Here is a 72,089-nt window from a genome sequence, read left to right as displayed (position 1 = left end):
GATTTTAATAGTTTCTTTTATTTCTAAATTTTAGAAAAGAGTAAATGCAATCCAATAAATTGAATGAGATATTGCCGATTTCAACTTCATCGTCCAGATTTTATTTACGCGGATAGTCGATTTTGACTTAATCATCCGATATTGGCTAATGAAATGAAATATCTAGAACTTTAATTTATTTGATGTCTTCGTTGCTTCTTAAATGATACGCACTACAAGAAATTATCAATTTTGTAACGAATTTTTTTTTGTTACTAAATTCACTTTTTCTGTTACTAATGATATTAGAGACATAATTAAAGATAAAATTACCTTAGCTACATGAATTTTAGAAACGGAATTCCGTTACAAATATACTAATTTTTTTGTAGTGACGTGGTGCTAATAATAAATGCCTATCAACAGCTCATCTCACCTCATTTATATTATATGATCGCTGATATATTACATAAATATTGCACAACGATTGATAAAGTGATAATGCCATACCATACAAATGTTTCAATTGTTCAGTTTCGATTTATTTGGTTTTTACTACTAAATCTCTGCATTATTCAATAAAATTGTAGTCATTTCGTTCCGCAAAAATAGATTCATTTAGTAAAAATAATATAAAAAGTAGTTAAAAATAATTTCAAAAAAAAAATAGTATAATTTTTTATTAAAAAGAAAACATACTTATCTTTTTATAACACAAATGAAAATGTGAGCACTTTTTTTTAAAAAAAAAAAAATTATAATAGAGTGTATTTTCTATTGTTTTACAAGCTATCATATCAAAATTTTATCTAAATTTGATCTCAAACTCAAATCTCAAAATAAAAAAATCCTATATTTAAACAAATAGGGTTTTTATTTATTTATTTATTTATTTTTAACAAATAACTTTCACCAACTGAGTTTTATAATAGGATTCATGATTCACCTTACAAACTAGACCCGACAAGACAAATCATATTAGACGAACCACAGCACATACACTACAAGAAATTATCAATTTTGTAACGAGGTTTCTTCGTTCCTAAATTCACTTTTTTCGTTACTAATGATATTAGAGACGAAATTAGAGATGAAATTACGGTAGCTACGTGAACTTTAGGAACGAAATTCCGTTACAAATATACTACTTTTTTTGTAGTGATATACAATACAAAAGCAACACAAATCTTTATTGAAAACAATACGTCCTGTTTGTAATAATGACATGTGCTATTTGTTTATAATTACGCGTGTGCTGTACAAGTGTATGTCATGTATTGAAATGAATGTGACATGTGTTGTATGAGACAATATTATATGTTGTTAGTTCATATGCTCCATTTGTATTATATAAATATAAATAATGTGCTGTCACTAACATTATCGTATATTGTTTGCTAGTTATCTGTATGTTGTTAGTTCATGTGCTTAGTTTGTATTTTATTAATATAAATGATGTGCTGTCACTAATATTACCGTATGCTATTTACTAATTATTTAATATATGTTGTCAGAATATGTCTTGTATATTGTATCATTACCTACCGTCAAATATGAGTTGTTGTCTTGTTATTAGAGCTGTTAACGAGCCGACCCGAGCCAAATTTTAAGTGTTCGTTAACGTTCGCGAACAAGGTTCGTGTTCGTTCGTTAAGCTTTCGAACTCATTCGTAGTGTTCGAGCTCGGCTCATTAAGAATTTTTGTTGTTCGAGCTCGTGTTCGTATTCGGCTCGTTTTGGCTCGATTAAGCTCGTTCGAGTTCGTTTAAGCTCGTTTGTCTTATTTTTGTAAATTTATATATAAATTATAAAGAACATTTAAAATTATTTTATTTATATATTTTAAATTAATATTTTATTTATTTATAAATTATAATTTTATATGTATATATAATATTTATAATAAATATATTATTTAAACGAATTTCGCGAATAAAGTTCAGGCTTGTTCGTTAATCAAACATGTCTGCTTATGTTGTTCGTCTCGACTCGTTAACGTTCGCCAACGAACTTTAATCGAGTCGAATCGAGCCGAGTTCACGAATGACTCGATTCGTTTAACAACTCTACTTGTTATACAGATATTGATACATATATTATTAATAAGTTTAAATCAAATTAAATAATCATCCGTGAAGCAGAATGGATAAGTTCGGAAAATATTGATACATTTATTTTATGTAGCTGCCAATATTGAGGAATCGCTCAAAAGTTGAAATCGACTACACATGCATCCATGCATTTGATTAAATAAATATCATACAAACATATTTTAAACTAGTTAGATTAATGCACGTGGTAAAATAAACCTCTGAAAACTTAAAATAATAATAATAATAATAAAATTGAAAATAATAAAGAATTTTTTATCCAATTAATACTTTTATTGCTGACATGGTTATGGATAAATATTAATTAAAAACATAAAATATATACATACATCCACATAATATATACACTTTATTATATTACAAAAGTAACAATTTCACCATATTATTTTATAGGAGTACTATTGATAATTTTTCATAGCTCATAGTATAATAAAAATACTTCAAACTAAATCACTAAACAAAGATTTTCATTAAAATGTATTGAGGCGCGACCTCATATATTATCTTTTTTTCACTCACAAAATATACATATTTTTTTTTTTGAGTTGTAAAATTACAAAATAATTTTTTTTAAAATAATTATGAACCTCACTTTTTTTTTCAAATACCTATATTTTACCACCACGTTATTATTTTTACATCTAAAAATAAAGATAAAATTGTCTTTACGCTATTTTTAACTATACTTATTATAATTAAGATACTAGTATTATTTTCTAAATTTTATGCCAAAAGTAAATAAATTTTATGCCAAAAGTAAATGTGTACTTTGTAGTTGTAAAAGGACTATATAAAAATAAAGATAAATTATATATAAATACTAAACACTGGCTTTTTATGATTGAATTATATATTAAGATAATTTACTTTTCTTATAAATTAAACTATTATTAAACACAAAATTTAAAAAAACAAAAAAAGAACATAAATCAAACATATCATATGTATTTACCTTCTTTTTAAAAAAAAAAAAAATTGTCAAATTTGTGCCAAAAATTCATAATAAATTAATCGGTATCAAAACTTTTTTTATACTCCCTCCGTCCCATAAGTAAGTATCCATTTGTTTTTTGCACGTAGTTTTAGAAATATTAGTATTATATTGAGATATAATAGGAATAAAGTAGAAATGACTAAAATAACCTTATTAGTATGTGTGATATAAAGGTAATGACATTTGTGTAATATATTGTAAGTTGTAAGGATATTTGTAATGTTAGGTAGATAGTACAGTTACTAAAATAAAAAAGTAAATAGATACTTTGTTATGAGACAAACTAAAATGGAAAAATGGATACTTTGTTATGGGACAGAGGGAGTACCACTTTTTTTTTTTGTTTGATGGTTGCTTTCTTACTATTTATTATTGTCCAAATTTATTTAATTAATTGTTTTTTGATACAGATCAATGACTTTTGGTTGCTATCATTTTTTTCAAAAAAAAATTGTTACTGTTATGTAGAAGAGTTTGAGTACGAGTTATTGTTTTATGATGTGTTCGTTTGAATGTTATGATTTTATGTCTATTATTTATAAAAAGATTCTCCAAAAATAATCAAATACTATTTCCGTCCGGAATTTTATTTACTCTTTACGTGTTGATATTTAAATATTAATTATTATATCAAAATTTAGTATAAATTAAAAAAAAAATTGCAAAATTACTTTCATCAGTGTCTTATAATACTAATAGAATAACATTTTATACAAAAAATTATACTATGAGAATATTTTTAATATTAAATACAATGACGCAAAAGATAAATATGATATTAAAAATTAATTTTACATTTATAATCTCGTATCAATTCACGTTTATATAATAGTATTAAATACTCCCTCCGTCCACAAACTAATGTCCTTTTCTATTTGGAACTTTCAACAACTATTGTCCTATTTCCTTTATTAAACACAAATTTTATATTTTTACCCTTAATTCATTTATTACTTTTAATCTCTACCATACACTTAAGGGCAAATTTGTCCATTCATAACAAAAAGAAAATCACTTAAAAAAATCGTACAAATATACTTTAGAATTGGGCGGAGGAAGTAACTAATTAAACTCAAATTTTACTATTAAAAAACATACAAATTTGTTTTGTTTATCTTTTATTGTATACAGATTAGAGACTTTTGGTTTATTACCTTTTTGTCCTTGTTGCGTGCCCTTCGAGATGCCGAGAAGAGTTTGACTATTTGCTTGTCGCTGACGGTTACTTGATGATGTTCAAATTTCAAATTTTATTTTATTTTATTTTATTTTTCAAATTTCAAATTTATTTGGCTTGGTGGTTGTTGTTTGATTATTTCATTCATTCCTGAAATTATTTTATTTTTATTTTTTATTTTTTATATATCATTCAAAAATATTTATTTATTATTTTAATAAAAATAATTGTATATTAATAATAAAATACTTTTAATTTTTACATAAATTTCAAGCATTTCATTATAAATACAACTAACATAAGAAAATATTCGAACTTTTAAGTATAAAGCAAAATGGTTTTTCACTTAACATCATATCCAATATGAAACAATATTCAATAATATATAAAATATAAAAGATAAAAATATCAAAATTATCTTATACCTTTTTAATATAAATAATAAAATAATAATATTTTTTTAAGACTCGCCTGAAAACATATTAAAGTTAAAGCACGTGAAACTTACAACCTTAAAAAGTCCGACACAAAACCGAAACTTTAATTTGCATGCAGTAATAATTTACTAAAACAGTCAGTCAGTGAGTCAGTCGAGCCTAAATAAAATTTAATTATTGCACCTATTCCATCACTTAATAATATAATAATTCTCTACCACGTTCGTTCCACATCTACCTCTGCAACTCCCATGGCGATCAACTCCGATCCATCCCCTATAAAATACCCCAAACCAAACCCCCTAATTCCTCCAATTCACCCCCAAATCCCACAATGCCACACTCCTCCACACCTCTCCTATCCTCCAATGGCGGACGACTCCCACAATCCCCTCCCAAAACCCTCTTCACAAAACTCCTCTTCACCATCCTCCTCCTCACCGCCGCCGTCGCCATTTCCGCCGCCGCCGCTGCCGTCATCTTCTCCACTGCTCCATCAATAAACTTACGACGGAAATCCGTCGCTAAAAAACTCAACAAACCCGTCGTCATCCTCATCTCCGCCGACGGATTCCGATTCGGGTATCAGTTCAAAACCCCCACTCCCAACATCCAACGCCTGATTCTAGAAGGTTCCGAAGCTGAATTAGGTCTAATTCCCGTCTTCCCGACCAAAACTTTCCCCAACCATTACTCCATCGCCACCGGCCTCTACCCCGCCCGCCACGGCATCGTCGGAGACGACGGCTTCACCGACCCCGCCACCGGCGACAAGTTCAAAAAAGACACCGTCGACCCCAAATGGTGGCTCGGCGAGCCGATCTGGGAAACGGCGGCGAAGAACGGATTAAAAGCCCTAACTTATTACTGGCCGGGATCCGAAGTCCCGAAGGGGAAATGGACATGCTCCGACGACGATTACTGCAAGAAATTCGCCAAAGCCGAAAAATTCGACAAAAGAGTCGAAGGGGTTTTGAAATCTTTCGATAATTCAAACAAGGCCGACGTCCCTTCCTTGGTAGCATTGTATTTCGAGGACCCGGACTCCCAGGGCCACAAGGTCGGCCCCGACGACCGGAACATCACGGCGGCGATATCCTTAATCGATCAAATGGTCGGAAAATTAATCGAAGGGTTGAAAGATCGCGAAATTCTCGACGAGGTGAACATAATTCTCGTCGGCGATCACGGCATGGTGTCAAATTGCGTCGAAAAGACAGTTTTTTTGGATGATTTCTCGGAATGGATAGAAATTAACTCCGATTGGGTGGAGACGTATTTTCCGGTGCTCGGCATCCGGCCGAAGTCGACGAAACTGACTCCGAAGAACATCGTGGAGCAGATGAACAAGGCGATTAATTCCGGCAAGGTTAAGAACGGCGAATACCTGAAAGTTTATCTGAAGGAGGATTTTCCGGCGAGGCTGAAGTACTCCGGCAGCGATCGGATTCCGCCGATCGTCGGACTGCTCGACGAGGGTTACAAATTGGAGAAGAACAACAAGACGATGAGACATTTGTGCGGAGGCGATCATGGATACGACAACGAGCTGTTTTCGATGAGGTCGATATTTATTGCGCGGGGGCCGGAAATTAAGGAGAAGGAGAAAGTGGAATCGTTTGTGAATGTGGAGATATACAATTTTATTACGAAGCTGTTGAAGATTCCGGCGGCTGAGAATGACGGGACGGCGTTCCTTGCGGATAGGGTTTTGAAACGGAGCCGTTAGTAACGGCGTTGGATGGTTGGTTGTAACGTTAGTGGTGATTAAGGAGAAAGCTGTTGATTAGGGTTTCGAATGCTCGTACGGCTTAGGTTGGTGTGTGCGTTTAATTTGTCTGGTTCGTACATGTTGCTCTGTCGGATTTGTGGGTTATGTATTAATTGGGAGCTGCATCGTGTCTGTTAGGTTGTATTTAAAATAAATAAATAAATTGTATGCTATTATTATTATTAATTTTTTTTTTTTTAGGAAGGTGACTTCAAGCTTTGAAGATTTGAACAAGAGGTCACAAGTCCAACTCTCACACCACTACATTATTTTTTACGAGACTAATTGTCTTTATTATTATTATTGGGCGATGGTAGTTACAGCGGTAGTCACTGTGCTGAATTTCAATATTGTGATGAATAGCACGTAATGCATTAAAAAATATCACACGATAATATTAGTGGCAGCATATCATTTATATTAATATAATAAAAATACAATATGAGAATTTACAATATATAATATAGTCTCAAATCAGCATCGTAACCTTCCTTCCCCGGTTAGCACATATTTGATAAAACATATTTGCTACACCATGTATATTAGGTTTCATCAAGGTATGTTTTTCGTCATTTATTATTCACCTTTTTTCTCTTCTCTCTAATTATCATTAAATTAAAGCAAAAACACTTGTATAATCCATATGTAGTTAAAAATAATACATCATTTTCTTTCATAATATCTGCATTAGACTTCTTTGTGTTTTAAAAATGTTACACAAAATCCTCTTTTTAGGAGATTATGAGTAATATTTTCAAAAGTACGAAGAATTTTTATGAAATTTTTAGAGAATTTTGTACAATATTTTTAAAATATGAGAAAATTTCATGCAATTTCTAAAATATAAGAGAATATGATACAAAATTTTCAAATTACAAATAAATTATAAATAATTTTGTCTTGAATTAAACATTTACTCTCTCCATTCTATCGATGATTATTTATTTTGTCATTTTTATCGTCCAAATAAAAGTAAATATGGACATCCTTGTATATTATACATACATTCAAATTTTTACATATATCAATACAATTACATTAAACTAAAACACAAATCAACATTTACATGTAAAGATATCTCTCATTACTACTAAAATGCAATATTCATCAAATTATGCATCAAAAGTAGCAAGTATTTATCGAATAGAAAAAGGGGGTAAATTTTTATTAATTTATTACAAAAAGAATAAATAAATCATATTTTCATTTAAAATTTTATATTAAACACCTATCTATATTAAATCAAATACTATTTCAACTTATTTTTTTATATTATTTTCAAACCATCGCCATACATTAAAGAAATGTTTCTGCATTAAAGAAATATTTCCTAGGTTGAAACTTGAGAATAATTTATTTATATGTGTTGAAATTTGGTCCAACCTATTACCTTGGGTGAGAATAAGATTTCAGATTTTATTTTATATGGATCGGGTCGTTTCACGAATCAGGTCGATTCAGATCTTGCGGTCGGACTAAAAGATACCAACAATTTTCACCTTATTTTGGTCGATTATCATGATTTCTTTGGAGGACAATCGGGAGTGGAAACATGTTGACATCATCTGCTTTATTTTTGTCATCTATAACACATACTTAATCCAATAAAGTACATATTAAACATATAGCAATAATACATATTGTCAAAGAGAACACACATAATTCTAATCACACGTATCAAAATTTAACGCATTTAAACATTACTGAAACTTAAACTAACAAGTATTTGGTTTCCGTATCAGCATGATTAATTGAGAATGTATCTTTTCAAGTTTAACTAACCCTTTAGCAATTATGTCACAAATAAAGTGAAACATAACATTTTTATGTTTGATTCTATCATGAAAAATATAATTCTTACATAATTGGATTCCAGACTGACTATCGTAATAGACTATCACATTGTCACACAATATCTCAATTTCATAAAGCAAATCTTTTAGCCACGCCGCTTCCTTTGGAGTCTCAGTTATAGCAACATATTTTGATTCAGTAGTGGATAGAGCAACAATATGTTACAATTGTGATTCCCAACTTATACATGAGTCATACAAAATAAACATATAAGACGTGGTAGATTTCCTACCGTCTCATCGTTCTCATAGATAGAATTCACAAAACATTTTCCATATTTTAGCCCTAAGTTACTACTGCTACATAGATATCTAAGTAACAACTTGATTGCAGTTTTATGTTCACTTTCAGGATTAGACATGAAACAACTTAAACAACTCACAAATATGCAATATCAGATCGCGAAAATCATCAAATTTATCGCAGAGCATATGACATTCGGATATGACACATCTTTCATGTATTTATATCAGATTCAGACTTTTAGGACATTGTTCTTTGCTTAGCACAAAGTGAGAAGCCAAAGACACATTAGATGACTTTACATTAGATATACAGAATCATTTTAGGACTTTCTCAATGTATGCAGATTGATTCAGCAAAGTGTAAAAACAACTCTATTTTTAATAATGTCCATACTAAGAATTTTCTTCGCATCACCCAAATATTTCATGTCAAATTTTTGCCAAACAATTATTAACATGTTTTATAGTATTTACGAAAGGATTAATCAATAACATGTCATCCAAATATATAAGTAAGAAAATAGGAACATCATTTGATCTCATCAAATACATGCAAGGATCAAAATTACTTTTTGTGAATTTTAAAGATCTCATGCACTCATTAAACTTAATGCTCGACTTTCTTGGTGATTGTTTCAAGTCATACAAAGATTTATGTAGTAGACACAAATGATCAGACTTACTTTCACCTACAAAACCATCAAGTTGTTTTATGTAAATTTTCTCACTTAGATCACCATGAAGAAAGTTGTTTTAACATTCATTTGTTTAAATTCTTAATTAAAGTGAGCAACTAAGGCATGTATAATTCTAACAGTAGTATATTAAACTACATGTGAGAAAATTCAATTTAATCAATCTCTTCTTTTTTATTAAAACCTTTTGCTACCAACCTAGTTTTAAATCTAACATTTATATTTTTATTTTTGACTTTTAAAATCCATTTGCAATCAATAATAGAACAATTAGTAGGCTTATGAAAAAAGATCTAAATATTGTTAGCATGCAAGGAATTCATTTCATCACGCATTGTTTTAACCCAATTTTTAACATGTTTGGATTTAAAAGCTTCATTATAGAACTTAGGTCATTTTCCATGCAATAGATAAATCACACTAAAGGCATACGAGGTCAAATCATATTCATCAAACTTAATAAGTGGCCTAATAGTTCTTTTAGTCATATCTCTAGTTGGTTGATAGTTTTCCAAGTTCTCACATTCTGATTCAGAATTCTCAACATTAGGTAAGGTATTTTCAGGTTAAAAAACAAACAACTTATCATGAGAATTAGATGTTATGCAAATTTAAAAAACAAAAATTCAATTTATCGGGCTCCATCTTATTTGGCTCCAGTTGATTAGGAGTCAAGTTAGTTTAAGTATTTGACACATTCAAGCAAAACATCTTACTTCATTAAAGGTAACGTCTCTATTAATCAGTAATTTAAAACATGGTTTATCTTTAAACCACAACCTATATTCTTTTACCCCTAAAGGATATTCTAAAAAAATGCATTGCATAGCTCTAGGTTTAAGTTTATCACATTTATATAAAACGTATGCAACACAACCAAACATTTTCAAATTGAAAAGATCTAGTTTCTTACCTGACCATACAAATTCAGGACATTTACCCCTAAGTGGAATAGAAGAAGACATTAATTAAGTATGCAACCGTTATCACGGCATTCCCCAAAAAAACTCTTTGAAAGACCTTATGAGTTTAATGTGTTCCTTACCCTTTCGATAAGAGTTTGATTAATTTGTTCCGTCACCCCCATTATGTTTGGGTGTATAAGGAACTTTCTTATGTCTATTTATACCAAATTTAGCACATAATGAATCAAGTCACTTATTGCAAAACTCAAGACTATTATTTGTTATCAATATTTTAATGTGTTTACATATTTAGTTTTATATTAACTTTTTTTCATGTTTGAAAATTTTCAAAAATCTCTGATTTTTGTTCTAATAGAAAAATCCAAACGTTGCGTGAAAATTCATCAATTATTGACATAAATTAATGACTCCCTTATTAAGTAGGAACAAGAGCTAGACCCCACACTTCAATATCTAGATATTCAAGAACATCCTTATATTTAGGCACTTTACGAACATGAGACATCAAATTTTATCCTACATTGCTTACCATAGGCACACAAGTCAAAAAGAGGTACATTATTAATCTTATCATTTCCAAGAAAACTATTTTTCTTCTAGATTTCAAGAGAAGATGAGGTGATGGTGAACGATCATTGTAGAGGGTGTGGAAAATGTGAGGAGAGAGTGAGGGTTAGTTGTAGGAATGACAGATGGTCGAGTTGTGGTGAGGAATCTTTTTTTTTTTTTTTTTTGTGGAGAAATTAAGAGTGATAAATATAACAATAGAATGATGGATGGTGAAAAATAAATAAGAAGGGTATTTTGGTAGTTTTAAGAGGTGTCAACGTAGATGAGACTTGTGGTGATATACTAAGTGCGTGATTGACCAAAATATTATGGCAAACTTTTGTTTTTTTAAAAATAAAAATAATTATCCGAGTTTGTTGTGTTGGGACTCTTCTGGTAGAATTATGACCATATTATGTTTGTTTGTGTTTTTTTTTTTTTCGGTACACTGCACTGAACACACTACATAAAAAAATAAAAATTAGAAAACAAAAAAAAAATAAAATTGTTGGGAGTGAGCTAAGTCAACACTAGTATGATATTGTCTGATTTGGGCCGAGCTTGTACGGATTTGTTTTTTGACTTCCTCCAAAAAGTCTTATATTAGTAGAGTTCATGTAGAACTTATAAGGTGTTAGATTTTTTTTCACATATTCCAATGTGGGACTTGGGTTTGCACCATAACATCCGGATCCGGTTCTATAACCCCAATCGACTTATACCCTTATATCCATCATCTTTTTTTTTTTCCTTCGGACAAAGGATTAGAAATTAATTTGTCGATTATTCTCTCTAGCTCTCTTCTTCATCGTGATTTTTTTGTGGGTTTTAGGGAGGTTTTCTTCTTCTTTATAGTTTCAACTATTCTCGTTCCAATTCTTCCGGTAAGTCATTCTTTTTGCTTATTCTTTTTGAATTTCTTGGGGAAATTGGTCGATTAGAGTTAGGATTCTACAGATCGAGTCCGTAGGTTTGGGGTTTGTTTTGAGGTGGTTGAGTTAGTCATTAGGTGAAACATTAGTTTGTAGATTGAGCTAACCAAATAGTTTTTCCAAATCTTTCTTGCCGAATGCTTGGAATCATCGGGAGTTCCCATCACCTAGGAACTGTTTGTCTGCCGAAGCTGCTGTCACTTTCGGAGAACGTCGTTGTTGATGTTGCTTGTTCTCCGTCGCCCTGCTGCCGAAGAAACCATCTTTATCACCGCCGGTGCTGGATTTTTCGAAGTTACTCGTATGTTTTCTTCCATTCAACCTCTTGAAATATAAAGTGTGTTGTTCCAAATTTGTTTCAATCTAATTGGATGACATTCTTTTAGTTCATTTGTTCATTTCTCAATATTGTTCTGTTCGTTTAGTTTGATCTCAAATTAAGCGTCATTTGTTATTAGTATTTAATTCATTTTGATTGGTTAATCACAATCTAATCTCTAAAAATTATGTTGTCTTTATTTGTTATATTTGGGCACATTATATTTGATATTTTTTATTGTTGATAAATTTAATAAAAACACTACAATATATTTTCAAAAGGTGGAGAATCAAATATGTTCTTTACATGGAAAAGGGATTCTCTTAAATTGTAACTTAATTAATTTGAGTCTCTAATAATGTGTGTTTTATTTTCAAATAAATAGTTGCAATATATATTTCAATTCGAATGAACGAAATTAATCAAATTGTCGTAGTACTACATTCTCTTACTTGAAAAATACAATAGTCTTACCTTATTCGTAGCATCCAATTTTTTAAATCCATAATAAATCATGGCCAAAGAAAATTTTCGTCAAATCAAATTCCTACATTCTTTTCCTACACTTCTAGTCAAAGTTATATTTTCGAAGGCAGACATTTTGATTATTGAAGAATTCAAATGAAAATTTATTTCTCTTAAATGATCTATGAGATGTTTTGGAAGAAAAACACCAAGTTTACAAAAATAATGAAGAATTGAGCAATGACAAACAAAGTACAAAACGAAAGTGGTGTGGGTTTCAAGTATGCCCAAATTCATTTAACAAGATCGATACTTACCTAAGGATTCATCGAGCTAAAAGGGCCAAAGAAGCTTGAGACATCTTGAAAAAAAGACAAATATCAATGTCACCTCAATTACAATCTATTGGAGGAGATTTCCATAATCTCTTACAAAGAAAGAAAGTGAAAGTATGCAAGTCAATCAAAATCAAGTTGTAGAGATTGTAAATCAAATTAAATCCATGGTTACACAATCAATAATAGAAAAGTGTACAAAAAAGATTTTGCATAATCTATTGTCCAAATATAACAATATTGTCCCATTGAAAAATAAAAAGAATTGTTAATATTCACATTTAATGAGTTTTCAAGTTTATCACATCGACCATTAGAGCAAACATTTGAATCAAATATAAATGTATTAGGTGTTAGTAATCGACTAATACTTTAATCGATTGTTGAGAATTTAATTTATAATAAATCAGTGAGTGAGAAATGAAACGGGTTATAAAAATAATGAATTAATTTGAGTATCAGTTAATTGAAGTATGATGTTAATTAACAAGTGAGTTAATTATAGCGGAATGAATTTAACTTGTATAAAGGGTATGAAGTTGTTTGGCAAAAGAATTACATTTGTGTGCATTGCCCGTAGTTCAGGTGGACTAAACTTGGATCTAGGCTGAAATAGATTTAACTTGATCTTGGGCATAGGATCAAACCGAATTGTGATTATGGTCGAGATTGTGATATTAGAAGTTGGAGCATAAACTAGGCCTCGTTATACCGGATTTCGATTAATTTGTTCTGTGGACTCATGATAATTAAATCCAATGACGGTATAAATATTAGTTCAACTATTTATTTCAGCCCAAATACATAAAGTTGAACATAGATTCAACATGTGTACCATGTTACACAATAATCATGTTTGAAATTTAAGTTATGACATTTAGAGTTATTGTAATTATCATTATGTTTTATATTATTTGTTGGCTATCATGACTATTATTTGGTGGCATTCATGGATAACAACCTCATGGTGGAACTCTCCTATTAAAATGAGTGTTCTCTTTTCTTTTAAAAGTTTGTTTCTTGTCAGATACAAAAGCAAAATAAAATAAAGCATTTTTTATTATCTCCTTCAAAGTGTGTCATCATTGATTGTCTTTACGTATAATATATCTTTCTTCTGTAATATTCTTGTCCTACACAACTTAGTTCCTAATTTTGATTTTGTTTGTTGGACCTCCGACTTATTATGGTGTCACTTCTGCCAGATATGATAATTATTTGATATTTGGAGACAAAACATCATCACTGAAGACATTTCCAAAACACAATTTGTCTTGTGAGCGAAAGATATTTTCAACTCAATTTTATATCCTCATTAAATGTAACATTTTTCTCATTCATTGGAAGTATATTCTACATCATGGGAAATCACTTATATTGCATTAATTTTTATATTGTAATATGACATTCAAGCAAAGTTGCAACAAATGCTACAAAAAATCTTGCTATGGTCTTCACCAATGCTAATGAAATGATTCAAACCCATGTCTATCTAACTTATATTTTCAATGGTTCAGGCCTACTGATGCATTATCAGTTCGTGATATTTACGAGATAATTTTGATAATATTTCTAATATATTATATAATGTGTATTATTCAATTAAAATTGTTAAAAAATTATGTTGTGTTATTGAGAAACAAATTTAAGTCTCAATATTTTTTTTTTTACCAGCTTATAGACAATGGAATCGTAGGCGGTTTGTTCAATCATTGAACATGTAGTTGATTTTCATCATATCATTAAACATAATGTGCTACTGAAAAAAAAAAAAAAAAAAAAGGCAAATTTACCGTTTATGTAAAGGAAAAATTACCACTTACGTACCGCAAAAGCTTGGTGATACCGTAAGTTATATGAAATTTACGTATACGAAAAATTTTATACCTTTTGTATTTTTTCAATACCATATATATTTACGACAATTTGGTATTTATTTTCACTCCTAAATACAAATAAACATCTTTAAAATCATGTTCCAAAATACTAAACAAAAACTTTTGAAATAAACATATTGTAAAATTCTAAAAATAAAAGTAATTCTAAAGTAAACATAGTAATTTAAATGAAAGTAAATATATGCAATAAACATGTTCCGATAATTAAAATTTAGTTAAATATAAATGGTTTTTTTTTTTTATCTTTTGCTTCCTAAAAATATTCCTCCATCGTCACCAAATTTTTATAAATATATATTATTTGTCTATAAAAAATATACTCTTTCCATTTATATTAAATAACTTTTTTATTCTTTTAGTTATACTCTTAAATATTACATTTATTTAAAAAAAAAAAAAAATTCACCTCAATAACCACTCATATACTTTCCCAAATAAATACTCTTACTTATCACAATTAATTAATATAATATTAAATTAATTAAAATTCGTGCCAACTTAAAGAGTATTATTTAACCACATCATTAGCAATAAAAATATAATAGTTTTTCTTATAAAATATTAAATCAAATTACTATATAAATTAAAATTCAAATTAAAACTAAACAAACTCTAATTGTATTTAAAATTGATAATTATTAGTATGAATACAAATGTGTCATCTTCATTAGAATATACTAAAATGAAAAATGAGTCATATATCTCAATGACAAAGTAGATTTTGTGTTTTTTTTTTGATTTTACCAAAGATTTTTACTATTCAAATTCTTTTTTTTTTAATTATTTAAAATTTATCGTACATAATTACATTACTTAAATAATTTAATAAAATAAATTAACTTAGCTAATTTTCATACTATCAATATGGGTACTAAGCACCCAATTCACTCCCAAATCAAATAGTTATTTTTTTTTATATTATATTACAAATTTATTTTATATTTAAATCTAACATTTATTTATATCGCATATAAATAATTATTTAAATTTAATTTTTTATAATTAAAATATAGAGAAAATAAGAGATTGTGTTTGTTTATGGAGTTGTGATTTTGAATTTAAATTTTAAATTAAAATAATTGTTTAATATGATAAATATATTAATTTAATATTTTAAATATAAAATTAAATTATAATATAATATAACAAATAAAATATTAAGCATTTAATCCAATCCCCTTTCCCCCAAACAAACACAGTCATTGAGAGGGGTGTAAAGGATGAAAGAACAAATCAAAAATTTCAAGAAGTTGTGGGTGTGTTTGAGACCATGGATTTTTACAATTTTGTGTGGATAAATTGTTTTACTATAAACAACTGTATAAAGATGCTAGTTTAGAAGACTGAAAAAAATAAATATTGAAAAAAAATAAAAAATATTGACATAATTACTCTGGAAAAAGTAAAATTTATTTCATTGTTTATAAATCAGAACAACAAATGTCCAGTTTTTGAGAAAGAAAAACTTTTCTATACAAAAGAGAGATGCACAGTTGCAAGAAAATACTCTTCTAATTTTAGCAGGGCAAAGATAAAACACAGTCCAAAGTAAAGTGTAGTGACAGTAACAAAAATACATTCAGACATGAGCTAATCTTTACCCTTACCATCTAAAAACATATTTCCACATGTAGCTAGCATTAGGATCATCCCTAAACTTTCGGCTTCGGCGCAATGACCAAGAGCGAGGACATCGCGCATAATCAAAGGGGTGACGAGCTATAACATAGAGTATGCAAGAAGAGTATAAGTTATCGCCTATGAGCTCACCGGTTTACCGTTTAGTTTAGGGAAAGGTTCTTGTTTGCTTAAAACCACAACTTTGCTCTTGTGGGCAAAATACCCTTTCACCAAGTTCTTGTGTATAAGAATCGCCATTATGCACTCGACCTGCACCAGAGATGAAATAAGTTTTGAAAAAAGAAGGTCCCGTCAACAATGCACTAGTTGGGAGAGATATTGGCGAAAAAAATTAAAACCTCATCAACGTCCGCATCCATCTCGAGCCATTTCAGTGCTTTAACAATAACATCCAACTTGATCTGGTGTGCTTTACTTGGATCCTTCTGTTTTTGCATTATATATCTGAAGGAGAGCCAAAAAGTTAGACAATTGATCGATGTTTTGGATCTTCAGGTGGGCCAAAAATAATGGGGCTTACATTTTCTTGACCAAGCGCTGGTAAACTTGGAGTTCCAGCTTCTCCAAAACAAGGTACACGCCTGATCGTAGGAACCTGATGGGATAGTATATGGGTTTAATTTTTTCGGATTATTGAGCGCAGAACAAACTATAGAAATGCAATTTTACCTGTCCTCATGTTCATCAAGGGCATGCCTGAGAAGTCGAAGATCACCTCTTCTAAGAGCAAGTACTACATTACTATACTGCGAATGAGAAAACATGAGCATCAACAACACTCGGTATTTACAAAGAAAGTATGTCTAGGAAGAAAATGCATCAACAACAGCTTTTCTTCAAATTACAAAGCGGATATGAGAGAGAAAGATTGTTCAGTAAACGTAACCACATTAGTTAACTAGATTTATTACATTTACACCAAGGAAATTCTGTTCCGCAAAAATCAGATATTTGTTCATAGATCAGTTTGACACCAAAAAGTAACCGCATGGATTAAATGCCCTCAATTTATGTGTGCGCACACACACAAATTCTAAATTGCAGCATCAAAGTTGTGAATACATACATCTGTTGGTCCATAGACTTAAATGAAAACCATGTCCATGCCATTTTCAATGCGGGTCCTATAATTCTCCTTATGACATAAATTCATTTTCATTCGGAGGAGCATGAAAAGAAGAGAAATAATATGAAAAAATGAACCAGACAAAATCTCTCCCGAAAGTGGTTTAGGGTTTAAGGTTTAAAACATTGTAGTCTATTCAATTACCGTCACACCTAAAAGTTTAGATTTGAAAATATATGCATCATCTATTTATTAATATAATTACAAGAGTCAACCAACATGCCATTGCCATCTCATGTGTAAGGTGGATATACGACACTTACGAATTTTGCAAGTGGACGACAACAAATAGGCAGCGACAGGAATCAAATACGGAACTTCAAAGGGATACAGGACTCAAACTTAAAACCAATTGGTTGGTGATAAGTGAAGTTGCCCCACACCCTTATAAACTAATGAAGTCACAACACTTTTTTCTAATTAGGTTTATTTTTCGACATTCCTCCAATATGGGCACCACGATTTTATTTTTCTTAGGTGTGTTTTATTTAACTTTATCCAGACACACTTTATGGGATTGAATCCCAAACCTCACCATATGCTAAGGAGTGCTCAACTGTCGGTAGCTAACATATATAGAACAGGTTAGCAGATAATATACCTCATTTAAGTCAAATCTCTCGAGAAGTGATGCTTGGGGTAAGATGCCTAATGAGAGCTTCACAGGTACCAAATATTTCAATATCATTCTATTAGATCAAAAACAGTACGTTAGCAACAGTGTGCAGGAAATCATTCTCAACCACTAAACAGAAATTACAATGATAAAAATCAACTATTTTTATTTCATATTTTTCGGATACCACAACCAATTCTAGCTAAAAAGTACCTAAAACACACCCAGATTCCAAAATGTTACTATTTTTTTTTTTAAAACGGAAGGAAATGAAGGACTTCTAGCACAAATTAATTACAAATTAAAAATGGTAAGAGAATGATATGCATAATGCTTTCAAGATATTAAATAGGATTACGTGTCGTATCAGATTAATATCTGCAAACAAGAATGACAGAAAAGAAATCATGACCTGACCAGACCTTATATTTGCTTCTTTCTCTGGATTGCAATGTGTTAGCGCATACGATAACTTTTGGTCGGCAGCAAGAAAATTTTCATTGTACACCTCCAAACGACCAGTGTAATACATGTAAGTGACCTTGTCACGGACTGGAAACTCCTCAAAATCAAAAATCCTTGCAGTTTCGATACTCCTTATCACACTGCGACATAGGTGGACTGTCCCAAGCTTGAAATATATCTTAAATAGTTGGCATGTCACATATAAAGCTCCCACACGTTTTGGTCCCTTTCCAGCAAGAACGCCAAATACTTTCATGAGAAAAGAACCGGCACCTTGTAGCTTTTCCGGGGTTTTCCCAATAGAGGCCAATTCTATATCAGCCTTCAATATAACATCAATTAGTTAGATTCAAGTTACTCTTTCTACAATACATATAAATTATTTCCCCCAAAAGGACAAGAAAATCAATAAACGCTAACATACCCTCTCCGCAAGAATTCTAATTTCATATGCTAGCACATATAAAGCTTCCAATGCCCATGCTGATTCCCAGTTTCGAAATTCCTGAATAAAAGCACTACAATTCTTCGTTATTGGGAGTTACACAGATAAGCACGAAGTTTAGAAGTACAGTAAGTAAAATAGAAATATAACATACTTGGATGCTTTCTCAAAGGCTGAGTAAGACTCAACCAAATTCTTTAGCCGATAACTCTGCAAGGCACGGAAAATAGGAAGCAGAACGTCCACAAACTGAGAGAAGTTCTCTGATTGCCGTATGATTCTATTAGCATCCTAATGATAAGAATAGCAAAGTCAAAAACCCACAAGATGAGAGTCCATTCTTTTGTAAAACCGAACGTACTGAAGCAAGAAAACAATTTTTTTACGAAAATCAACATTATAGTAATTTCCTGAAAACCTAACTGCTAAAGTTCGAAGTTTTTAAGGTTCACAAACAAGCAAGTCCATCATAGATCAAATATCAAGTTTCAGATCATTATAGCACAAACAAATCCCAAGTGATTCAAATATTGAAAATATTTACATTTCAACTATCATCAAAGCGTAAAAGCTTTGTAGATTCTGAACTAAGGCTATGTTCGAATTTCAAATCGACAAACTTTTCATTTCATCAGTAATTGCAAATGCAATCCAAACCCTCCTCATTCCTTTTCATGAAAGCAAAATCAGAATGTAAAATGGCGAGCTAAAACCTAACGATTTAACCAAGAATTCTCAAATTTCCAAATTGAAATCGAACAAATCCCAATCATACAATTCCAGCATATCATACAACCTAAAATCAGTTTTTCCCCTTCTCCTACCAACAGAACACTTTGCAGCAGTTTGAAAACAATATACAGCAACTAAATTCATTAACAACTCCCTAAGACTTCTTTATTGGTGATGCCAGTAGCGAAATGCGTTAATTTTTCTGGTTCAATTCGACACTTCGACGAGGACTTCAGATGAAATTGAAGAGAAAAAAAACTTGAATTAAAGATTAATGGAAACCTGAAATGTATTGAGGGCGTCGGCGAGGGAGAGAAGGGCGGCGGAGTCGGAGGAGATGGAAAGGAGACGACTCAAGGTCTTCCCGTCTTGATACGAAACAGCATCGGAGAAGCGATTCAAATACTCCGTGATCCTCCTATGAGCTTCTCCCATGCTTATATACGCCGCCATTTTCGCCCCAACTGAAGAAAATGGGCCACGATTTCACCCGCCGGCGATTCGGCGAGAAGGAGAGAGCAGCTCTCGACGACGTCGTTTCGGCCGGGTTTAGGGTTTTGCTTCTTGAGGGCTATTTTGGGCTTCCTTTGACCCATTTAAATTGATTAAAAGAATTTATCAAAATAGAAAAGTTTAGCCGACAATATAAAGCTAATCCATTCATCCTCACGTCATCACGTGCAGAAGCAGAAAACCTCCGCCATAGCCGGACCTTGAAAGCCTCCCCCACCACACAATCTTGTTGAAGAGCCTATCGCATACCGCAAAAAAGCTTAAAAACCCTTTAATGGTGTCTGAGCCAGTCCCAATTACAGACCCGAGTAATCCAATGCCGATCCCATCCAAAGAAGACGACGACCTTCCCGATTCATCCTCAGCCCTTTTATCCCCCAATCAAGCCTACGGTTCCTCACGTCCCCTTTTCTCAAGACTGTTAGTCGTCTTCCTTCTCCTGTTCGCTTCAGTTGCGTTCTGTACGGCCATCGTCTTCGCAGTTTTGTTCTTTTCCGGTACCTCTCCTCGATCTTCACTCAGCTCTGAAATTCCACGCGATGTCTCAAGATCTCTCTCGAAGCTTAAAAAACCAGTCGTGCTGCTGATTTCCTCCGACGGATTTAGGTTCGGGTATCAGTACAAAACCGCGACTCCCAACATCGATCGGCTGATTCAAAACGGGACTGAAGCTGAATTGGGACTGATTCCAGTCTTTCCGACGTTGACTTTCCCTAACCATTACTCCATCGTCACAGGCTTGTACCCTCCCTACCATGGCATCATCAACAACCAGTTCACCGATCCGTTGACTGGGAGGAGATTCTCCATGAGCAGCCACGAGCCGGAGTGGTGGTTAGGCGAGCCGCTGTGGGAGACTGTGGTCAACAATGGCTTGAAAGCCTCGACGTATTTCTGGCCAGGCTCAGAGGTGAAGAAGGGCAAATGGAACTGTCCCAAAGGTTTCTGTATGCCTTACAATGGCTCTGTGCCGTTTGAGGAGAGAGTCGATACTGTTTTAAAATACTTCGATTTGCCTGCCGATGAAATCCCTTCGTTCATGACATTGTATTTTGAAGATCCTGATCATCAGGGCCACAATGTAGGTCCTGATGATCCTCAGATCACCGAGGCTGTTTCCGAAATCGATCTATTGATCGGGAAGCTGATCAAGGGGTTAGAAGATCGACGAATCTTCGAAGACGTGACAATCATTATGGTCGGGGATCACGGAATGGTCGGCACCTGCGATAAAAAGATCGTAGCTTTGGATGATCTCGCCGAATGGATTGACATACCCCGCGATTGGGTGCAATCCTACACTCCATTGTTAGCCCTTCACCCGCCACCGGGGAACTCGGTGAAGGACATTGCGGAGGAGATGGTTGCAGGGCTGAAGTCGGGGAAAGTTGAAAATGGCGAACATTTGAAAGTTTATCTGAAGGAGGAGTTGCCGAGCAGGCTGCATTATTCGGACAGTTATCGAATCCCTCCGATCCTCGGGCTGCTCGACGAAGGATTTAAGTTGGAGCTTACAAGATCGAAGGATCAAGAGTGCGGCGGAGCGCACGGTTACGACAACTCGTTTTTCTCGATGAGGACCATTTTTATCGCCCACGGACCTCAATTCGCAAGGGGCCGGCGAGTACCTTCGTTCGAGAATGTTCAGATATACAATTTGGTTACTTCGATATTGAACATTTCCGGAGCTTCTAACAACGGGACGGATTCGTTTCCACAGAGCATTTTGCTGCCTAGCCATTGAAGGTTGTTGTTTGATTAATTAACGATGTGTTCTACGGCTGCAACGGCGAGTTTTGGATGATGATTTAATGGCAAGACTGAGTCGATTGGGGTTGGAGTAGAGTTTGTTGTGATCGGAAACAAGATTTGGAGCATCCATGGAGTATGTTGGTTCTGTTGATTTTGTCATCACGTGGATTATGGTAATAGGTGTTGTATTGTTGTGTAATATTTGCTGTGAATTATGTTATTTGGAATTTCAATAATTGGCCTCGTTACTTTTAGGTGTTGTTGCTTGCGAGGGTTATTCTCTTTCGACATAATTAAGGATTACTAATTATTTCCTTGCGTATGTGATTAAATTAGTAGTATCATATTTTTACATTAATAAGTTACTAACTTAGTAGTATTAATTTTGTTATATTAGCTTCAGTTAATTGGGCAAAACTAGTAGAGTGTTTATTTGACTCAAACACATTATATAATTATATATAACAAAATATATTTTAATTTGATTCAATCACCACATTATATAGTTATATGTCCGATGGTTACGATATTGAATTGTACAATTCAGCACTGTACCGTCAAGACACGGTATTATCACATACACTACCCGACCCGAAAAAATATATATGAACCCAGGACCCGGACCCGATTGGATCCGGACTCGACCCGAAACTACCCGATTAGACCCGATAGTTTCAGAATTTTAAATATAAACGGGACCCGGACCCAGACCCGCCTAAACAATTATCTATTTCTTTCAAATAATTATAAAAAAATAACAATAAATAATGAGCAACAGCAGTGCTTAATGATGAAAAATTGAGTTGGAGAATGGATCCGACGAAAAAGAGGGAAGAAATCGATCAAGAACTTGTTGTCGTGGTTATGGTGTCCTGTCTGCGTGCATGGGAGGGGTTGTTGTGAGAATAAAAGAAGAGAGGGGCTGCGTGAGGAAAAAAAGAGGAGAGGAGGCTGCGCTGCTAGGTTTTACAAGGGAAAATACAATATAATTCAATTTTTTTTTAATTAAATGGCGGGGAGGGTCCGGGTCCGGGATGGGTCGGGTCCATGCTCGGACCCTGGACCCAACCCGACCCTTAAATTTTTTTTATCTAGACCCAGACCCAGACCCGACCCGAATATTTGGACCCGACCCCAAATAAATGGGTCGGGTCCGGATCGGGTCTCGGGTTTACCCGGACCCATTGTCATCCCTACACATGAACTAAAAACACTTGACTTGTCGGACCTAATTTTCAGGATATTAGGTTTGGCCGAAGGCCTAATATGCAGGGCAAAATATTAGATTCGACCGAAGACCTAATTTGCAGAATATTAGGTTCGATCAGGATTTACCCAAGACACACTTTCGAATAACGATGGCACATTCTCACGTTATATATAATAATAATAATAATAATAATAATAATAATAATAATAATAATTTATTAGATATTATTAGACATTCCACTTATTAATAAAATACAATTATTCTACCTACTAAAATAAATATACTTTTAGCATAGACAAAGGAATATTATAGTTCATTAAATATTCACTGTATAGCACAAGAATTGCAATTATTTCCATCTGAATTTCACAATGGACATTAATTTACTAATATAGTTTTATTTTTATGTTTTTAAAATGCTTTGATTTTTGTTATTATTAAATAACATAATTGTTTAAAATATTTTTTTATAGAAATATTGGAGCTTGATTTTGCGATGTTTTAAATCTCCTTACGAGACTCAAGAATCTTTTTTAATATTATACGAGTCTTTCTTTAATATTATATGTCCTGAGAAGCTCCGAACTTTTTTCAAGTATTACGTACCCAGAAATCAAGCGATTATTCCTGAAAAGATGATGGAAGTCGGCTTAGAATTTCGGCAAATACTCCAAAAGTCTTGCCGATGGTTGAGACTTGCAGCCCTTAGCTTTGGAAGGGCTTCAAACTATCACGTGTGGCGTGTGCATGGCCTTTGACGAGGGGGCTGGCGATATGAATCATACTCGTAGTCCTTAGCTGTAAAGGGCTTTGGGCTGTCGAATATCAAACGTAGACGGCATTAGAACAAAGGCTTGTTTTTCCTATAGTTGATATTCGAGTCCTTAACCCCGTATGGCTTCAAATTGTCGAGGACTCCGTGCATGCAGATGTAAACGGTAAGGACAACAAATGCATATGATCCTTAGCTTCAGAAGGCTTCAAACTGCTAAAAGTTATGAGTACGTGGCCGAAAATCGCGAGGCCAATGGAGAAATCGAATGACTCATGTGGAATCAAGACTTTAACTAATGAATCTAATGCATTTGAATAAAAATAAATTGAGACTAATGTAAAAAGGCTAAAATAATGTAAAGGACTTGAATATTAAATATGCATTGAATAATAAAGATAAAAACCTACGTAAACTAGATAAAAAGAAAAAATAACGATAAGATACTTTTACGTGATCAGTCCTCTTTTGTAATATATATTCTTATTCTATTTGTTAAAATATGTTTTGGCTGATGTATGTTATTCAACTTTAGTCTGAATAACGTTTGGTTGATGCTAATTAGATGAAATAATTGCAAATATTTTTATATGATTTTTGGATATGATTTGAGATAAATATGAATATGATTTTGAACGAAATCATGGAGATTCATAAGAAAAAATTGTGTGAATTTTTTTTTTTTTTTTTTTTTTTTTTGATTGAGAGTGAGTCCTGGGTCAAATTTATGAAATTATGGAAATAATTTTTTACTTAATTTGCACTATTATCTTATAGAAATTGTTGAGGTTAGAGATTGAATTTGGAAATGGTGGAGAGACAAGATTAGAACAAGCGTGGGTTGAGTGAATTCGTGATGGGAAAAGATATTTGAGAGAAAATGGGGTGAGAAAATTTCACACGATTCAAGAGAGAATTGTTGATTTTCATGAGCAAATCATTGTGAGTTTTTCTACCTGTTGTTCATGGTTTTTGTTGGAATGATGTTTATGCATCTCTGAAGAAGCTTTATGTTGGAAAGTTGGAGAATAATGTTGGAACATGAAATTTTTTAATCTATTTTGGCATATGATCACTTCATTTTTTCTTGTTGTTGTGTTCACGCATTTCTATTTGAAGTAAAATGTCTCATCATGTTGCTGCAATAGAGTGACAACAACATGTCTCTCTCTCATAGTTGGTGAAGCAAACAAGACAAAAATAGATTGTTTTGGGTGGTCAATCAAATTTCATGCAGAGACACACAATACCTTTTATGTGAAAAGTGGTTTTAATTGTGTTTGTCTTATATGCACAACAATGTGATTGTATAGATATTTGTGGAGTGAGAGTATGGTTGTTGGAAGGGTTTTGAGAGTTGTGTGTAGTGAGAGAAAGTGTGTTCAATCATCTCAACCTCAACCCTTCTCTTCTCCATGTATTGAGTGAGTGATAGTCACTTTTACTTTTCGGAGACCTCGTCGGAGTAAGGAGAAATCGGAGTTCCGATCAAGGAAGACGTCCAAATTCTGAGCAGCCCTGCTCTCTGGTAGTTGTCAGTACGGGCTTGTAACAATTTTAGCTTGTGGAAGAGTTTCTCCAAGGTCACCAGTGTAGAGGAATGGGTTGAAGAAGTCGTAGTTATCTTTGTTCTTAATCAACACTGATTAGTGAATTTTTCCTGGATTGGTATCCCTCGATGTAGGGTTGTTTATATTCGAATCGGGTAAACAAACTCTTGTCTCATTTATTACTTTGTATTTCTACATGCATTCGGTTGGCAGTAAAGTGTTATAACTATGATATAATTATGCTTCGGTAGTTGGCTCTTGTTTAGGTGTTCCAATGAGTTTTGGTGCAACACCTATTCCCCAACAAATAAAATTAAATTGAGTTTGGTCTTCATTAAGTTCTCACAAAAAGGTTTTTGGGTGCAAACACAATCAACATCACAAGCCGAGTAAGGGGGTGCGTCCTGAGTGATTCATGCCGAGTGCAGACAAAGCTCAAACACTAGTGAAAGGTTGTTCACAGTGCTCACCGATAGAGTTGTGTAATTGTTGTTTTTGTATTTTCGATTGGCTAAAACAATTGTATTGAAATCAATGATGATAGTGGATGAATTTGGGGTTGGTACCTCTAGACGTAGATCATGGTTGGACCGAACTGGGTGAACAATTCGTGTGTTTCATCTATTTTTATTTTCTGTGGTTTGTGTGATTTATTTGTATGTTGTTTGATCAACGCACAAACTCCTGAGTCGAATTGATGATCATTCAAGAAGTTTGGATCGACACTATTTATATACCTAAAATTTAGGAGTTAAATCCACTCTTTGAAATTTAGGGGATTAGTTATTGAAATACTATACTTTTCACGTCTCAAGTAGTTCTGGCAGTAGCTTTTGGTAGTTTATTTCATATCTCACTCTTTTTACTACCTTTGACTTTGTCAAATTTTCTTTTGGGACCGGATGGACTTGGCAACATAAGACCCGGCGGACTAAGAATTTCATATTCGGGAGGCTTTTGAATGCTTTGAAGTGGCTCGACTGACTGCGAGGCTTCGCCTTCAGAAGGCTTTGGTTTGTTTTGAAATAGTTTGGCGAATTGGAAGGGTTCGCTTTTAGCTTGATCACCTGTATGGGATCCTAATTTCTACTTTTTAACTGCACCTCTTTCTTATTCAAATGTTTTTGAATCAATTTTTAACAAAAAATACATACTTTTTGATAAAAATAGTGATAATAGAAAATAAAAATTGTGTTTTTTAAATTTCAATTTTATTTTTTATTCAAATAATAATTTAAATATACTAATTTACAGTCACGAGTATATTTTTAAATTAAATTGCGGTAACTGTATAATAAAATGAAAAAAATATAAAAACTCCAAAAGATTTTCCTCCAATGAATATATCTTTAAGCTTTGTAGTATATATTTTAATGTGGATGTATTCTTTTTTCTTTCTTTTTTTTTTCATCTTTTTTACTTATAGATTTAAAAAGATCCTCTCCTCCTATAGTTAAATATTTAATTTTCTTCAAAAATTTAGATAAGTAAGTATTAAATAGAATTATTAGAAATTGGATAATGTGAAAGAAAAGTATATATATTTATTTGAGTGATAATGATAAGATAAATTTTAATTAATTATCTTTTATTTTAAAAAATATGATAAAATATGTGGAATAAATCAAAATAAAAAATATTATAATATATGTTGGAGCGAGGAAATATAATATTATAGTAAAAATAAAAACAAAATGTTTTTTGAATTTGAAAAGAAAAAAGATTAATTTAAATGATAAATGAAATAATAAAAGTGGCTCAGGAATCGCGTGGTCGTGCATGCACATTCATTGGTCACAGTATAAAAAAATAAAGTAATAATAATAATAATGCACATTTTACTTTGCATATTTTTCATGCATATACATAACCACGTGCGAAACCAACTCCACCTACCAATATTACGGAACTCATTTCACTGAAGATTTCAACCTATGTTAATATATGTATATTTTATATATATATATATATATATATGACTATGTTTAGACAGAAATTTGTGAAATTTTTAAAAATTTTGAAATTTAAATAAATAAATAAATAAATAATCATATTTAATTTAATATTTTATTAGAAAAAAATATATATTTGATGTAATATTTTTTTAAAAAAATAAATAGTATTAAATGAGTGAAATTTGATTAAACGAACTGAGTCGTTCGTGAACTTGGCTAGCTTCGGCTCGATTCAGCTCGGTTAAAGCTCATTTGCGAACATTAACGAATCGAGTCGAATAATATAAACAGGCTCGTTTGATTAACGAACGAGCTCGAGTTTTGTTCACGAATATTCGTTAAAATAATATATTTATTATAAATATTATATATACGTATAAAATCATAATTTATAAATAAATAAAATATCAATTTAAAATAAATAAATAAAATAAATTTAAATTTTCCTTTTAATATATATATAAATTAAAAAAAAGTGAGGCAAACGAGCTCGAACGAACTCCAACGAGCTTAATCGAGTCTAAACGAGCCAAACCCGAACACTACGAACGAGCTCGAAAACTTAACAAACAAACACGAGCCTTGTTTGCGAACATTAACGAACAAACAAAATCACTTAAAATTTGATTCGACTCAGCTCGTTAACAACTCTATACATAGTGCGTATATATCCACATAGTCAATGTGCATATATGTCTAACAAATTAAAATACATGTACTTTATAGTTATTTATCAGAATAGGTTTTCTTTTTTTCTTTTTTCTTTTTTTTTCATTTTATCTCTCCAAGTATACATTTTTAGAAAAATTAAAAAAAAAAAAAGTACTTTTTAATTTAATCACAATTTATGTTGGTCTACTGCTTTATTTATATATATAATATATGTACTAATTTCAATCCTAATGTAACGGAACAAAATTGTCAATTGCATATTATTGCTGAATATCGAATGTCTGATTTTATGAATATAAAAAGATAAAATTGTTGATGTAGATTTTTTTGTATATTGCTATTTGATGTAATAAATATGTATTGAAAATAGTAACGGCAATATTACTATTTTATGGATCCTATTACCAAACTATCATATATATATATATATATATATATATATATAGGGTAAACTGTCTTTTAGTCCCGTAACTGGACCCCCTTATTATTTTAGTCCCGTAAGTGGAGCATGTCGTAAACTAGTCTCATAAGTGAAAATTTTTTGCTATTTTAGTCCTCCGGCGCCGGAGATGCCCGCGTGGCTCGTCGGAGGTGATGTGTCCGCCAGGTGTTCCGCCAGGTTAGTGACACCTGGCGGACACGTGGATTTTTTTTTTCTATTTTTTTTTAAATTAAATCAAATTAAAAAATTAAAAATATATAAATAAAATTTAAAATAAGTTTTAAAAAAAATTAAAAAAATAAAAAAAATAAAAAAATTCACGTGTCCGCCAGGTGTCGCTGACCTGGCGGACACGTCACCTCTGGCGAGCCACGCGAGCATCTCCGGCGCCAGAGGACTAAAACAACAAAAATTTTTCACTTATGGTACTAGTTTGCGACAGGCTCCACTTACGGGACTAAAATGATAAGGGGATCAAGTTACGGAACTAAAAAACAGTTTACCCATATATATATATATATTATCCTTTTGTATTTATGTTTGGAATTAGATGAAATTTATAGGATTCATCTAAAACGGTCCAACAAATCAAAATCATGGGTGTGTTTGGTTTTCATTTGAAATTGAGTATTTTATTTGGATTTTTTTGTTCAAATAGTATATTGATATGATTTTTTTGTAATAATATGTCTCACCGTTTGATCTATAAGAGTTTGATTTTATTATTCAATAATTTATTTTATTTTATTGTTATTCAGCAACTTGATGATTATTCTATGCTGCAGATAAGAAAGTGAGGCCACGCTGTAACCCTCATCTTCCACCTAATAAAACAACAAACAAATTAAAAGTATTAGAAGTTGCTCCCAATCTCTTTCAATATATTTATATACATACATATATGTTTGAATGTTATTTCAAACTATTTTTAGGCAATGTAGGATATTTTAAATTCTGATTAGTATTTCGAAATTTAATTTAGGCCTTGATACCATATCGGATGGAGAATGACATTTTCACCTGAAAAATTTCGAATTGGTAAGGAAACACAACTATTAATTATTTAAATAAGAGTTTTGAAAATTTTGAAATAAAAATGTATAAAAATTAGATATTTAATATGATATTTTTTTAGATAAAAAAATATATATAATTTGATGTTTTTTTTTTTTAAAAAAAAGAAAAATATGATTAATTGAATAGTAGGTTAACTTCAAATAGAGCCTTTTCTTTTAATAATTATTGAAAAACAAATTTTAGAAGTTGGATAAACTGTTTTTTTTTAAGTCCCCTTATCATTTTAGTTCCGTAAGTGGAGTCTGTCGCAAACTAGTTCTATAAGTGAAAAATTTTCGGTGTTTTAGTCTTCCGGCGCGGGAGACGCCCGCATGGCTCGCCGGAGGTGACGTGTCCGTCAGGTCAGCGACACCTAGCGGACACGTAGATTTTTTTTATTTATTTTTATTTTTAATTTTTTTTAAAACTTATTTTTAATTTTATTTGATTTTTTTATTTTTTTTTATTTGGTTCAATTAAAAAAATTAAAAAAATGAAAAAATAATAATAATAAATCCACGTGTCCACCAGGTGTCGCTGACCTGGCGGGACACCTGGCGGACACGTCACCTCCGGCGAGCCACGCGGGCGTCTCCGGCGCCAGATGACTAAAACAGCGAAATTTTTTTACTTATGAGACTAGTTTGCGACAGGCTCCACTTACGGGACTAAAATAATAAGGGGTCTAGTTACGGGACTAAAATAAACAGTTTACCCTTAGAACTAAGTAATAAGATCAATAAAGGTTCAATCAAACTTTTATAAATTGGTGAGATATTCTTCAGTTTTTTTTTTTTTTTTTTTTTTTAAATGTTGAATTAAATTCCAAGTGAGTGTGTATGCTTAAGTTGGGGAAAATCTTGGTCTGATGTATATGTGCGGATGAAAAAAAAACAATTAATGAAAGTTCAAATTTCACAAAATCTTAGCTTGTAGGAGTATCAAATGTGTTATTTTAGTATTAGAATTTTTAAATAAATGTATTTTGTAATATTTATAGTATTTATTTATACTCTTTTGTATCTATTTATTTCTTGTAAGTAGAATTGAGAATATTAGTATTGTATATATAGGCTGTGCTATAAAAGAATAATAAATGTACAATTTTTCCTTTAAAAAATGTTTCATAATGTATTTAAATTATGTTAATGATATTATTGTAATCATATATAAGATGTAAGAGTTATATATATATATATTTGTGGAGATCATAATTATTAAAAAAAAAAAAATCGATTGATTTCAGATCAATCAAAATAGAAAAATAGATAAGTATATATATTTGTGGAGATCATAATTATTAAAAAAAAAATCGATTGATCTCAGATCAATCAAAATAGAAAAATAGATAAGTTGATTGGGCAAAGAGTATAACATATTAAATATATATAAATATCTGATTTATGGGTGTGTTTGTCTAGGTTTTTTTTTTTAATATGAATATCTAAATAATAAAATATTAAGTTAAATTATTTTTTTATGTGCTAATAAATAGATAGTGATATTATATTTTAAATTTAAATTAATTTTTAATGTAATATATATATAAAAAATATATGTATTTAACTTCAATTTTTCAAAAAAATCAATAAATATTAAAAAATCTTAAAAAATCCACTTTTAATTCTCTCTTGTTTGTTGAGAATATTCACATGGTAAAAGAGCGAACTCCAACCTAACCTTCTCAACCTATGACACCTGAATCCTCCAACCACTCAATCATGGGAACTGATTCGGCCGTCCCGCCGATTGCCAGCTCTCTTCGTGAAGAGTTTCTCATTTTTTCCGGTGACCACCCAGGTTTGGCTCTAGTCACCATTCAACTGAATACCTTTAATTGGATCTCCTGGAAAGTTGCAGTACAAGCTACCTTAAGCTGCAAATTTATCGATGGGACTATAACTCCTCATTTGGTGACTGATCCAGAATTCCGCTACTGGTGCAGGGCAGATAACTTTGTTCTTATGTGGCTTAGGAACTCTATTGTACCAGAAATTGCCGGATCCTTCATTCATACCTCTTCAGCTTGTGATTTGTGGCTCGAACTTGAAGATCGTTTTGGTCGAGTAAGTGGACCTCAGATTCTTATGCTTAAGAGGAAAATTGTTAATCTCTCCCAAAATAACAATACTATTATACATTACTTTGGCTCATTGAAATCTCTTTGGAGTGACTTTTGTGCTTTGCAACCATTTCCTGCCTATGATAACTCTATAGCACAACTGTTAAGAATTGAGGATGGACGAATGTTGTTGGTTTAGTTGTTGATGGGGCTAAACACTTCTTATAAGCATGTTTGCAATCAAATACTTCTGATTGATCCTTTACCCTCAGTAAGTGTGGCATACGGAATGTTGTGTAATGTAGAATCACAACGTGGTGCTCTTATGTCTAACTCTGGTTCTCCAGATCTTGCTATGTCTGTTTCCGTTCAACATATCAGAAATTCTTTAAGAAGAAATCTACTAATAGTATTTGTGCCTATTGCAAAAGGCCTGGATACAACAAGGAAACCTGTTTCAAACTACATGGTGAGCCTGAATGGTATAAGGACTTTATTGATAAGAAGAAAGGGAAAAATGTTGTTGCAGTTGTTGCTAACAAATCTCCTGGAAAAGAAACCAAACATCAGGAGTCTTCATCTTTTGTCACTAAAAGCTGAACTTGAGGATATGATTAAAAGGCTAACACAGACGTCGATCACTTCTCCAGTTGATTATGCAGCAGGAGCCTTTGGTTGCTCAGATAACTCTTTGTTTAATGACGAATCTCATGGTTTGTAGATCCTTGACACAGGAGCTTCCAGCCATCTTTGTTCCTCTCTTTCTTTGCTTGTTAATCCTAAGCCTATCATCTAATCTTCTAATATCTATCTTCTTGATGGAACCACTAAAACTCCCAATCATTTTGGATCAGTCATTCTAAATTCCTCCATCAGATTACATAATGTGTTTTATATTCCTGGTTTTGTTTTAAACTTCATATCGATAAGTAAGTTAACTGTTGATTTAGGTTGCCTAGCTAAATTTGATGCCTCTTGGTGTGAATTGCAGGACCTGAGGACTAACTCAACCCTCTTACATGTCAAGCTTCATCATAATCTCTGTATTTTTCAGTCAAGCTTATCTTCTCAGGTTCTATGTTCTACTGTTTGATCTGATAATTTATCTCATACTTTCCTATGGCATGAAAAATTAGGTCATCCATCTTGGAATGTTATGAAACACTTACCTATGCAGTTCACTTTATTTCCTTCTACACCCTGTGATGTATGTTCCATTTCCAAATTTCACAAATTATCTTTCAATAAAAATGTTTCTCATGCCACTACTATTTTTGATCTTCTTTATGTTGATCTTTGGGGTCCCTTTTTGCATCCTTGCACCACTAATAGTAATTAAATGTTAACTATTGTTGATGATTGTTCTAGGGCACTTTGGTTATATCTATTACAACATAAAAGTGAGGTGGTAGGTTTATTGTCCAAATTTCTGGTTTTAGTGAATAGTCAATTCTCAACTTCAGTGAAAGTGATTATAAGTGATAACGTGTTTGAGTTTTGCAATACTGCATGTGAAGAATTATTTTCCAAGTCAGGGGTAGTGCATAAAAAAAAGTTGTGTTTATACTCTACAACAAATGGGAGGGTTGAGAGAAAACAGAAACACTATACTCAAGTTGCTAAATGTCTGCTCATCCACTATGGTTTATCTAAGTTCTATTGGAATGAGGCTTTTCTCACTGCTGTATACTTGATCAATAGACTTCCAACTCTTCTCCTTGATTGGAAAACTCCCTATGAGATTCTTTACAACATAAAACCTGATTTTTGGAGACTTCATGTATTTGGGTGTCTATGCTTTATTAAAGTTCCTAGTTCTCAACCGGGTAAACTAGACCTTAAAGGGCTGAACGGTGTTTTTTTGGGATATAGTGGGACACATAAAGGTTACAAAGTTCTTTATTGTCTTACTAATAAGATACATATTACTAGAGACGTGGTGTTCAATGACTCCATTCTACCTTACTCATCAAATATCTCCCCTCTTAATACTTTATCTCCTACTCTCAACTTCACTCCATTACTTTCCATTAATATTACTGATCTCATTCCCACTCCAGCCATTATGTCCGAATCTAAGTCAACATCTGACTTAGTTTCTTATCTCTCTTTGCATTCCAATCCTCAATCTCATCTCTCTCACACCGATTCTTCTCAAGTTTCTCATTCATCTCCAGTTTCTTCTTCATCTTTTTCCAATCCTCCTCCTGTGTCACTGACTACCGGACCTCAAAGATTTAGATGAATGTCTGCTAAGTATCAAGATTTTATCTGCACTACTCCAGAAGTGCAGCTCTCTGCTTTATTTGCAGACGCTAGCCTGTCAGAGGCTTGGACCAAAGCCATGGCTGAGGAGCTCGATGCTATGGCTAAGAATGATACATGGGATTTAGTTCCCTTACCTCATTCTAAGAAACCCATTGTTTTTCATTAAATATAATATGGATGGCTCTATTCTCAAGCATAAAGCTCGTCTTTTCACTAAAGGTTATCACCATAAATTTGGGAAAGATTACCATGAATCCTTCGCTCATGTTGCTAAGCAGACTATTGTTCGCCTTATTATTGCCCTGTCAGCATCCTTACGTTGGCATTTACACCAATTGGATGTAAACAATGCCTTTTTTTCATGGTGATATTAATGAAAACATTTACATGGCCTGCCCACCTGGCTTGTCTGCCTCCTCTAATCACGTTTGTAGACTTAAAAAGTCTATATATGGTCTCAAGCAGGCCCCACGGCAATGGAATGCCACTCTCACTGCCTTCATTCTCTCTTTGAGAATGCAGCAGATCCCTTTTGATCATTGTCTTTTTGTGGAGTTTACTAAGCTTGGTCCAATCATTTTGATTGTCTATGTTGATGATATTCTGCTTGCAGGAAGTAATGAACACAGGATCACTGCTCTAAAACGAGCCTTGCACGAGCACTTCACCATTAAAGATTTTGGTGTTGTTTCTTATTATTTGGGACTTGAGTTAATACAAGGTACTGATGGTATTCATGTCTCTCAGTCAAAGTTTACTCATGACCTTCTTGAAGAATTTCAGGTGCCTTCAAACAGTCGCGCTCACGCTCCACTTTGCACTGCCAAGTCATTGCAACTTAATGGAGTTCTCTTTGCTCAACCGCATCGCTTCCAAAAACTTATTGGAAAGCTTCTTTTTCTTGGTTTTTCTCGTCCAAATCTGAGTTTTGCGGTGCAACAGCTCAGCCAATTCATGCATGCTCCAACAGAGGATTATTGGTTTGCTGCTACTCATTGCTTCAATACTTGTAGAACACCTCAACCTGTGGTCTCTTATTTCCAGCCTTCGGTCTTCTAAAATTTACAAGTTTTTGTGACTCTAATTGGGGCAACTGTCCAAACACTCGTCGCTCCTTGAGTGGATATTGTGTCTTTCTAGGTGGTGCTCTAATTGCTTTGGAAGACTAAGAAGCAGCAGATTGTCTCGAAATCTTCTACCGAAGCCGAATATCGAAGTCTTGCTGCAGCAACCTCAGAGCTTCTTTGGATCCATTATGTTCTTGAGGCTCTTCATGTCTCAGTTCCTCATCCCGTTCCCTTATATTGCGACAATGAATAAGCCATCAAGCTGGTGTGCAATCCGGTTCATCATGAACGAACGAAGCACATCGACATCTATTGCCATTTTATTCGTGAACATTATTACTAGTCTGGGTTCCTTATCCCTACTTTCATTCGCACTTCTGTCCAAGTTGCTGATCTCTTCACCAAAAACCTGCACTCTCCTTATGTAAAGAGTATGACTAGTACATAACATATTGAAAATAAATGTATGGGATGGCTTATGTTTCATTTCCTTGTAATGGCTGTTTTATTATTTATTCTGAAAGCGCTATCACGCTTTATCCTTTCTGTAGGTGTATATATTATTCTTTTTTGTCTTTTTCCTCAAGATAATAACAGATTGGGTTTCTGTTTCGTACTTCATCTCTGTTCCTTTAATTATCTTGTTCGTTGATAATATTCATATAATGCTAACTCAATGGAGTTTCATAATTGTATGTTTAGTTGAACATGTGATAATTGAATTGATTAGTTATTTATGCAATCCAATTTTAAGCACTCTTCTAGATATCGGTAATTCAAATTAAATTTTTCTTGATCACAATACAATTAGACAATTTCATTACTTCGTATATACAATAAACAGTTAAAAAAAAAAAAAATTCCAAAACTCATTCAAACAAATCCAACTATTAACAAAATTTTTAGATAAAACAATAATATTAATATTATAAACACTATTTATTAATTTTATAAGCAGTACTTTGTATACCATATCTTATGTAATTTATTTGTATTTTATACGTTGATTTTAGTATATTAGTAGCATTTTATAGGTAATAATATAATAATAAGAAAAAGAAGAATATTTTTATCTTTAAATTTATTAATTTTTTAGTGATATTATTTATAATATATGTATACGATAAAATATTTCTTATTAAAATAAAAAATATTTTTACTAAAGAAGAAAAATAAATACATCTGAACTAGATCGATAAAAATGATTAAATGATTACTATGACTTATGAGTGTATAAATAAATTCAATTAAGTTGCTCCCTTCTATCACGTAAATTTAGAATATTTGTGTTCGACATAAATATTACGAAAGATACGTATTTTAGTAAACGTTGAATAAAAAATAATAGTTAAATATTAGTTTATTAATTTTGTCAATATTAAATTAAGAAAAAATAATTTTTTCGTTCAATTAAAAGGTTGTTATTTTTTATTTTTCTCTGTCCTAAAATAAAATTATTATTTTTTAATTTAGTAATTGTACTACCTAACATAATAAATCCTTCCAACTTATATTATATTACATAAATATCATTATTTTTATATTATACAATACTAATTATTGTATTTTTATTTTTATACTATAATCTAATATAATACTAATATTTAAAAATATATGTGCAAAAAATAAACAGTAATATTTCTTCGGAACATAATAAGTATAAGAGTTAATTTGGATATACAATGGAAATAGTACTTCCTCTCTCTACTTAAATTTACATTTACCTTTTATTTTGTGTGTTATTGTATTTAATAATAAAAATTATTTATATTTATATAATTTTTTATAAACATCATTTTATTAATATTATAAAATATTAATAAAAAGATATTTTTTTTAATTTTGATTTGTATTTATATTTTTATATAATAATTAATATTTAAAATCGGACTCACACCGAACAAATGTAAACATTGACAGCGGAGAGTATTAAATATTGCACGCTGACGCTATACGACAACACTGTGCAGCTTTTGTCCAAAATAAAAAAAAAAAAAATCAAAATAAACACGTGCAAATCACTGTATCATCAATAAAAAAATTCTCAATCCTCCATTAAATTTTCCATAAAAAGCTCCGAATCCTTCTTTCCCTTTCATCTTCACTCCAAGTTCCACGACAATGCCTTTCTCAGACAACAATGGCGATTCACAACCCTCCTCACCCCTTCTGTCCTCCACTCGACACTCCCAATCCCAATCCCAATCAAACCCACGTTTCAAAACCTTCATCATCTTCTTCATCTTCCTCCTCCTCGCCGTCACCGCCGCCATTTCCGCCACCGGCACCGCCGCCGTATCCTTCTCATCTTCTTCCCCAGAGCTCTCCAGACCTCTAAAGAAGCTCAAAAAGCCCGTCGTGCTTCTCATATCCTCCGACGGGTTCAGATTCGGTTACCAATTCAAAACAAACACTCCCAACATCAATCTTTTGGCCCGAAACGGAACATCTACGGATAAGGGTTTGATCCCTGTCTTCCCGACGCTGACTTTCCCCAATCATTACTCCATCGCCACCGGACTCTACCCAGCCTACCATGGCATCGTCAACAACTACTTCACCGATCCGGCCACCGGCGAGAAGTTCAGCCGCCAGAGCAAAGACCCCAAGTGGTGGCTCGGCGAGCCGCTGTGGGAGACAGCGGCGAACCACGGCCTGAAGGCGGCGGCGTATTTCTGGCCGGGATCGGAAGTGAAGAAGGGCAAATGGGATTGCCCTAAAGACTACTGTTTTCCGTACAACGAAACGGTGCCGTTTGAGGAAAGAGTCGACACAATTCTGAGCTACTTTGATTTGGCTGAATCAGACATTCCTTCCTTGATCGCATTGTATTTATCCGACCCTGATTCTCAGGGGCACGACGTGGGCCCCGACGATCCTCGGATCAATACGGCCGTGTCGAGGATCGATAGCGTCGTCGGACGAATTATCCAGGGGCTTAAAGCCCGGGAAATCTTCGACGACGTGACAATCATTTTAGTCGGCGATCACGGCATGGTCGGCACGTGCGACAAGAAGCGTTTGTTTCTTGACGATCTTAAAAAGTGGATTGTGATACCGCCGGAGTGGATGGAGACCGACTATCCGGTGCTCGGGCTTCGCCCGCCGGCCGGAAATTCGTCAGAGGAAATTGTGCGAAAAATTAAAGAGGGTCTTAATTCCGGTGAAGTTGAGAATGGCGAATTTCTTAAAATATATTTGAAAGAGGAGTTGCCTAGCCGGATGTATTATAACGATAACGATCGAATCCCGCCGATCCTCGGGTTGCTTGAGGAGGGGTTTATGTTGGAACCGAAAAGAAACAAGGAATTGTTTTGTGGGGGTGCACACGGTTATGACAACACGTTGTTTTCGATGAGGACGATTTTTTATGCGCACGGGCCGCGGTTTGGGAGGGGTCGGGTAGTCGGGTCGTTTGAGAATGTGCAAATATATAATATGGTTGCGACTATTTTGGGCATTCCGGGAGCTCCGAATAATGGCTCGGCGACGTTCGCAAATAGTGTTTTGTTGCCGAAGCATTGAATTGAAATTTGCTGTTAAAAGTTGTTGTACGCAGAATGGCAACAAGTATTGATGTGATGATAAAATAGTTTGGAGTAGAAATAAGAGCTTGTGTGGCTATGTACTAATGATTCACTTGCTGCATTCAGATTCTCTCCTGATTTGGCCAAGTTAAAATGATATTTATTTAATTGAATATACATATAAAATAACATATATTAAGTTATATATGTACGGCTAATTATAGAAATTATTATATTAATTTAATTTTATATTTAAAATAATAAATTTTATTTGATAATAAAATTTTGTACGAAGATAACAAAAATTAATTTATATAAAAATATAAATTATAAATAAAAAATACGGAAATTAAACCAAATAAACAATATTAAGTAAACGAATCAAAATTTCATAAATATATACTCCAATTTAAGCTTAAAAATAAAAAATAATTATTCATAATCACTTTTAAATTAAAAATCAAAATAAATTTGAAAGAATTTTGTCGTCATTTATATATGGTTGTTCAAAACATACTAAATAATATATATAGTAACGAAAAGAAAAACAAACAAATAAAATTAAGTAAATCATAAATCAAATAAAATTTATATACCATTTTAAATTCAAATCTAAGTAAAATATTTATTTACAATCTTATTAAATGAAACAGTACAATATATTTTGAAGTAAATTCATATCTATCGAAAAAAAATGCACTAACAAACAAAAGTAAAAATAAATATTGCAAAGTATTAAGTAATAAAAATTATAACAAATCGTATTAGATAAAAATAAAAAGCTCAAAATTTGAATATAATTTCAATTTCCAACACAAAAACGTATTAAAATAGTAATATTCTAAACCAAATTAATTAGAAAAAATACATATAGAATATAAATAAATAAGAATTGATTAGTAAAAAATAAAAAAAAAAAAACAAACAAAAGAATGCATACAAAATAAAAATGAAAATACTAAAATTAAAATATAGAAATTTTTATAAATTACTAAAATTTATCTTAATTTTTTGTATAAATTTCTCTAATATTCTTAAAATTGAAATGTAATCTACAAAATTAGGAAAAAAAATATTTTGATATAATATTCAAAACCAAATCAATTAAATAATACATATTAAATAATAATGAATAAAAAATTTATTAATAGCAAATAAAAATACCACAATGTATAATTAAAAAATACATAGATAATAAAAATAAAAGTAATAACTAAAAATATTTATATATATATATTAAAATTTACCATAATTTTGTTTATGATTTCTATAAATATTCTTTCAAATCAAAAAATTACAAATTTAAATATAATCTAAAATATTGAAAAATATACAATAATATAATAATTGAAATCAAATAAAAAAGCAAATAATCAATAAGAAAAAAAAAATATTATTTGTAGAAAATAAGAATAACAAAATAGATAATATTAAAAAATACATATACAATAATAATAGAGTATTAGAACAGTATATTTAAAAATTAAATAAAATAGTAAATATATACATAATAAGAATGAAAAATATTTTATATTAGTAAAAATTAAGAATAACATAATACATAATTTTTAAAAATATATATACAATAACAATCTCGAAACTAAATAAATTTGTAAATAAATATAAGAAGAATAAAAAATATCGATTATTAGAAAATTAAAATTAATTTAATAATATTATTACATATAATAAAATAAAATAAATAATTTTTCTACTTCTCTTCTTTCTCTTAAACTATTTTTTTTATAGTTAGAAATTGCATGCGTTTTATATTCATATCATATGCGATAATTGAGTAATTTTGATTGTATTCTACCTGATTTATATGCGAATTGTTTATTTGCTGTGTGCAGAAGGCAAATATTAAATTTGGCATAATTGGAAGAAAAAAAGAAATAAAATTAATTAAAGACCCAAAAGTCCATCTACAAAATAATTAGGGCAAATATTAAATAAAAAGAGGGATCACACGTTTCAAAAGAAGGGAGAACGGCTAGGGAAAAACGCACAGGAACAGGATCCATAGATCGCGCATGAGCAATTCGACAGAGAAGATTTCCCCCTCCCACTATGACTTTATCTTTATCTTTTGTTCTTTGTTGAGGGGTGAAAATGTTTTGGTTCTTTTGTTTTGGAGATTCTTGATTTTCTTTATAAAAGTTCTTTTTGATTATCAATATTTGTCTAATTCTGAGAATAGCTTTTGTGATTGTTAGATTGATTGAATATTTTGGTACCGATATTTAAATTAGTCTGATAATTTAAAGTCAATTCAAGTAGGATATCCGTAATTGTATTCGCACTTGAATAGGTGATAACCGGGTTGAATAGTTCCTTCCCGGGGGTTAGACAATCAAATCTAATTGCTTCTCTAGGTAGTAATTGTTTTGAATTGGGTTTTTCTAGATTACAATGCGGTTAGGCAATATTTTTATGGGCGCACCTAAGTTTATTTGCTTAATTAGGGGTAGTTAATGGTTGTACCTTAATTACCTACGCGGTAAGATAAAACTGGTTGTCAGAGCTTGTTGATAACTACAACCAATTTATTGATACTTTAATAAGAATTAATTTTATTGAATTAACGATAAAACACAAGTGTCATAACTGCATCATCCATTGAGCCAGACATCCCCTTGATAGTCAGTTCCCTCTTTAATTTAATTGCTTTGTTATTTTATTTTAATTAGATAATAAAAGAAAAATCCCCCTTTATTTACTGCATTAGAACACGAAAGAGTGAATCACACAATCCCTGTGGAGACGATCCCTTCCCCTATATTACATTAAATTGTGATCACGGAGTAGGTGAAATATTTGATTGACCGCGCGACAGGTCATTCTTCTCATTTTTTTTTTCTTTCTCCTTTTTTTTTGGACTTTTTTTGCATCATAGTATGAATAAAAAAATTAATTAGTAAAAATTTTCATATAATAAAGTTTAAAATTTATGAGTCGAAGAAAACAAATTTACTATAAAATTTCTACTATATAAGGAAAATATATTATATGCATAAATAATTGTATATAAAAGAGATAATGATATATTTTTCATATGAAAAATCTCACTCCCTTTAAACGATAACAAATTATATGCGTAAATAAAAAAAAAATAAAAAAATAAGAGTTTCTAAAAATACATATAAACATGTTCAATCATCATTAAATCAATCAACGAAAACCATATTAAAGATCAAGAAAAAAACCTAAAAACCTTGTCACATTCTGTAAAGTTCGGGTCAATCTACATATATTCAATCAATAATCTCACTATTTGAAAACACAACCAATTACAGAAAATTTTAAAATTTTTTTATTATTCTCTGAATATAAATTAATATATTTAATTATAATTTGATAAATATATTATAATTAAATTAATAATAATAGAGAAAAATAAGTAAAATAAAACCTCACCAGATATTTCAACTAATGTGGCCGATGATTTATTTTTTGGAAGAAAGACGGCCGTACTATTGAAAAAGATATATATTATAATTGAAATAATAATAGACAAATAAAATAAAATTAAAACTAAATAAAAAAAAAAGAAAGAAAGAAGAAAAGATTGAGGAATGAGAGACGGCTGCTGTGGATTTTGTGGGGGAAGAAAGTGGAGAGTGGATGGTACAGAGAATAAAGTGAAGAGGATGGTGATTAAAATTTCTGTTACAACATCAACATCGACGACGACGACGACAACAACAACAACAATAATAATAATAAAATTACTTACATGGTGGTGATGAATTTGACAAAAAATATTTATGGACAAATTTACATACAATTTATTTGTCTACTTCGATTTTTTCAAGTATCTTCTTCTCGTGCGTGTAGTTGGATAAATAGTAGGTTGACTCGAAAGTCCATAAACATGACAAAGTTTTTGACACTCTGCATCAATCTCATTAATTATCTAATTCAAGTTCTGATTTGGTCTACCATTCAAACGGAGTTGTTTTCTCCGTTTTAATTGAGTAATTTTTTGTTCCACTTGCACATTATTCATCTACACATAAAATAAATAAATAAGAAAAATATATTTATCTAGTTTCAAAAGTACATGAATTTAAAAATAAAAAATAAAAAAATCATAATTTCTACAATTTTCTATAAATTTGACAGAATTATTTTGTATTCACATACATTCTTATTCTTTTAACTTTTGTAGTATTACAGATTAATGATGTTGAATCTCCACTCAAATTGTTCCTTGTAATGCTCGAGGTTGAACACAATGTAATGAGACGCAAAATTAAAAACTATACAGAATTCAAAAAAAAAAAAATCATAATTCTACGATTTTCCATAAATTTGACATAATGATTTTGTATTCACATATCTTCTTACTTTTTTAACCATTTGTAGTCTTACATATTAATGATGTTGAATCTCCCATCGAATTTTCTCTTGAAAACTATACGGAATTCAAAAATAAAAAATAAAAAATCATAATTTCTACGATTTTCCATAAAATTGACAGAATTATTTTGTATTCACATACATTCGTACTCTTTTAACCTTTTGTAGTCTTACATATTAATGATATTGAATCTCCCTTCAAATTTTCCCTTCTAAGTTAGCGTAATGCTCGAGGTTGAAGGCAATGTAACGAGACGGAATTCAAAAATAAAAAATAAAAAATCATAATTTCTACGATTTTCCATAAATTTGACATAATGATTTTGTATTCACCTATCTTTTTACTCTTTTAACCTTTTGTAGTTTTGGAGATTAATGATGTTGAATCTCCCTTCGAATTTTCTCTTGAAAACTATACGGAATTCAAAAATAAAAAAAAAAAAAATCATAATTTCTACGATTTTCCATAAATTTGACAGAATTATTTTTGTATTCACATACCTTCTTACTCTTTTAACCTTTTGTAGTCTTACATACTAATGATGTTGAATTTCTTCTCGAATTTCCCCTTCTAAGTTAGTGTAATACTCAAGGTTGAAGACAATGTAATAAGACACGAAATTGAAAACTATACGAAGTCAAAAAAATAAAAATAAAAAATCTAAATTTCTAAATTTGACATAATTATTTTGTATTCATATACCTTCTTACTCTTTTAACATTTTGTAGTCTTACATATTAATGATGTTGAATCTCCTCTCGAATTTCCCTTTCTAAGTTAGGATAATGTTCGAGGTTGAAGACAATGTAATGAGACGCAAAATTGAAAATTATACGAAAGTCAAAAATAAAAATAAAAAATCATAATTTCTACGACTTTCCATAAATTTGACAGAATTATTTTTTATTTACATACCTTCTTACTCTTTTAACTTTTGTAGTCTTACATATTAACGATGTTGAATCTTCAGTTGAATTTCCCTGAGGTTGAAGACAATGTTACGAGACTCGGAACTGAAAAATATACGGAATATTAAAATATAGTATATGTAATTATATATATAATGATGGAATTTTAATAACAAAAATATACGAAAAAGAAGTTACTATAATTATATAGATAAGCACATCATATATATATATTTATAAAATTAAATAATTATATAGAATGTGATTGGTAAATTGATTTGATTAGTTATGATTTAAAAAAATTTTGAAATATTATTTGATGAGTTAGTTATTAGTTTAAAAATAAAATAAAAAAATTCCAAATTTATTATAAAAAAAAAAGTAGAATTATTTAAAAATTAAAAAAAATTCCAAAATTATGAAAGTGCACCAATTGAAGTGTCTTGTGCTATATATATAAATATATGATATGATATGATATATGATATGATTGATATATATTGGATGTTGGTCACTTCTATAGCATATGATATGATTCAGTCAAATTAGCACATGTTTATTTGATAGGATCATTTGCTGATAGATGCCCTTTTTTTTTTTTTTTTTTTTTACGATAGTGGAAACTCGCAGCCGCTACTCGAAAGTAAGTACTAGGTAAATCTCCGGCCGAACTTAGTACCCTGCAAATTATGTCCGACAGACAAATCACACTAAACAAATCTTATGTAAAAATTCTTTTATAAAATTATTTGTATTATTATTTTATAAACAAATAAAAATCTATATATATAGAGAGAGAGGCACTATGACCCGACTAAATAATGAATAAAATCAATTTTAAAATAAATTAATCTAATTTAAAATTCAATCGCTGAAATATCTCAACAGAAATACCAGCAACTATATATAGTAGTCCAAATTTATTTGGACTATTTGATCAGATAACATTTATATTTAACAACCAACCTTATTCCAAAAACCTAAATCCATATATACATATATATGTCCTACATTTTTATCTCATTGCCAAACGTTCGTCGAGAAAAAACCAAAAGCAATACACAGTCCTACCATGGAAGTAAACAACGCTCAAACTCCGAGCAATCACTCCGATCAAACGACGACGACAGCTTCGACTCTTTTCGAGCGTCTGATGGGCAGAAGATGGAGCTCGAATGATTCCAACATGATTTGCAATAGAATCGTAAGAGAATTACTCGACTTGCAAAGCAGACAACGAAATTTAACGGCCACACCCGTGACAAGAGCCGAATTCGATGAAGCTACTGAATTGGCGATCTCGGAAGAGATCGAGTATCTTAGCGACAGTCGAAATGGATTTGGCGCAGACGTAGAATACGACGACGATGCCCTGCACTCTGAGATATCGGGTTTTGTAAGAGATTCTGTTTCCCATCTCTTTGAGAATCTAACGGAAGTCCTGAATTTACCATTCGGAGATTCTTATCAGCATAATGATATTGGTTTGTCCGATGAAATTATTGACTGGTATCTGAAGAAAGAGAATATTATGGGCGCAGCGGCGCCAGATGAAGAAGTCTGCCCTGTGTGTCGAGATGATCTTCGGAAAGGAGTCAAGACTAAGGATATCGCAGATGATCTTCCGGTAGATGATCTTGGGAAAGAAGTGGAGACTAAGGAGATTGCAGATGATCTTGGGAAAGAAGTCGAGACTAAGGAGATTGCAGATGATCTTCGGAAAGAAGTTGAGACTAAGGAGATCGCACGGCTTGATTGCAAACACTTTTATCATGTCGATTGCATAAAGAAGTGGCTTCGACTCCAAAGTATTTGCCCGCTCTGCAGAGCTGTCTTGCGGATTTAGCAAGGACTAGCAGAACAATTAGATTTGTTCAATTTATATTTTTATTTATATTTTTATGGAGGTATTCTTTTACTTTAGGTTCGAGAATTGTGTTTCGACAATACGAAAAATAATATATTGTGTTGAATTGTTGATTTTTTTTATGAATAGATTAAGTTTTTATCATTTATATTGATTTTTTAGGCTGCCGGAGACCTTGCCGCCGCAATGCCAACGTCGCCGTTGCCGCCGCCGAAGAAGAATGAAGGAAGGAGGAAGGGATGGGGGAAGAGTTTGGGGGAGGGTGGCGGCCGCCGACGGCTGAGGTTATATTTAGGGTTTTAGTTTTGTAATTTTTTTAAAACATAATTTTTAATTATTATTATTATTATTATTTAGCTTCTGAAATCGTGAACCTTTTTCTATATAATAAAATAAATAATTTGGCTTCACAAATTTTGAAATCATTTATTATGGATTCCAAAATTTTAAAGTTATTTAATATAATAAAATATATATTTAGTACGACTTCGAAAATTTTGAAATTATTTAATATAATAAAAAATATATATAATATAGTTTCAAAATTTTTAGACTATTTTAATTATTCGAAATCAAAACAATTTTGTTGATTTAATATAAATTTGATTTAATATAAATTATATATATTCACACTCTCGGAATTTTTTTGAGACCATTTTGGTTAAAATGTGTATATCATCATACAATTTTTGGGGATTGTTTTTTTTTTTTATCTTATTTTTTGTGATTTTTGTTGATTGATTAGTTACAAAAATATGTTTTCTTGAAGGATTTTTATATCCTATTTTTTCTAATTTGGTTTGGATGAAGTAGTGTTTTTTTCTGTATTATTTCTTATATTGATTATACTCTTTTTGACTTATTTTAGTTTTTATTAATCAATTCTATTATTATTATTATTTTTTTTTTTAAAACTATGTATGTTTATTTTTATAAAATATTTGTATTTTTTTTAAAAAAAAATCTAATTTTAAGTATTATATATTTTGATTTGGAAGAATTATCAAAGGAAATTCATTCAACTAAAACAATAATAAATGTTAATATAAAAAATTAATTTAATATTAAAATTTTATTTTTATTGTGTATGTATTTTTAAATTTTATATTGTGTTATTTTTATTTTTTATTAATTAGTTTTTTTATTCTTATTAAGTAAGCGTTTTATTTTAATTGATTTGATTTTAAATATTATATTCTAATATTACTTTTAAAAATTTTCTTCAATTATATTGAAATTTTGACTTTGTTGATTTAAAAAGGGTAAAATATATTTTAGTTCCGTTGACCATTTTATCATTTTTAATTTCGTAATTGAAAATTGTTTTAAAGTAAGTCTTATAAGTATAAAATTTTTGCATTTTTAGTCCTCCGTCACCGAAGATGCATGCGTGGAAATGTCGGATGACACATGTCCACTTCAGTGCCAGGATATGTAGATAATTTTGATTTTTTCTTTATTTTTAAAATTTTAAAAATTAAAAATTAAAAAACATAAATAGTAAAAAACAAATTAAAGTTTTAAAATAAAATAAAACATAAATAGTTTAATTTAATTTAATTTTTTTATATTTTAAAATTTTATTTTATTATTTATATATTTTTACATTTTTAAGTTTTATTTTTTTATATTTTTATTTTTAAAAATAAAATAAAATAACTAAAAATTATCCACTCCATCAAGTAGTGCTAACTTGGAGGTCATTGTGTCCCAGGTCTAAAATAATAAAGACCTCCAGTTACTCTGATTAAAATAATTTACACTTTTAAAAAATTATTTGAATAATTCATATAAAAAAATATTATAAATTTTAATAGATAAAAAAATTATTTATCTTTTTTTTTACCTCCATTTGGATTGTGAATGTATTTTTTCTTATATATATATATAGTTTCAAGAGCAAATTTGAAATTTTTTAGGTAGTTAATAATATAAATTTTAGATTAAATTAAAATGTGTGCAAGAAATATACGTAAATAGATGTAAAATAATAGAATATGTTTATTTTTATTTCAAATAAAAAAAATTACCATCCATTTTATATGACTTTCAATCAAAATATATTACAATATTTTTTTATATAAAATATTATATAAAAAATACTATTTAAATCAAAATTTAAATTAATATCTCGATTTTAAATCAAAATCAAATAAATTTATAATATTTTATATTTAATTATTGAAATTTTACGAATGAATAATATATATTATATATATTGTATCAATTCATCAGAAATCGTATTTTGAAAAAAAATAATAATTAGGTGAACAAATCAAATTTATGCATTGACAGTAAAACATTTGAGCTCGCCTCGTTTAACAATTTTTTTATTCATGTTCGGCTTGGCTCGGCTCGTTAAGAGAAATTTATTTTATTTATTTAATTTTTTTAAAAAATTTAAATTTAGTTAATAATAATTATAATTTTTATTAATAAATTTGAATAAAAATAGAATGAAATATAATATTTACAAAGATATATATACTTATTAAATATAAAATTATCAATTTAATTTCTTTAATGAATACTATCGAACGTTAGCGAACAAGTTCGAACTCGTTCGTGAACATAACGAGCCAAAATTTATGTTCATGTTCGGCTCGTTTAACTTAACGAATGAGCTCTTAGCGAACTCAAACGAACCGAACCGAGCCGAGCTTGCGAACAGTTCGTTTGTTTTACAGCTCTCTCTATATATATGAAGTATATTTTATAAATTATGAATATCGTTATTAAAATAGATGTGATTTATTTTTTCATTAATTGTGACAGAATGTTTAGTTAACAAGGATTACCGTATTGATTCGAAAAAATTAATACCGAAAAATCAACACCCGAAAAATAAAAAAATAATACATATTTTTATTACAATTAAGTTAAATAATTACAACATGTGTTATATAATAATATGTTATATGCTAAAATCAACTATTGTATTTGCTCCGTGTGATTATATTATTTGTTGTATTTGTACCGTCAATAGTAACATCGTGTGTAGTTTGTTAGCATATTGCGTGTTATTCAGTTGAATTTAAAATTCAGCATTTTACCTCGTCGCCTAATAATATTGGTATTCTAGAAAATACAAATCTTAAATTCATTCCATGAATAATAAACAATTTCTAAATTATACTACCTCATTTCCGGCTCTAAGAGTCTTATTCACTTTTTGCATATTAATGTTTGAATATTAATTATTATATCTAAACGTAGTATAAATTAAGAAAAAATTGTAAAAATACTTCAATTAGTATCTTATAACGCAAAAGGTAAATGTTAAGTACAATGATTCAAAAGATAAATGTGACATTTAGAGCCAGATGGAGATAGTATATATCATCATATTTTCAAACTAATAACATAATTTTCATATATTCAGTATACTATATCTTCACCATCTTAAAGTAAGATATCATAGGGTTATTATATCGACAACGGATTTACTGGTTAACAACTTTATCTCGTTTTTATTGAATAAATTGCAATTATAATAAATATATACTTTTTTCGTTCATAAACTAATATTCTATTTTTTTTTTATTTGAAACGTTAAATTTTCCTATTTTTCCTTTTAAATGCAAATTGTATTTTTTACCCTTAATTCATTTACTACTTTTAAATAAATTCTATCTAAATATTAGGTACGTATTTAATATTATTAATTTTCATAATTAAAATGTCATTAAATAAAAATTTTAAATTCCTAAGTCCCCATGTTAATATCAACCACAATTAAAATTTAAATGGATTGAGCAGCAATATTGTAAAATTATTTTATGTAACTAAAAAAAAATTGCATTATATTTCATAATCATAATTATAGTCTAAAATCATACCAATCTAATTCCACGGATAAAATTATATCTAAAACAACTAAATCTAATTTAAAATTCAATAACTAAATTATCTCAACAAGCCATATACCAGCAACAATAAGTATACGATAAAGATCATTCTATACTTATCCAAAAAAAAAAAAAAAAAAAAAAATCTTAACTAGCATGATAACAAATTTATTTGAATTGATCAAATAAGATATATTTATTAAACGACCTTTCTTTCCGTAACAAAAATCTATATGTACGGATTCAATTACTATACCCCAAACATATTGTGCCAAAAAATTAATAAAATAAAAATTTTTAAATACGCATGGCGATTGGTGATTGATTGTATACTGGGTAGGGTAACTGAACCCTACATATACATATATATATATATATACGCCCTATGTTTATTTTTTTACAAAACGTTCATCAAGAAAAACCAAAAGCATAACATAGTACTACATGGAAGAAAACAACGATCGAACTCCGAGCAATGACAACGGTCAAGCGACGACGGATTCGACTCTTTTCGAGCATCTGAGGGGCAGAAGATGGGAACCGTATGATTCCGACAGGATTTGTTATAGAATGGTAAGAGCAATACTCCAATTACAAAGGAGCATCCAAGAAGATTCAGGAAACACAAACCTGACAAGAGAAGATTTCGACGAGGCTTCTTATTTTGCGGTCGAGCAAGATATCGTATATCTTAGAAACAGTGGCACTGATTTGACGCCGGAAAATGAAGATGCCCTGTTCTATGAGATATTAGGTTTCGTAGAGACGCGTGTTTCCGGTGTGATTGAGAATCTAATCGAGGAGCTGAATTTAACTGTCGAAGAATATTCTCATCAGCATAACGATGGTTTGTCCGACGAAGCTATTGACGGATATCTGAAGAAGAGGAATTTATCCGGCGCAGCGGCGGTGCTTGATGAAGAAGTGTTGTGCATTGTGTGTAGAGATGATTTTAAGGAAGAAGTCGAGACGAAGGAGATTGCACGGCTTGAATGCGGGCACGAGTATCACGTTGACTGCATAAAGAAGTGGCTTCGACTCAACAATACTTGTCCGCTCTGCAGAGCTATATGTGTGAGTTAGTAAAGACTAGTAAAACAACTAGCATTTGTTTGCTGCAATATATATATATATATTTTTTTTTTTTTGACGTGAATCCAATATATATTTTATCATCTCACAAAAAATATCTATTATTTTTATATTACCTCTATAATTACCGTTTGTATACATTAAAAATATATTTATATTTGTATAATTTACTTATTACAAGAGAACAATAAAATATTTTTGTATCTTTTCTTAATTTATACAACGTATTAATCTAATAATAAATATTAAAAAATAACAACGGTTTCAGGTTGAATTGTCGGTTTCAGGTTGAATTGTTGATATTTCTTTTTTTTTTTTTTTGTAATAGTAATATTTATTTCAACAAAAAATATAAGTAAACAAAGCCAATGTATCTTATTGATTTACAATGTATAAGAACTAGCGTGTAAAATGCTTTTCTGGTAAATATTTTAGTTATTTATAATAATTGAATAATTATATCTATAAAAATTAATTTATTTTTTAAAAGATCTATATATGAGGTAATAATTACTGTTATAGATAGAATATAAAAAAATTATAGTAATCAAGTGTATTAAATATTTTTTTTTTAGCACTAGTGTATACGCATTCAAATAGATTAGTAAATTATAAAAATTTAAAATAAGTTACGGTAAAATTTGTCTTCTAAATTCATTTTTCAGCACGATAATAGATGATAAAAAACATAAAAAATAATAAAAAATTCTTATATTTATTATTAAATGTATTTGAAAAATATATAGTTTTTTGCTTCCATTTTTATTATGTATCAAAATATATTTTAATATTTGCCACAAATACTCTAAACAATATTTATCAATATAAAATCAAAATAAATAACATATAATTTAATATTAATAACCTATTGGTCATATATATCAAAATAAAATATTTCTTCCTCCTTAAAAAATGAACCCATATTTTTTTTTATATGAATTTTATTGTAATTGTGCGCTTTTGTATAAAAAGTAAAAAAAAGAAGTATAAAAATAGTATTACCTTTTATTGAATACGAAGATGAGAATATTTTAAAAAAAGGACACAAATAAAAAGTAAACATATTTTTAAAATACGAATGAAATAATAAATAAAATACGTAAATAAAATATTTCATTATACATTATTAAAGATGACCTATTTTAAAGAATATAAAAAATACATACAATTTTAATTTTTATAATTTACTTATATGCTAATAAATGAAATTAATTTATAAATTTAAATTAAACTTAAAGAGAATATAAAATTAAAAGAAGAAACTTTTCATATCTATACACAAGTCCATTGTAATATTAAATTCATTATATTAAACACCAAATATTATGAAAATTTTAAAATATATTTGTGCTTAGCAAAGTAATCCACTGTTGATCCGGTCCAAAAAATACGGCCCAAATCAAGTTACAACACAGATCCGGCCGAAGAACACAGCCCAAATCGGTTCCGGAAAGCCCAAAACAGGCCCAAAACATAAGCAACCACACAAGATTTTGGTCCATAGTTATCCATTTGTAATTTCGGAGATAATTTATATATATATATATATATAAATTCTAAATAGATATCAAATAAATTAAAATAAAAATTATTAATTAAAATCAAAATAAAAAATAATTAATTTGTAGAGACGGGTGAATTTAAATTGTTTGATAGATTTGAAAAATTTCGAAATTAATTAAAATAGGTTCAGAAGTTCCCAAGCTAATAAAGGTTCAAAATTTCAAAGACTAATGAAGGTTCGGAAGTTTCGAGACTAATTACAATAGATTCGGAAGTTTCGACACCAATTACAATAAGTTCAGAATTTTCGAGACTAACAAATGAACTTGGAATTTTCAAAATTTTGGAAAGTTCGGAGGTTTTTAAACTAATTAAAATAAATTTGGATGTTCCGAGACTAATAAATTTGAAATTTACGGGATTATATAAAATAGGTTCAGAATTTTCGAGACTAATAAAAGTCTCATAAATTCATAAAGTAATTACAATAGGTTCGGAAGTTCCGGAGCTGAAAAGTCTCAGAATTTCTGTGGCTAATCAAAATAGATCGGGAATCGCTGAGACTAATAAAAGTTTCGGAATTCCCGAAACTAATTAAAATAGACTCAGAATTTCCGATACTAACAGTTTTGGAATTTCTGAGACTAATCAAAATAGGTTCGGAATTTTGGAAACTAATACAATTCTCGAAATTTTTTAAACTTATTAAAATAGGTTCGGAAGTTTCGAAATTAAAAGTCTCTAAATTTCAGTAGATTCGAAATTTTCGAGACCATTTAATATAATAAATTATATATTATAGATTCGGAAAATATGAAACTATTTTGGATAGTCTCAAAAATTTCAAGGCAAAAGAAATTGATTGATTTAATATTTATTATGTTAGACTCTCGGAATTGATTATGAGGCAAAAAGGAAAAATCCCTAAACTACCTCTATTAATATTAACTATTCAGTTAAAATTTAGGAATAGTCTACAAAATTTTCCAATATTATTAAATTTTACAAAGGATAGGATCAGATCCGATAAAGATTGACTTCTATTAATTTTAACTACACAATTAAAATTTAAGAATAATTTACAAAATTTCACAATATTATTGAATTTCACAATGGATAAGATCAGCAAGATACCGGCAATCACATGTATCCGATAAAGATTGTTGGATACTAAAGAAATTCTTAACTAATATGATAACAAACTTATCTGAACTTCTTGATCAGATAAGATATATTTATAACATCCTTTCCTTTCCCGCCAAAAAAAAAATTCTATATGTACATGTCTATGTTTATCTTGTCGAAAACTCATACCAAACTTTCGCCAACAAAAACTAGAAGCATAATATAGTACTACAATGGAAACTAACAACGCTCAAGAGACGTCAACAGCTTCGACTCTTTTCGAGCATCTGATGGGCAGAAGATGGGAATCATATGATTCGGACAAGATTTGTAATAGAATTGTACGAGTAGTACTCGACAAGCGCAGCAGCCGCGAAGGAAATTCAGCGGCCACAGCCCTGACAAGAGATGATTTTGATGGCGCCGCTCATTTTGCAGTCGGGCAAGAGGTTGCATATCTGAGAGACAGTCGGGATAAATTTAGCGCTGATTTGACGACAGAAAATGAATATGTCCTGTTCTATGAGATATTTGGTTTCGTAGAGCGCCGCGTTTTCGATCTGATTGATAATCTAGCGGATGCGATGAATTTAATGGTCGAACATCCTTATCAGCATAATGATGGTTTGTCCGATGAAGCTATTGACAGATATCTGAATAAAAGGAATTTTACTGGCGCGGCGGCCCCAGATGAAGAAGTGCAGATGTGCATTGTGTGTCAAGAGGATCTTCGGGAAGAACTCGAAATTAAGGCGATCACACGGCTTGAATGCGGACACATGTATCATGTTGATTGTATAAGGAAGTGGCTTCGACTCAACAACAGTTGCCCTGTCTGCAAAGTTATCTGTGTGAATTAGTATAGACCAGTAAAACAATAGGTTTGATCACTTTGTATATATTTATATATATATATATATATTTACGGAGGTTGTTGATATATTAGTTATTTAGGTTTAAATTAAATTGAATTGTTTTAGATTTGGTTTTTTATCTTTAACTTGTTCACAATTGTTGAGTTCATAAAATATTCTCACAAATGTGTTTTTTTATCTTAAATATGAAAAATTATACTAATAATATAAAAAAAAATAATATTTTAAATTTAATTGTTGATTTTTTTAAGTGGACAAAATATATATTTGTTACTCCCTAACTTTTGTAGGTTTGATAAAAAGTGGCGGCCCAACCCAGAGGATCGGCCCATGCGACCCACAAAGAAGTTCAGTTTGTTACTCCCTTATTTGGATACTTTTATTTCTCCAAGATCAAATCCGTTTCTTTCTTTGTATGCTTTCCTTTATTTTATTATTCTTGGATCTTAATAATTTATCTTTTCAAATTAATATCATTTAATTTCCAGCCTTAATTTGTGTCTCATTTTTACATCCGTATGATCAAATCCCAGTCGCTCCCATTATACTAAACCAGCCCCGAATCAAATATTGCGATCGATTCCATCCACACCCGTTTGCACATCGATTTTTATTGCAAAACTAGACTGGATACTTTCTTGAGTAAGCTGCGGAACCCGAATTACATCAATTTCAACAGACCCAATTCTTCCGGCCGTCATTGACGAATTTTAGCGATAACAGATTAATACGCCCAGCGGGACTCCAACGAGTCTCGTATTTTTATGCAACTGACAAATCGCAAGTTAGCATGGGCAGAACCACAATGTCGATTGCCGGCGAAATTACAACGTCGCATGTTTCCGGAGAAATCACACATGACGAATTCTCTGTAGCTCCGGGAGGTGTGGAAAGAATGGTGACAATCCCGGCTAACGTTTTACAGGACAGATCCGAGAAGACCTCCAAACGGCACTCCATGAGTCGGCGGTGGAGTTTTTCCGGTATTTTACGGACTTTTTGAAACTCACCATCACTTGCATGGATGAAGGAAAACGAAATCCACAATGGAGAAACTCCGATAACCAATAATGAACTCACCGGAAACGATCCTCTCTCAAGAAAATTTAGTTAATTTAAATATTTTATTGTGAATTATAATTATAATTGTTATAATAAATTTCTAAGAAATATATATTATAATTGAACTTATTTAAATATTTAATTAAAAATAATTAAAAATATATAATTATATGTAGATATATATAATTAAATATATGTACGATATATTAATATTTTAATTTCAATATTCTATCGAATAAAAAATAAAATAAATAAATATTAAAAATTAGAATAATATAATAAAATATAAGAGTATAATATATAATTCAGTAAATAATGTTTTTAATAAAATTATCTTATGGTCAAATTATCCCAGACACATATATCTAATAATACAAATATATTCAAACAATACAAATATAAGAATACGTATGGAGGGAGTATAAGATAAGATCTTTTGTCTGTCTTCATGTTATATTATTTTTAACAACAATTAATTTAAATATAATTAAAATATTTTTAGTTGAGATCAATTTTGATGAATTTTTCTATAAATGACTAAAATTGACTTGTTTTATATTCAAACTGATCAATTTTTTTTTTTTTTTTGAAAAAAACAGTGTCAAATCAGTAAAATACGAGGGCCAACTTCCGAAACTCAGGGGTTGGTTCTGTCGCTGAAAATATGTATCATAAATCTATTACATTGTAAACTATAAATATATATTGCTTTTCTAGACTTTATTAATGCCACAGATAGCTCTGCAGTACGGGCAAGTATCGTTGAGTCGAAACCACTTCTTTATGCAATCGAGATGATACACGTGTCCGCATTCCAGCCCAGCAATCTCCTTAGTCTCGACTTCTTCCCGAAGATCATCCCGACACACAATGCACATCTCGTCTGGCGCTGCGCCCGTAATATTCCTTTTCTTCAGATATACGTCAATAATTTCATCGGACAAACCATCGTTATTACAATTCTGGCGAGGATGTTCGCCTATTAAAGCCACTTCATCCAGTAAATACTCCATATAATGGGAAACACGGTGCTCTACATAACCCCATATCTCAAGGGACAGGGCATTTACATTCACCCTCGTCCAATCAACGTTCGATCCATCTCTCAGATATTCGATATCTTGGTCGATCGCCAGATTGGTGATGTCGTCGATTACATCGGTTGTCAGGATTGTCTCTGCTGGATAATTTTGTTGATCGATTTCTTCTAGGATTCTCCTAAAAACCCTGTCCGAATCGTATGATTCCCATCTTCTGTTCATCAGATCCTCGAAAAGGAAAAGGCTGGTCGACTCTCGATCGGTGTAATTACTCGGAGTTTGAGCGTTGTTAATTTCTCTTTGGACTGCGGCATCACTTTCGATGGATGATTGATTCGTCTGGACTATTAGAAGAGAAGGATCCATAGTACTATGTTGTTTCTTGACGAAAGTTTGGTTAGAGTTTTGAACGATATGAACAGAGGGATGTATGTATGTATGTATGTATATATAGGTTCTGGTTTTGGCAAAAGAGGGTGTTTAATAAATAAATCGTATCACATTATTTAATAACTAATTAGTTAAGATTCGTTTGACATCAAATAATCTATATCGGATATTATATATATATCATATCATATCATATCATATACCATATAATATATATATATATTTGATAAGAAGTTTTTATTGCCGGGTTATCATAATTTTGATGATTTTATTTTATTTTTTAAATATTAAATTTGGATAATTAATTAAAATTTTTAAATAACAAATAATTCAATAAAATTTAGATTTATTGGGATAATAAATAACAAAAATATTGATAAAATATTATTTTCATTATCTATATACATATTTGACTTTTAGTTTTATAAATTTTTCGATTTTAAAACTTTTTTGTTTTCTTTTTAAAAATCAGAAGAAAAAGTTATTATAAGAAATAATACAAACATAAGAAAAAGAATACCTAAAAACATAGGTTCTTGTTTCGTTAACTGTATGACCAAATTAAAATTTTCAGAGAGTGTTACTGATGCTCTTTCAATCCAATTGTGAGATTTGGGATCAAATGTTTATACTTCGACCACAATTTTACAGAACGTGACCAATTTGTTTTATTCGGTTTCTTGATTTTAAATTTTTTAAAAATTTGTGATTTTCGATGGTTGGTACAACGATGATTGTTGAAACACGCTATTAAATATATTAGTTAAATATATTAAAAATATATTTTAAAAATATATTCAAATTATTAAATAAAAATACCAAAATTATATTAGTTAAAAACTATATTACTATTATTTAGGGTTGTGATCTCATCGAAGCATAGTCTAATTTCACTTACTTTTTGCGAGGGAGCAATAAATAAGGTAGAACCTTAACATTCAATCTCGTAGTCCACTTGCAAGAACACAATTTCTGGATGTTCTTCGGCTGTCTTGCAGAGCTGATTTAGGCAACCTCGTGTTTGTTTGAGGGATTTGTTTGGATTTTCACTATTCAAATGATGCTGAGCCGCACGAATTTGTTTTTAAATATCCTCTAAAAGGCCTCATTCTAGTGGAGTTCATTTGGACTTATAAAGTGTGAAATTTTCATTATAACTTTCCCATGTGGGACTTGAGTTTGCACTCCAATAAAAATAAGATAAAAATAATACAAATTAGATAAAAAAAAAATAAAAGAAAACAAACAAACAAACTTCATTAGAACTAGTACGACTGTGTTTACTTTGCATTTCATTCCACTTTTTTTTCTTTTTTTTTTACAAAATATGGTAGGATCCCAATAAAAATGATTATTTTACTTTTGACATAATTATGTAGGAGGTATAGTGTTTGGTAATTGTTTTTCATAATTTTGCTTTTATTTTTATTTTTTTTAAATTATATTTAAAACAGTACAGTGAAGAGGTAAAAAATGCGATATGAATTTAAAGAAAACAAAAGAAATTGCAAAAATTTTATGATATAATAGCAAGAGATTTGGGATTGGATTATAACCCATCGAGATTTGATTTTTGTTCATTTAATTAGCTCAACCAATACCATTAAAAAATATATATACAAAATGAATAAACAAATTGTTTTACTAATATTTACAAATTCACACAAATAGCTCTGCAGAGCGGGCAAGTATTCTTGAGTCGAAGCCACTTTTTTATGCAATAGACATGATACAAGTGTCCACATTCAAGCCGTGCGATCTCCTTAGTCTCGACTTCCTTCCGAAGATCGTCTCTACACACAATGCACAACTGTGTTTCTTCATTTGGCGCTGCCACGCCGCTAAAATTCCTCTCCTTCAAATATCCATCAATAGTTTTATCGGACAAATCATCATTATGCTGACGAGGATCTTCTTCGAGAATTAAATTCAGCTCGTACATTAGATTCTCAATCATATTTGAAAACACGACTCTTATGAGACAAATTATCGCGGAGAACAGGGCCTGTTCATTTGCCGGCGTCCAATCAGCGCTAAATCCACCTCGACTGTCTCTCAGATACGCAATCTCCTCTTCGATCGCAAAATGAATGGCGTCAATCAAATCATCTCTTGTAAGAGCCGAATCTCTTTCGCTGTTGTTAATGAGGACTATTTCTCGTACTATTCTATCACGAATCCTGTCCGAATCATATGATTCATATCTTCTGCCCATCAGATACTCGAAAAGATTCGAAGCCGTCGACATCTCTTGATCGTTGTTAATTTCCATGGTTGTATTTTTGTTATGCTTTTCGGTTTTCTTGACGAAGGTATTGTAAGAGTTTTCAACTAGGTAAACGCAGGATATTATATCTTATATATATATATGATTGTACCAATCTTCCACATGAATTGTCTTTTATGCCCTTCTGGCAAAATGACTTCTTAGCCCTTCACATCACCCACCCTTTCTTTGTCCTGCTGCAACCGCTGTGCCAATGGCGTGTTATCCAAACGACTCTCTTGTGTCTCCTCCTTGTCCAATCGATTCTTCATCGACAAAATCGTGTTTTCCAGTCGATTCCTAATCTCCTGCGTTACTTTCGAGCGAGAGGAGGAGAATCTCACGGACGAGAACGTCAGGGATACTCATTCAGTCGAAGTGGCCCTCGGCTCATGTATACATCACCACCATAAGGTTTACATCAACTGTTGGGCTGCTCGGATCGATTCGTACCTTGGAGATCCAATTCAGGGTTTTGTTTTTTTTTGTTCGGATAGATTATTTGTTTTCGGGGTGCTTTTTTGCCTTCTCAAAACTGTTTTATGTTTTTATTTTTCTGATATATGTTTGCGATGATGGACTGATTGGAATCTTACTTTGTGTTGAGTTTGTTTGTTGACTTGAGATAATTAGCTTTCTGAATATGAGAGTGTTGTTTCAGGTGGCTTGGTAAGCGTTTTCAATTTTATTAGATGGATTTTGTCGTATTTTATAACTTATATTTATTTATTTATTTATATCGAATTTTGGTATTATTTATGTTAATTTACTCTAATAATTGTATTTATTTTATTATAATGTTAATTTATTAGTTTTTAGGTATAATTTATAATTATTTTGGTGTATAATTTAAATTAATTGATGTATTTTTTGAATTATATTATTAAGCATTATTTATGTGATATTTAAGTATTTAATTTTGGCTAAATTAATTTTATTTATTATTTATTTAAATAAATATTTATAAGGTATTTATTATATAGGTGAAATAATGTTTGAAAACTGGTTCGAGAGTTCAAAATTGGCTTTAAAAAGCGAAAACATGGCTTCAGGAGCAAAAAAACAGTCACCGGCGCAAAGTTAACAAAAGTCGACGGTCAATAAAAGTCAATGCGCAAAAGTCAAAGTCAACCGATGCGCGGAATTCAAGCGGCAGCCGCACAGAAAGCAAGCGAGAACGGAAAGTGCGCGGCGACTGTATAGGAGTGCGCGAGCGCGGAAAGCAAGCGGCAGCTGCATTTATGAATGCAGAAAGCGATGGCGGTTGCGCGGAAATGTGAGCAGAGCAAAAATCTATGCATGAAAGTGAGCGATAGCGGCTATGCGGAAAACAAGCGGCAGCTGCATTTACTCTAGCCACCTGAATTAAATCCGCTCAACATCTTTCAGCTCCTGCATTTATTCTAGTCACCTTACATTTATTCTTGCACTCTCAATTGAGTGTAATTCCTGATTAATATATGAAGAAAAAAAGAAAAAAAAATTGTATTTAACTCATCTGGTATTTTAAAAACTATAAAAAAGTTTTCAAAACCGAAATTTAAATCTACATAAATTCCTAAAATTTTTAAAATCTAATAAAATTGAGTAAAATCCAATTGAATACATCTTTTAATCTTATTAATTTATGTCACTAAAGTATCACTATATCAAAATTTTAAATTCCTAAACTACCCATTAATATTAACCACAATTAAAATTTAGGAGTAATCTACAAAATTTCAATATGTTGTAAAATCTTATAAAAAGAATGGACTAGCAAGATACCAGTAACCATATGAATCCCAAAAAGATTATTGGATACTTTAAAAAATCTTAACTAATATCATAACAAACTTATCTGAACTTTATGATCAGATATGATATGTGATATGTTTATTAAACATCCCGCAAAAAAAAAAAAACTCTATATATATATATATATATTCTACGTTTACCTCGTTGAATACTCTTACAAAACTTTGGTCAAGAAAAACGAAAAGCATAACAAAGTACAACCATGGAAATTCTCGGAATCGAATTCAGAACAACAACTAAGCATGTCGAAAAGGCTCCCACGTACTTAGCTACGTTGAACTACCCAGAATCTGTTTGTAACACGAAACAGGGTTGAAATAGTCGATTCTTCTATCGTCCTTCCGCAACCTTGTCGAAATCTAACTTGAACAAAATCGAACATGGAATTTTTTGGTGAATGTGAGAGGGAGAAATATGATAGGAATTCTACTAGCTTAAATAATATGTTGGGAATTAAAAGAAAAAGGGGGAGAAAATCAGTTTGTTCGCGATACAAAATCAAAAATCTCGTATTATTAAACTAGATAAAAATATAGGAGAAAATAAATCGAGAAAATGGAGTGTATGAAATGTATATTATTGTGTATATATGGTGTGTATGTGAGTAATTAGAGGAGATATTTATAGGGGGAAAGCTAAGCTTTTAGAAGCTTCGTTGTTACAACCGCCCATAAATAACTACTTCAAAAAATAACCATAAATAGTTATCTCTAAGAATAGTTACTAACTACCTCTAAAAATAGTTATTAACTACCTCTAAAAATAATCATAAATAACTACCTCTAAAAGTAGCAACTAATATAACTACTAATAACTTACTAAAAAACTACCTATTTTCTAGAAGGTTTTAAAAAAAATATTACACAAAAATAGCCAAAAATTGGCTAAGTGATGATGCAAGAATTAAATATGAGAGTGCAAGAATAAATGTAAGGTGACTAGAATAAATGCAGGAGCTGAAAGATGTTGAGCGGATTTAATTCAGGTGGCTAGAGTAAATGCAGCTGCCGCTTGTTTTCCGCATAGCCGCTATCGCTCACTTTCATGCATAGATTTTTGCTCTGCTCACATTTCCGCGCAACCGCCATCGCTTTCTGCATTCATAAATGCAGCTGCCGCTTGCTTTCCGCGCTCGCGCACTCCTATACAGTCGCCGCGCACTTTCCGTTCTCGCTTGCTTTCTGTGCGGCTGCCGCTTGAATTCCGCGCATCGGTTGACTTTGACTTTTGCGCATTGACTTTTATTGACCGTCGACTTTTGTTAACTTTGCGCCGGTGACTGTTTTTTTGCTCCTGAAGCCATGTTTTCGCTTTTTAAAGCCAATTTTGAACTCTCGAACCAGTTTTCAAACATTATTTCACCTATATAATAAATACCTTATAAATATTTATTTAAATAAATAATAAATAAAATTAATTTAGCCAAAATTAAATACTTAAATATCACATAAATAATGCTTAATAATATAATTCAAAAAATACATCAATTAATTTAAATTATACACCAAAATAATTATAAATTATACCTAAAAACTAATAAATTAACATTATAATAAAATAAATACAATTATTAGAGTAAATTAACATAAATAATACCAAAATTCGATATAAATAAATAAATAAATATAAGTTATAAAATACGACAAAATCCATCTAATAAAATTGAAAACGCTTACCAAGCCACCTGAAACAACACTCTCATATTCAGAAAGCTAATTATCTCAAGTCAACAAACAAACTCAACACAAAGTAAGATTCCAATCAGTCCATCATCGCAAACATATATCAGAAAAATAAAAACATAAAACAGTTTTGAGAAGGCAAAAAAGCACCCCGAAAACAAATAATCTATCCGAACAAAAAAAAACAAAACCCTGAATTGGATCTCCAAGGTACGAATCGATCCGAGCAGCCCAACAGTTGATGTAAACCTTATGGTGGTGATGTATACATGAGCCGAGGGCCACTTCGACTGAATGAGTATCCCTGACGTTCTCGTCCGTGAGATTCTCCTCCTCTCGCTCGAAAGTAACGCAGGAGATTAGGAATCGACTGGAAAACACGATTTTGTCGATGAAGAATCGATTGGACAAGGAGGAGACACAAGAGAGTCGTTTGGATAACACGCCATTGGCACAGCGGTTGCAGCAGGACAAAGAAAGGGTGGGTGATGTGAAGGGCTAAGAAGTCATTTTGCCAGAAGGGCATAAAAGACAATTCATGTGGAAGATTGGTACAATCATATATATATATAAGATATAATATCCTGCGTTTACCTAGTTGAAAACTCTTACAATACCTTCGTCAAGAAAACCGAAAAGCATAACAAAAATACAACCATGGAAATTAACAACGATCAAGAGATGTCGACGGCTTCGAATCTTTTCGAGTATCTGATGGGCAGAAGATATGAATCATATGATTCGGACAGGATTCGTGATAGAATAGTACGAGAAATAGTCCTCATTAACAACAGCGAAAGAGATTCGGCTCTTACAAGAGATGATTTGATTGACGCCATTCATTTTGCGATCGAAGAGGAGATTGCGTATCTGAGAGACAGTCGAGGTGGATTTAGCGCTGATTGGACGCCGGCAAATGAACAGGCCCTGTTCTCCGCGATAATTTGTCTCATAAGAGTCGTGTTTTCAAATATGATTGAGAATCTAATGTACGAGCTGAATTTAATTCTCGAAGAAGATCCTCGTCAGCATAATGATGATTTGTCCGATAAAACTATTGATGGATATTTGAAGGAGAGGAATTTTAGCGGCGTGGCAGCGCCAAATGAAGAAACACAGTTGTGCATTGTGTGTAGAGACGATCTTCGGAAGGAAGTCGAGACTAAGGAGATCGCACGGCTTGAATGTGGACACTTGTATCATGTCTATTGCATAAAAAAGTGGCTTCGACTCAAGAATACTTGCCCGCTCTGCAGAGCTATTTGTGTGAATTTGTAAATATTAGTAAAACAATTTGTTTATTCATTTTGTATATATATTTTTTAATGGTATTGGTTGAGCTAATTAAATGAACAAAAATCAAATCTCGATGGGTTATAATCCAATCCCAAATCTCTTGCTATTATATCATAAAATTTTTGCAATTTCTTTTGTTTTCTTTAAATTCATATCGCATTTTTTACCTCTTCACTGTACTGTTTTAAATATAATTTAAAAAAAATAAAAATAAAAGCAAAATTATGAAAAACAATTACCAAACACTATACCTCCTACATAATTATGTCAAAAGTAAAATAATCATTTTTATTGGGATCCTACCATATTTTGTAAAAAAAAAAGAAAAAAAAAGTGGAATGAAATGCAAAGTAAACACAGTCGTACTAGTTCTAACGAAGTTTGTTTGTTTGTTTTCTTTTATTTTTTTTTATCTAATTTGTATTATTTTTATCTTATTTTTATTGGAGTGCAAACTCAAGTCCCACATGGGAAAGTTATAATGAAAATTTCACACTTTATAAGTCCAAATGAACTCCACTAGAATGAGGCCTTTTAGAGGATATCTAAAAACAAATTCGTGCGGCTCAGCCAAAAACAAATCCGTGCGTACAAGTGGAGCATCATTTTCTTCCATGTTTTTTGTTTAGTCCCGCTACACTAGTATGAGACGTTCAAAAACAAACTCAAAGTGAACAATATCATATTAGTGTTGAGTTAGTCCAATCCTAATATTTCGTAATATTTTCGTAAACAAAATATATCGAAATTCTTGATCTATCAACAGCAGCACCTATGTTGGATTGTTCAGATGAATGCAGCTGTGGCCGAAGCAGAGGAGCCCAAGTGGTGGCAAAGAGACACGAGCCCGAACATGATCGATGTCCACTCGACTCAAGACTTTATCGACGCCCTGAGTCGAGCCGAGGACAGGCTAGTCATCGTAGAGTTCTACGCAACATGGCGCGCTTCATGTCGCGCATTATTTCCCAAGGAGATCAATTCTGCTTCTCTTGTATATATAGTGTCTGAATTTCCTTGTTCAGACAACATTAGTACATTAAGATACTCTTATCCGAGGTTGCCTAAATCAGCTCTGCAAGACAGCCGAAGAACATCCAGAAATTGTGTTCTTGAAAGTGGACTACGAGATTGAATGTTAAGGTTCTACCTTATTTATTGCTCCCTCGCAAAAAGTAAGTGAAATTAGACTATGCTTCGATGAGATCACAACCCTAAATAATAGTAATATAGTTTTTAACTAATATAATTTTGGTATTTTTATTTAATAATTTGAATATATTTTTAAAATATATTTTTAATATATTTAACTAATATATTTAATAGCGTGTTTCAACAATCATCGTTGTACCAACCATCGAAAATCACAAATTTTTAAAAAATTTAAAATCAAGAAACCGAATAAAACAAATTGGTCACGTTCTGTAAAATTGTGGTCGAAGTATAAACATTTGATCCCAAATCTCACAATTGGATTGAAAGAGCATCAGTAACACTCTCTGAAAATTTTAATTTGGTCATACAGTTAACGAAACAAGAACCTATGTTTTTAGGTATTCTTTTTCTTATGTTTGTATTATTTCTTATAATAACTTTTTCTTCTGATTTTTAAAAACAAAACAAAAAAGTTTTAAAATCGAAAAATTTATAAAACTAAAAGTCAAATATGTATATAGATAATGAAAATAATATTTTATCAATATTTTTGTTATTTATTATCCCAATAAATCTAAATTTTATTGAATTATTTGTTATTTAAAAATTTTAATTAATTATCCAAATTTAATATTTAAAAAATAAAATAAAATCATCAAAATTATGATAACCCGGCAATAAAAACTTCTTATCAAATATATATATATATATATTATATGGTATATGATATGATATGATATATGTATGTATACACACATGATATCCGATATAGATTATTTGATGTCAAACGAATATTAACTAATTAGTTATTAAATAATGTGATACGATTTATTTATTAAACACCCTCTTTTGCCAAAACCAGAACCTATATATACATACATACATATCGTTCAAAACTCTAACCAAACTTTCGTCAAGAAACAACATAGTACTATGGATCCTTCTCTTCTAATAGTCCAGACGAATCAATCATCCATCGAAAGTGATGCCGCAGTCCAAAGAGAAATTAACAACGCTCAAACTCCGAGTAATTACACCGATCGAGAGTCGACCAGCCTTTTCCTTTTCGAGGATCTGATGAACAGAAGATGGGAATCATACGATTCGGACAGGGTTTTTAGGAGAATCCTAGAAGAAATCGACCAACAAAATTATCCAGCAGAGACAATCCTGACAACCGATGTAATCGACGACATCACCAATCTGGCCATCGACCAAGATATCGAATATCTGAGAGATGGATCGAACGTTGATTGGACGAGGGTGAATGTAAATGCCCTGTCCCTTGAGATGTGGGGTTATGTAGAGCACCGTGTTTCCCATTATATGGAGTATTTACTGGATGAAGTGGCTTTAATAGGCGAACATCCTCGCCAGAATTGTAATAATGATGGTTTGTCCGATGAAATTATTGACGTATATCTGAAGAAAAGGAATATTACGGGCGCGGCGCCAGACGAGATGTGCATTGTGTGTCGGGATGATCTTCGGGAAGAAGTTGAGACTAAGGAGATCGTTGGGCTGGAATGCGGACACGTGTATCATGTTGATTGCATAAAGAAGTGGCTTCGACTCAACGATACTTGTCCGTACTGTAGAACTATCTGTAGTGTTAATAAAGTCTAGAAAAGCAATATATATATATATAGATTACAATGTAATAGATTTATGATACATATTGTTAGCGACGGAACCAACCCCTGAGTTTCGGAAATTGACCCTCGTATTTTACTGATTTGACATTGTTTTTTTTAAATTTTATTTTTGTCATGGTAGTAATGTATGAAAAAAATAAAAAAATATATATGTATCTATAACAAAGTGATCATTTTAATATTTTAAGTCTTTGGTTCTTTTTGTGTTAGTTTGATTTTGCAATTGTTTTAGCAATGGTTATCTATGACATTATAGGAGAATTATATAGAAATTACTCGTACTGTTGTATTAAAAAAAATGAAAAAAAAAAAACGATTTATTTGATATTTTTAGGAAAAAAAATTAATGAATAGTAAAAATCTAATAGAATTTAGCAAATGAACACATAGTATAAAGATGTATCAATGGTCCAATTTATCGTTAAAAAGTCATAAAATAGTTAAATGATGGTAATACTTTTTAATAATACGTAAATTGTAAGGATTTTTTTTGTTATTTTAGTTATGTAAAAGTACAATTACTAAAAAAAAAAAGACATTAATTTCGGATAGATTAATTAAAATGACAAAATTTTTAAATTGATTGGGGACATCATAGTTGTTTGTCTTCTCTCCCCTTCATTTTTTGTTAATTAAAAAAAAAAAACTTGTGTTTTCATTGCGTTGAATATTTTAGATATTTTGTTTATAATTTTGATTATGTTTCTATTCTCCTAAATTAAATTGTTTAGACCGTGCGGTAATCTCCGTTCGCAAAATTCGGCTGGACGACGGCTCCGTGAGCAGCTGACGGGATCGTCGTTCGCAATTTCTGGCCGCGACGTAGATCGCAAGGAATCTCATTTTTTCTGCCTACATGTGCACAAAAATCTGTGCAGGAGTTTTTTGGGACTTGTGGTGCCTACTCTGTCACGATGGACGGCCTGAGCGGCATTCGTATGTCGGGTCACGAGTTCGCTGTTGTCTGCGGGGACAGACATCGACAATGATCATTTCGCAGGTTCGCATATAGAATTCTTTCTACGAATTCTCCATTCTCTAACCGATAAGGTTTATTCGACTTCTCGCGATGATGCGGGTTCTTCGGCGCCCGTGAGGGAACCCCCGTTCGTAAAATTCGGATGGACGACGGCTCCGTGAGCGGCTGACGGGGTCGTCGTTCGCGATTTCTGGCCGCGACGTGGATCGCAAGGAATCCCATTTTTCCTGTCTACTTGTGCACAAAAATCTGTGTAGGAGATTTTTGGGACTCGTGGTGCCCACTCTGTCACGATGGACGGCCTGAGCGGCACTCGTACGTCGGGTCACGACTTCGCAGTTGTCTGCCGGGGCAGACATTGACAATGATCGTTTCGTAGGTTCGCCTATAGAATTCTTTATACGAATTCTCCATTCTCTAAACGATAAGGCTTATTCGACTTCTCGCGATGACGCGTGTTCGTCGGTGCCCGTGCACAAACCCCCGTTCGCAAAATTCGGCTAGACGAAGGCTCCGTGACCGGATGACGGGGTCCTCGATCGCGATTTTTGGCCGCGACGAGGATCACAAGGAATCCCATTTTTCCTGTCTACATGTGCACAAAAATCCGTGCAGGATTTTTTCGGGACTCGTGGTGCCCACTCTGTCACGATGGACGGCCTGAGCGGCATTCGTACGTCGGGTCACCACTTCGCTGTTGTCTGCCAGGGCAGACATCGACAATGATCGTTTCGCAGGTTCGCCTATAGAATTCTTTCTACGAATTCTCCATTCTCTTAAAAAATAAGGCTTATTCAACTTCTCATGAAGATGCAGGTTCTTCGGCGCCCGTGCGCGAACCCCAGTTCGCAAAATTCGGGTGGACGACGGCTTCGTGAGCGGCTGATGGGGTCGTCGTTCGCGATTTCTGGCCGCGACGTGGATCGCAAGGAATCCCATTTTTACTGCCTACGTGTGCACAAAAATCTGTGCAGGAGTTTTTTTTGGACTCGTGGTGCCCACTCTGTCACGATGGACGGCCTGAGCAGCACTCGAACGTCGGGTCACGACTTCGCAGTTGTCTGCCGGGGCAGACATCGACAATGATCGTTTCACTGGTTCGCCTATAGAATTCTTTCTACGAATTCTCCATTCTCTAAACGATAAGTCTTATTCGACTTCTCGCGATGACGCGGGTTCGTCGGCGCCCATGCGCAAACCCCCGTTCGCAAAATTCGGCTGGACGAAGGCTCCGTGACCGGCTGACGGGGTCGTCGTTCGCAATTTCTTTCCGCGACATGGATCGCAAGAAATCCCAATTTTCCTGCCTACATATGCACAAAAATCCGTGCAGGAGTTTTTTGGGACTCGTGGTGCCTACTCTGTCACGATGGACGGCCTGAGCGGCATTCGTATGTCGGGTCACGAGTTCGCTGTTGTCTGCGGGGGCAGACATTGACAATGATCGTTTCGCAGGTTCGCCTATAGAATTCTTTCCACGAATTCTCTATTCTCTAAACGATAAGGTTTATTCGACGTCTCGCGATGATGCGGGTTCTTCGGCGCCCGTGAGGGAACCCCCGTTTGTAAAATTCGGATGGACGACGGCTCCGTAAGCGGCTGACGGGGTCGTCGTTCGCGATTTCTAGCCGCGAGGTGGATCGCAAGGAATCACATTTTTCCTGCCTACATATGCACAAAAATCCGTGCAGGAGTTTTTTGGGACTCGTGGTGCCCACTCTGTCACGATGGACAGCCTGAGCGGCATTCGTACGTCGGGTCACGACTTCGCTATTGTTTGCCGAGGAAAACATCGACAATGATCATTTTGCTGGTTCGCCTATAGAATTCTTTCTACGAATTCTCCATTCTCTAAAAAATGAGGCTTATTCGACTTCTCATGATGATGCAGGTTTTTCGGCGCCCGTGCGCGAAACCCCGTTCGCAAAATTCGGCTGGATGACGGCTCCGTGAGCGGCTGACAGGGTTGTTGTTCGCAATTTCTGGCCGCGACGTGGATCGCAAGGAATCCCATTTTTCCTGCCTACGTGTGCACAAAAATCGGTGCAAGAGTTTTGTGGGACTCGTGGTGCCCACTCTGTCACGATGGACGGCCTGAGCGGTACTCGTACGTCAGGTCACGACTTCGCTATTGTCTGCCGGGGAAGACATCAACAATGACCGCTTCGCAGGTTCGTCTATAGAATTCTTTCTATGAATTCTCCATTCTCTAAACATTAAGGTTTATTCGACTTCTCGCGATGACGCGGGTTCGTCGACGCCCGTGCGCGAACCCCCGTTCGCAAAATTCGGCTGAACGAAGGCTCCGTGACTGGCTGACGGGGTCATCGTTTGCAATTTCTGGCCGCGATGTGGATCACAAGGAATCCCATTTTTCCTGCGTACATATGCACAAAAATCCGTGCAGGAATTTTTTGGGACTCGTGGTGCGCACTCTGTCACGATGGATGGCCTGAGCGGCATTCGTACGTCGGGTCACGACTACGCTGTTTTCTGCCGTGGAAGACATCGACAATGATCGATTTGCAGGTTCGCCTAAAGAATTCTCTCTACGAATTCTCCATTCTCTAAATGATAAGGCTTATTCGACGTCTCATGATGACACGGGTTCGTCGGCGCCCGTGCGCGAACCCCCGTTCGCAAAATTCGGCTAGACGAAGGCTCTGTGACCGGCTGACGGGGTCGTCGTTCGCGATTTTTGGCCGCGACGTGAATCGCAAGGAATCCCATTTTTCCTGCCTACATATGCACAAAAATCCGTGCAGGAATTTTTTGGGACTCGTGGTGCCAAGTCTGTCACGATGGACGTCCTGAGCGGCATTCGTACGTTGGGTCACGACTTCGCTGTTGTCTACCGGGGCAGACATCACCAATGATCATTTCGCAGGTTCGCCTATAGAATTCTTTCTACGAATTCTCCATTCTCTAAACGATAAGGCTTATTCGACTTCTCGCGATGACGCGGGTTCGTCGGCGCCCATGCGCGAACCCTTGTTCGCAAAATTCGGCTGGACAAAGGCTCCATGACCGGCTGACGGGGTCGTCGTTCGTGATTTCTGGCAACGACATGGATCGCAATGAATCCCATTTTTCCTGCCTACATATGCACAAAAATCCGTGCAGGAGTTTTTTGGTACTCGTGGTGCCCACTCTGTCACGATGGACGGCCTAAGCGGCATTCGTACGTCGGGTCACGACTTCGGTGTTGTCTGCCGGGGCAGACATCGACAATAATCATTTCGCAGGTTCGCCTATAGAATTCTTTTTACGAATTCTCCATTATATAAACGATAAGGCTTCTTCGACTTCGCGCGATAACGCAGGATCTTCGGCACCCGTGCGCGAACCCCCGTTTGCAAAATTCGGCTGGACGAAGGCTCCGTGAGCGGCTGACGGGTTCGTCGTTCGCGATTTCTAGCCGCGACGTGGATCGCAAGAAATCCCATTTTTCCTTCCTACGTGTGCACAAAAATCCATGCAGGAGTTTTTTTAGACTCGTGGTGCGCACTCTGTCACGATGGATGGCCTCAGCGGCATTCGTCCATCGGGTCACGACCACGCTGTTGTCTGCCGGGGAAGACATCGATAATGATCGATTTGCAAGTTCGCCTATAGAATTCTTCCTACGAATTCTCCATTCTCTAAATGATAAGGCTTATTCGACGTCTAATGATGATGTGGGTACGTCGGCTCCCGTGCGCGAACCCCCGTTCGCAAAATTCGGCATGACGAAGGCTCTGTGACCGGCTGACGGGGTCATCGTTCGCGATTTCTGGTTGCGACGTGGATCGCAAGGAATCCCATTTTTCCTGCGTACATATGCACAGAAATCCGTGCAGGAATTTTTTTGGACTCGTGGTGCCCAGTCTGTTCCGATGGACGGCCTGAGCGGCATTCGTATGTCGGGTCACGAGTTCACTGTTGTCTGCGGGGGCAGACATCGACAATGATCGTTTCGCAGGTTCGCCTATAGAATTCTTTCCACGAATTCTCTATTCTCTAAACGATAAGGTTTATTCGACTTCTCGCGATGATGCGGGTTCTTCGGCGCCCGTGAGGGAACCCCCGTTTGTGAAATTCGGATGGACGACGGCTCCGTGAGCGGCTGACGGGGTCGTCGTTCGCAATTTCTGCCCGCAACGTGGATCGCAAGTAATCCCATTTTTCCTGCCTACATATGCACAAAAATCCGTGCAGGAGTTTTTTGGGACTCGTGGTGCCCACTCTTTCACGATGGACGGCCTGAGCGGCATTCGTACGTCGGGTCATGACTTCGCTGTTGTCTGCCGGGGAAGACATCGACAATGATCGTTTCGCAGGTTCGCCTATAGAATTCTTTCTACGAATTCTCCATTATCTAAACGATAAGGCTTCTTCGACTTCGCGCGATGACGCGGGTTCGTCGGCGCCCGTGCACAAACCCCCGTTCGCAAAATTCGGCTGGACGAAGGCTCCGTGACTGGCTGACGAGGTCGTCTTCCACGACTTTTGGCGGCGACGTAGATCCCAAGGAATCCCATTTTTTCTTACTGCATATGCACAAAAAGACGTGGAGGAGTTCTTTGAGACTTGTGGAGCCCACTCTGTCACGATGGACGGCCTGAGCGGCATTCGTACGTCAGGTCACG

The 72,089-nt window shown here is 32.4% G+C and overlaps 9 protein-coding genes across 10 annotated transcripts; 6 read left to right on the top strand and 3 right to left on the bottom strand.

The window, feature by feature from the left end:
• The first annotated feature begins 4,960 nt into the window (after positions 1-4,960).
• LOC127265095 (uncharacterized) lies at positions 4,961-6,655 on the top strand. The gene has a single exon (XM_051294777.1). It carries the CDS (start codon positions 5,033-5,035, stop codon positions 6,425-6,427), a length of 1,395 nt encoding a protein of 464 aa, XP_051150734.1. The 5' UTR covers positions 4,961-5,032; the 3' UTR covers positions 6,428-6,655.
• A 9,420-nt stretch (positions 6,656-16,075) lies between these two features.
• On the bottom strand, positions 16,076-20,310 carry LOC127264785 (enhanced ethylene response protein 5). Of its 2 annotated transcripts, XM_051294315.1 has the most exons (9): positions 19,995-20,309; positions 19,135-19,271; positions 18,960-19,053; positions 18,493-18,857; positions 18,056-18,143; positions 16,998-17,074; positions 16,849-16,923; positions 16,667-16,772; positions 16,076-16,577 (listed from the first exon to the last, which is right to left on the bottom strand). In XM_051294315.1, the coding sequence occupies exons 1-9, from the start codon at positions 20,163-20,165 to the stop codon at positions 16,446-16,448; spliced, it is 1,245 nt and encodes a 414-aa protein (XP_051150272.1). In that variant the 5' UTR covers positions 20,166-20,309; the 3' UTR covers positions 16,076-16,445. The 2 variants fall into 2 exon arrangements, with proteins under 2 accessions (XP_051150272.1, XP_051150274.1); XM_051294317.1 differs by lacking the exon at positions 18,056-18,143 and having other exon boundaries at positions 16,998-17,069; positions 19,995-20,310.
• Positions 20,311-20,366: 56 nt separating this feature from the next.
• LOC127264784 (uncharacterized) lies at positions 20,367-22,287 on the top strand. The gene has a single exon (XM_051294314.1). The coding sequence runs from the start codon at positions 20,500-20,502 to the stop codon at positions 21,967-21,969; it is 1,470 nt and encodes a 489-aa protein (XP_051150271.1). The 5' UTR covers positions 20,367-20,499; the 3' UTR covers positions 21,970-22,287.
• Positions 22,288-37,095: 14,808 nt separating this feature from the next.
• LOC127264686 (uncharacterized pyrophosphatase/phosphodiesterase C725.05c-like) lies at positions 37,096-38,747 on the top strand. Its single transcript, XM_051294183.1, has one exon. It carries the CDS (start codon positions 37,153-37,155, stop codon positions 38,554-38,556), a length of 1,404 nt encoding a protein of 467 aa, XP_051150140.1. The 5' UTR covers positions 37,096-37,152; the 3' UTR covers positions 38,557-38,747.
• Positions 38,748-44,750: 6,003 nt separating this feature from the next.
• Positions 44,751-45,924, top strand: LOC127265000 (uncharacterized). The gene is made up of 2 exons (XM_051294634.1): positions 44,751-45,736; positions 45,859-45,924. The coding sequence occupies exon 1, from the start codon at positions 44,902-44,904 to the stop codon at positions 45,673-45,675; it is 774 nt and encodes a 257-aa protein (XP_051150591.1). The 5' UTR covers positions 44,751-44,901; the 3' UTR covers positions 45,676-45,736; positions 45,859-45,924.
• Positions 45,925-49,964: 4,040 nt separating this feature from the next.
• LOC127265028 (E3 ubiquitin ligase BIG BROTHER-related-like) lies at positions 49,965-50,656 on the top strand. Its single transcript, XM_051294679.1, has one exon. It carries the CDS (start codon positions 49,989-49,991, stop codon positions 50,625-50,627), a length of 639 nt encoding a protein of 212 aa, XP_051150636.1. The 5' UTR covers positions 49,965-49,988; the 3' UTR covers positions 50,628-50,656.
• A 2,735-nt stretch (positions 50,657-53,391) lies between these two features.
• On the top strand, positions 53,392-54,615 carry LOC127264919 (probable E3 ubiquitin-protein ligase RHG1A). Its single transcript, XM_051294516.1, has 2 exons — positions 53,392-54,145; positions 54,430-54,615. Exon 1 carries the CDS (start codon positions 53,498-53,500, stop codon positions 54,122-54,124), a length of 627 nt encoding a protein of 208 aa, XP_051150473.1. The 5' UTR covers positions 53,392-53,497; the 3' UTR covers positions 54,125-54,145; positions 54,430-54,615.
• Positions 54,616-55,914: 1,299 nt separating this feature from the next.
• Positions 55,915-56,607, bottom strand: LOC127264836 (E3 ubiquitin ligase BIG BROTHER-related-like). Its single transcript, XM_051294381.1, has one exon. It carries the CDS (start codon positions 56,605-56,607, stop codon positions 55,915-55,917), a length of 693 nt encoding a protein of 230 aa, XP_051150338.1.
• Positions 56,608-58,282: 1,675 nt separating this feature from the next.
• Positions 58,283-58,903, bottom strand: LOC127264835 (ERAD-associated E3 ubiquitin-protein ligase HRD1A-like). The gene has a single exon (XM_051294380.1). It carries the CDS (start codon positions 58,901-58,903, stop codon positions 58,283-58,285), a length of 621 nt encoding a protein of 206 aa, XP_051150337.1.
• Positions 58,904-72,089: the final 13,186 nt, after the last annotated feature.

The sequence above is a fragment of the Andrographis paniculata genome, unplaced genomic scaffold (assembly GCF_009805555.1).
Source record: "Andrographis paniculata isolate CXL003 unplaced genomic scaffold, ASM980555v1 Contig71END, whole genome shotgun sequence".
Taxonomy (NCBI): Eukaryota; Viridiplantae; Streptophyta; class Magnoliopsida; order Lamiales; family Acanthaceae; genus Andrographis; species Andrographis paniculata.
The sequence above is the reverse complement of the archived record's forward strand: the minus strand, read 5'-3'. Positions and strand labels throughout refer to the sequence as shown.

Excerpts from the sequence above, each read along its gene's own strand:
- LOC127265095 (XM_051294777.1), top strand. The coding sequence starts at position 5,033 with ATGCCACACTCCTCCACACCTCTCCTATCCTCCAATGGCGGACGACTC.
- LOC127264785 (XM_051294315.1), bottom strand. The coding sequence starts at position 20,165 with ATGGCGGCGTATATAAGCATGGGAGAAGCTCATAGGAGGATCACGGAG. Across the intron at positions 17,075-18,055 it reads AGAGATTTGACTTAAATGAG|TATAGTAATGTAGTACTTGC; the intron begins GTATATTATCTG and ends TCTCATTCGCAG. Across the intron at positions 16,924-16,997 it reads CTTGATGAACATGAGGACAG|GTTCCTACGATCAGGCGTGT; the intron begins GTAAAATTGCAT and ends CTATCCCATCAG.
- LOC127264784 (XM_051294314.1), top strand. The coding sequence starts at position 20,500 with ATGGTGTCTGAGCCAGTCCCAATTACAGACCCGAGTAATCCAATGCCG.
- LOC127264686 (XM_051294183.1), top strand. The coding sequence starts at position 37,153 with ATGCCTTTCTCAGACAACAATGGCGATTCACAACCCTCCTCACCCCTT.
- LOC127265000 (XM_051294634.1), top strand. The coding sequence starts at position 44,902 with ATGGAAGTAAACAACGCTCAAACTCCGAGCAATCACTCCGATCAAACG.
- LOC127265028 (XM_051294679.1), top strand. The coding sequence starts at position 49,989 with ATGGAAGAAAACAACGATCGAACTCCGAGCAATGACAACGGTCAAGCG.
- LOC127264919 (XM_051294516.1), top strand. The coding sequence starts at position 53,498 with ATGGAAACTAACAACGCTCAAGAGACGTCAACAGCTTCGACTCTTTTC.
- LOC127264836 (XM_051294381.1), bottom strand. The coding sequence starts at position 56,607 with ATGGATCCTTCTCTTCTAATAGTCCAGACGAATCAATCATCCATCGAA.
- LOC127264835 (XM_051294380.1), bottom strand. The coding sequence starts at position 58,903 with ATGGAAATTAACAACGATCAAGAGATGTCGACGGCTTCGAATCTTTTC.